The sequence below is a fragment of the Chionomys nivalis genome, chromosome 5, assembly GCF_950005125.1.
Source record: "Chionomys nivalis chromosome 5, mChiNiv1.1, whole genome shotgun sequence".
NCBI lineage: Eukaryota > Metazoa > Chordata > Mammalia > Rodentia > Cricetidae > Chionomys > Chionomys nivalis.
In genome coordinates, this window is record NC_080090.1 from 22,539,625 (window position 1) to 22,597,643 (window position 58,019).

General features: G+C 40.7%; 2 protein-coding genes across 2 annotated transcripts; both read left to right on the forward strand.

Annotated features, from left to right (window-relative positions):
• The first annotated feature begins 6,909 nt into the window (after positions 1–6,909).
• LOC130874872 (intelectin-1a-like) lies at positions 6,910–15,408 on the forward strand. The gene is made up of 7 exons (XM_057770412.1): positions 6,910–6,967; positions 8,315–8,413; positions 9,571–9,818; positions 10,149–10,307; positions 10,669–10,789; positions 11,595–11,698; positions 15,256–15,408. Exons 1-7 carry the CDS (start codon positions 6,910–6,912, stop codon positions 15,406–15,408), a joined length of 942 nt encoding a protein of 313 aa, XP_057626395.1.
• A 24,421-nt stretch (positions 15,409–39,829) lies between these two features.
• LOC130874879 (intelectin-1a-like) lies at positions 39,830–51,996 on the forward strand. The gene is made up of 7 exons (XM_057770419.1): positions 39,830–39,887; positions 41,203–41,301; positions 42,827–43,074; positions 43,371–43,529; positions 44,069–44,189; positions 44,917–45,020; positions 51,844–51,996. The coding sequence occupies exons 1-7, from the start codon at positions 39,830–39,832 to the stop codon at positions 51,994–51,996; spliced, it is 942 nt and encodes a 313-aa protein (XP_057626402.1).
• Positions 51,997–58,019: the final 6,023 nt, after the last annotated feature.

Genomic DNA, 58,019 nt, shown 5'->3' on the forward strand with positions numbered 1-58,019 from the left:
CACTTTCTCTTCTATCAGGTTCAGTGTGGTCAGATTTATATTGAGGTCTTTAATCCATTTGGACTTGAGTTTTGTGCATGGTGATAGATATGGATCTATTTTCAATCTTCAACAGATTGACATCCAGTTATGCCAGCCCCGTTTGTTGAAGATGCTTTCTTTCTTCCATTGTATACTTTTAGCTCCTTTGTCAAAAATCAGGTGCTCATAGGTTTGTGGGTTAATATCCGGGTCTTCTATTCAATTCCATTGGTCGACTTCTCTGTTTTTATGCCAATACCAAGCTGTTTTCATTACTGTAGCTCTGTAATAGAGTTTGAAGTCAGGGATCGTAATGCCTCCAGAAGTTCCTTTATTGTATAAGATTGTTTTGGCTATCCTGGGTTTTTTGTTTTTCCATATAAAGTTGATTATTGTTCTCTCAAGGTCTGTGAAGAATTTTGTTGGGATTTTAATGGGAATTGCATTGAATTTATAGATTGCTTTTGGTAAGGGGAGAGGGGAAGAGAGAAGGGAGAAGAGGAAGATGGGGAGAGCTTGGGGAAATGGGATGGTTGGGATAGAGGAAGAGTGGATATGGGAGCAGGGAAGTAGATCTCTTAATTAAGGGAATCATTTTAGGGTTGGCAAGAGACTTGACTCTAGAGGGGTTCCCAGGTGTCCAAGGAGATGTCCCCAGCTTGTTCCTTGTGCACCTGAGGAGAGAGAGCCTGAACAGGGTTTCTCTGTGGGTTTTGGAGCCTGTCCTGGAACTAGCTCTTGTAGACCAGGCTGGTCTCAAACTCACAGAGATCCACCTGTCTCTGCCTCCCAAGTGCTGGGATTAAAGGCGTGTGCTACCACCGCCCGGCTGTTGGTTGAATTCTTGCATTGGCGCCTGTCCATCTCTTCCTCCGAATGCTCCCCTATGGATCTTCTTTTACAGGATCAGGTCTCTTTGTCTACTGATGTACCTTCCCAGTGATGGCACTCCCCAGTGATGGCTCTCCTGGTGCCAATATCAGATCTCCGTGCCCAATGATGGCTCTCCTGCTACCAAGATCAGATCTCCATGCTCAATGATGGCTCTCCTGGTGCCGAGATCAGATCTCCGTGCTGGTTGGGTAGTTCGTAAACAAAGCCTTGGATTGATTTTTTTTAAGTAATAAAAAAGAAAAAAATCAAAGAAAACACAATAATATACATAATCCACACTCTGTGTATATTCCATCTTTATGTGGCTTATTTTTCTTTATTCCTATTACTTTTTCTACAAGTTTACTCTGTCTCTTTAAAGACTTTGTTTTATTTTTTAAAAAAATACTTACTTCTTTTTATAATTCTCTAAACTCATTTTCTTCTCTCTCCCAAGCCTATGTACATTTATCCAATACACGACCCATTTAGAGGTATTTTTTTATCTGAATCTGTCTTTATTGTGATCTGTAATTATTTTCTGACCAGAAGTGTCTTTTCCTTTTTTTTTTTTTCTAAGTGACTTGATTAGGGCCAATAAGGCCCTGTTTCCTCCACCCAGTCCAACATGGAGTAAGCATGTTTACTGCCTCTGAGACTGCCTGGTGGGAGCCATCCTCACTACCTAAACTCTGGAAAGCACCGTGCATCATATGAACCCTTTTTATCTGAGTAAAAGCTAAATCTGCCATGCAGCGCGCTGCATGGCCTGGAAATATCTTTGTGTGTGGTGCTCAGAATCTGGCATGCTCTCCTGCCTATGCAAGTCTAGCAGACTCGATCCTGCTGCCTGCCCAGGCTGAGAGTGCTGAGCCCTGGTCATGGTCTTAGCTACTTTCCTTCCATCCCCAAGTGGGCACATAAGCATCCGAACCCGAAGTGGGTGGTGACATCAACCCAAAAAAAGGATCCAACGCTGTTCCTGTAACTAACATGAATCAGGAAGCCTTTCCTTAAAGAAACTGTGCAGTTCCTGCCACTAAAGCTGAGTCGGGAAACCTCTTAAAAGAGCCATGTCTCTGCTCGTCGCCAGCAAACAGAGCAAGAAACTGCCTTATACTCTATTTTTTTATATTTAGAATTCCTTCCCAAACTCTCTCAGGTTTTAAGTGGATTTAGTTGGCCAGGTGGGGTGCCAATTTGTAATCCATTTCTTAAGTAAATGGTAAAAAGCAGAATCATCTCAAAACTCACATGAAATAAATCTCAACTCCTTACTTGCAACTATAAAGAAAGTACCAGTTGTTTTGTTATCTAGGGAGATAAAAAGGAAAACATCATCAAATCAGAAAACTGGCTGTTATGTCCTTGTGAGCTGGACTGCTTTTCCTGGGAATAGTTTATCTTAAAAACCATTAGCAAGGTACTTGGTCTATTCTAAAGCTACTTTGAAGCTTTATATCACCTAATAGTATACAACTATCTTGTCAGCTGGGGAAATTAAATAATTTTCCTATGTTAACCTGAGCTGTGATATAAAACAGTTCTCAGGTACTTATAATTACTAACTTGTGTAGCATTTCTTTGGATTTATTTTTATTCCTCAGAACTCTGTAGAAGCTAACATTATTGATATCAAATGGACAAGACAGCTTAAGGAGGAGTGATCCTCTAGACAATCCATAGATAGACATCCCCAGTAGATAGGGATGCATTCATGACAAAAAACAGCCTACAAGACAGGCAATGGAGGGACTCCCCATATATCATAGCATATACCAGAGAAGAACATGTAGCATCAACAGTGTGAAGGCACAGCATAAGTAAAAGATATTCTGAAGTCTATATTCACATAAGCCTTGCTTGAACAAGACATTCCCATGATGGAGTTTCTCTTCTGATAAGTTGACACCTGAACTTCAATTGACACCTGCTATGGCTCTAACAGGGCACTGCCACCGACAGTGAAGAACCTATGGCCCTGAAGACAAAAGAACTAATATGTCAACTAAGCCTGGAGGCTTGTCTCTTTCTAGAGTTCTTACTTCATAGAGTAATATATTTACTTTTTATTTCATTTTTAACTATGTATGGGTAGTTGTGTGTGCACATGAGTATGGGCATCCGTGGAGGTCACTGGTATTGGATACAGGTGACATGGGTGCTGAGAATTTAACTTAGGCCCTTTGGAAAAGTGACTTGCTCTCTTAACTGCTGAGCCATCTCTCTAGTCCTGATAGATGTACAATTTTAATTTTTATTGAAAATCAGTTCTTGTTGGAGGAGGGGAGGCTGCTAGTTAGTTCCTGGCCACTTAGCCCTGAAGTAATCACACAAAAACTGTATTAATTAAATCACTGCTTGGCCCATTAGTGTCTTATTGGCTAACTCTTACATATTTATTTAACCTATTTGTATTAATCTGTATATTGCCACGTGGCTTGGCTTACTGACTAAATTTCCGGTGTCTGTCTCCAGCAGGGCTACATTGCTTCTCCTTGACTCCACCTCCTTTCTCCCAGCATTCAGTTTAGTTTTCCCTGCCTAACTCTGTTCCCCTATAGCTCTACTATAGGCCCAAAGCAGTTCCTTTACTAACCAATGATATTCACAGCATAAGAGGAGAATCCCACATCAAATTCTCTCATAAAAAAAAAAACAACAACTTAACCACAGTTTTCCCTACCTCCACTCCTCCCAGATCCCCCCACCTTTCTTCTCCCCCAAATCCACTTCTTCTCCATTTCCTCTTGAAAAAAGAATTGGTCTCCAAGAGAAGAGAGCTAAACATGGCAAAACAAGACACAATAAGACAAGGCAAAAGCCTTAATATCTAGGCTGGCCAGGGAAACTCAATAGGAGGGAAAAGACCCCTATGACCTATGTACCAGTAAGGAAGAGATATATTATGACGTTAAAGATGTCATAAAATAATAATACAAGAGCAAGTCTCCCAGGGGTAACAAACTGAACACAACATAACAAGAAGGGAATGGAGAAGCAGGATCTGGGAGAGGGTGTGGGAAGTGGGACTGAGAGGAGTGGAGGAGTGCAGGCTGCAGTTGGGCTGTATTGTATGAGAGAAAAATAAATACAAAGAAAAGATACATCTAGTGGTGGGATGTCAGAGGAGCAGAAGGTAGCAATCGAGTTTCAGGAGTTAGCTCACCACAATGCAAGGCCCTGATGGGTGAATTTCAGAGGAAAAAAGGCCTGGAGGGCTTCAGTTCCAGAATGTTTCCTGCTACAGCTGTGCCTTTACATGTTTTCTGCTCCCATTTTTCACTGGTATTTGGCATGGTGTGAATGGGTGTGGGGAGATCCCCACTGCCTTTAATGTAGTGTGGCTATTTCATGGAAGTATCCCATTCTACTGGGCATTTTTACCTGTGGACTATTATGAAGATGTTTCCTCTTAAGCTGTACTGCTTAATTGAAGTAATGATTTTATACAAGAACAGTATTAGTTTAAATAGAGTTTTCATGATTAAGGATTTTTAACAAATATAGAAAGGGATTATAATAGAGGCTAGTTTTGTGGGAAAATTAATATGGGTAAATGTAGGATATGATGTTGCCCCCACCCATCATAATGCAAAGGCTGGAAAGGATAGAAAATATGAACAAGGAAGTGTCACCAGGCTAGGACTTAAGAGTTTTACTTTAGGAGCCAAATAGATGGTGGTTTAAGTTAATGATTAGGAAAACAACTGAGTCCCAAGAATTAGCTCAAGTGTTTTTTGATACTGGGAAGTGTGTTCACAGGTTGTGGGGTCATCATAGCTAAAACAAAGTTTTAACCATTCTATTTTTAAGTAAATAGAACTTAAAAAATTGAATGCTTAGTTAAGATAACTGGACAGGACTCTAAATGTGAAAAGTGAAGCAAGTAACCTGTTTTCCTGGCAATTGTAAGAGTTACTGCCTATTTACACAGTTATGGATGGCGGGCTCCTGATCTGTGAGAAGTCTAAAAGATAAGTGTTTGACTAAGTGTGGGTTTCTCAGGAAATGCATAAAGATGTAGTTAAGAAATGTATTGGGGCTGACTTGTTTCAGAAAAATGTTTTGACGGTGATTATGTAGGAACTGTGTGACTTTTGGTAATGCAGAAAATTCTCTCGGTAACGAACATGGTGTGGGGAATCTAAAAAGGGTATTAAAAAAGAAAGAGCAGAGAGACAAGTGATAGAGAAACCCTGAAGGGGTGATGTGTGTGTGTGTGTGTGTGTGTGTGTGTGTGTGTGTGTGTGTGTGTGTATTTTCCCTTTTGGCTGTCCCCAGAATTAAGTTTTACTCACTCAGATAGAAAGGTCAATTGAGTGATTAGTCGGAGACTCCATGCCTCCCCCCTTCAGTTTCTGAGCTGCTGAAGTCTGGTCCTTACAGCAGCAATCTAGGAATCACTAAGATAAAGTCAGAGAGAGGGTGACTTCCAACTCACTATGTAGGCAAAAATGGTCTTGAATTTGTTCGCTAGAAGATGTATAGATTTTCTTTGTGTGTGAACAGTTTTATTTTTTGTTTTGCTTTTTTTCTGTATGTTTGAGACAGGAATCCTATGTACCATAGACTGTCCTCCATCCTGGCTATGTAGTAAGGGATACTCCCAAATTTCCGGTCCTCCTACTCCCACTTCCCAAGGGCAGCAATTTCAGACATGTCCATCCATACCTTGTTTGTATGATGCTAGGGATTGAACCTAGCTCTCACATACACAAGGTGAATGTTCTACCAGCTGAGGTACATGCCTCTGTTTTACTCTATTCTGTGAGCCTATCTGAGTTACATTGTATAAGCCAGTCCTTTGAACATACAAAGATATAAAATATAAGCTTCACCAAAAGGTGACTCCCAGAGGATTGCAATATTATCAGTATTATAGCAAAGCTTTGTACTGAGGATTTTTTGTTTGTTTGTTTGTTTGTTTGCTTTTGCTGAGGAAAAGGAAGTTCATTCCATTATAGACCAAAGTGGTATCTGAGAACTGGAGAAACAAAAGGCGGGGATAGAGGAAGCACAAAGCATCTTCAGGGGGGGATTTCTAGTGACTTCATCCCAAGTTCAGTCTATTATAAAATTTCACAAGTTTGTAGTAATTATGAGAAAATCAAGGACAAATAGTGAGGGTTATATGGAACTCAATTTATGCAGACTGAAGTTTTGTATTTATTCTTAAATGATTATTTCCTATTTTGTTGTTAAACTTTCCTTTTTTATAGTGAAGATTTGATGGTGTGTCCCTGTCATCGCAACACTTAGGAGGTGGGATGAAGAGAATCAGGAGTTCAAGGACATCTTCACCTAAACAGTGAGTTTGAGGTCAGCCTGGGCTACAGGAAATGTACTCTTTTATATATTGTAAGTGCCTCCCAAAAATGTTTTCTTCTCTTATGAAATGAGTATAACTATAAACCTTTACCATTTTTTTTAGTATTGCAAGAAAGACACAAACAAAAAAGCCCAAATGGATATCAAATGTTGCAAGTTTCCTTATCTATTACCTTTTTGGAAAATGCACGGTTCATTGAAATTCCCAAACCTTGTAATAGCGCTAGAATATGATATTTTAAATGTATCTTTTAGAGACTTGAATCCCATGAGTCATCATGGTACAAAGAACTTTCCTGAAGTAAATAAAAGTTTCCCCTCTAGTGGCATCCTGCCAGAAAAGGGGGAGCCTGGCAAAGTCTGGGCTATTCCCACCAGATTCTTCCCATAAAAGGACAAGGGCTTCACCTGGACCACACTAGAGACTCTGTAGAGAGAGAGAGGCTCATCTCACTCAGTGGGCAACTCTGAGTGTCTGGCCAGGTATGGAGGGGAAGGTAGTTGCTGTCAGTGGAAGAAGGAAAGGGGACTCCAGATTAGGTCTGCTTTAGGACCCAGAGATGCGAGGAGTTTGAAGGAAAGGAAGGAGCCTTTAAGTGGAACTAGATAGAAGCTGAGACAGAGATGGGGAAAAAGATGGTCTGGATAGAGAGTGACCTTCTTCTTGCTTTTCTCTAGATGACCATGATGAAACTGGGTTTCCTGCTGTTTATCATCAAGGCCACCAGACTTTGCAGTGCAGGTGAGTATTGGTGCAGGACCCCAGTTTCCTCAGGTCACCCCCTAGCTTTAAAGACAGTCATCATTAGACTGGGTTACTTCCAGGACTGGGACTCTGCGCCCAGAGATCATAATTTTGTTGTTGTTTGTTTGTTTGTTGTTTTTGAGATTGTGTTTTTCTGTGTAGCCCTGACTGTCCTGGAACTTCATCTGTAGACCAGACTGGCCTCAGACTCAGAGATATGCCTGGCTCTGCTACCTGTGAGCTGAAATTAAAGATGTGGGTCAACATAGCTTGGCTGATTATGCCTTTTTAAAAAATGGAAATTAAATATAATTGTATTGTTGTACCATTCCTTTTCCTCCTTCCAACCTTTCTAACTTATCTCCCACCCCCGCATTCTACAAAATAAAGGCCTCTATTTGTTTAACTGTAGAATATATAAGCATTTCCAATAATATGTATATGTATTTATATGTTTGTATTATATGCGTGTGTATATATAAATATTCCTGGATATGTAAATACAAGCCAGTCTATCCCCATAAAGATGATGCCTTTGAGATTAGTCTGGATGCTGATTGGTTCTTGAAGGAAATGGCCAGTGTCAATGACATCGCTGAGACAGGTCCTGGTCCCAATCCTGTACTTCTGCAAGAGCTGAGTCCCATCCTAGTGACTCCTTAAGATTAGGACCTTTGCTTTAGGGTTTCAATACCAAGTGAATGGTCTAGTTTGTTCCCAGAGAATGTTTTCTTCAATTCCACTCTCTACACGAACACAGTGGTATTTTAAAATGCGTAATTCCCCTTTACTGGGTTTTTAGTATCTTTAAGGAAAGAAACGAGTCCCTAAATGCCATCTTACACGATCTTTACATGATAATCTTTGGCAGAGGGATATGAGGCACTAGGAATCTGAGGCACAGACATACTGAATACAATCCAAAAATACTTGACTGGTAAACATGGAGCTACATCGACCTGGGTAGCTTTGACCCCAAAGTTTCCATTTGTTTGCACCCCTTCTATGTTTTCAGAGGACTTTACAAAATTGAGGCCAATTTGTAAGGCTTTTCCTTCCATGGTCTCTTGGTCAGTCTCTGCACTGTCGACCTCACGACCCATGCTCCAGGCACATTAGACTCCCTGCATTTCTCCTACCTGCAAAGCTGGACTTCACTTTATTCTTCTCTTTCAAGACTTTAGACAAAAAGTTATCCACACCTTCAAATCTCTTGTCTTTATTCCTAGTTAGAAATCTTGTTGATTCTCAGAGGAAGGCTTTGAGAAGTCATGGAATGAGTTTAGGATGAGTGACAGGGGAGGCTGGGTGTCCCATGAGTGTGAAAGTCTGCATCTTCTCTAGTTAAAGGAAACCTGGACACCAACAGCCGGACCAATCCTGTGTCTTCCTTTCTGTTCAGAAGCTGCAAAGAAATCAAGCAGGAGGTCACTGGGGCACGAGGTGAGTGATGAACATTTAAAGAGCACACTGTGATCCTAACACTTGGGAGCCTACGGCAGAGGACTAAAAGCTCCAAATCTACTTGGGGAGACCCTGTCTCAGAAATGCAAACACAAATCAGACTTGTCCTCTGCAATCATTTTTCTTTTTTTATATAGAAAATGTGATCAAATGTACGTGGTGGATAAAATTTTTACTTAACCAATTTTAAGAATCAAGAATGACTTTTACAATGGGAGGGATCACCACTATCTATCTCCAGAAGGTTTTCATTCCTTAAATAAAAATTCTCTAGCCACCAAGTAACAAATTCCTGTATTCCCTGTGAGCTGCTGTTTTGTTTCCTACATCTATGAATATGTCAATTCTTATTATCTCATATAAGGTATCCTCCTCATTACATTAGCAAGTTTCAAGGTACTTAAGTGTTGTAAAAGAGTTACCTTTACTTTAAAAAAATTAATTATTATTATATTAATGATAATATTCTTGCACAGATGTACGTCTGTGTTTGGGAACGTGTACATATATGTGCAGGTAGGCAGGTACCTGCAGAGTCCAGAAGAGGCCATCTAGTCCTCTGGAGCTGGAGTGATAAGGACTTGTACACTGTCAAATGTGAGTGCTGGGAAGCTATCCCAAATCCTCTGCTATAGCAGTACATGCTCTTAACCACTGAGCCATTTCTCCAGTTCACTTCATTCTCTTTGATATATGGGATATATAGGAATATACACAACATATGATTCTGCTTACTAGACAGCATATATTTTGCTTATTCCTTTTTAGTGGAGAAATACTTGACTTGTTTCTGCCTTCCAGGTCTTGTGACCAGAGCTGTAACAAACATGAATGTCCATATCTGAGTCCCTGTTCTCAGTTCTTTGGTTGTCTACCAAGTGGAGTTGCTAAGTCCTTTGATAATAATATGGTTAACTTTAGGAGAAACATCCCTGTCAGTTTGCGTAATTCCGTGTTCTGCCTCAGTCACAGAAGCATGGCTTTCTGAACTCAGGCACAATCCCAGGGACACCTGTGGTGGGACACTCAGGGTATGGGGCATTAGCCATGTTTGTGGTCCTTAGAGCCGTTCTGCTTCTGGAACAGAGATGGACAATGAGCCTGCACACAGGACTGTGGACTGCTTCTCTCTACAGATGGCCTCTACTTCCTCTACACGGAGAACAGTGCCATCTACCAGACCTTCTGTGACATGACCACTGATGGTGGTGGCTGGACCCTGGTGGCCAGTGTGCACGAGAACAACATGGGTGGGAAGTGCACGGTGGGCGATCGCTGGTCCAGTCAGCAAGGCAGCAGAGCAGACTACCCAGAGGGGGATGGCAACTGGGCCAACTACAACACCTTTGGGACTGCAGAGGGGGCCACAAGTGATGACTACAAGGTAGGTGCATCTGTAGTCACTTTTGGAAGCGTGAGGATGCGAGTGTAGCTCAAGGATGCCCTGGAGAGGGTGGGAAGGTTGTCCTTCAACACAGGGCTGAAGAAGTGAAAAGTGCTTACCTTGAATCTCAGCATCCTTCCAAGTAGGGTTTTTGGTAAGTAGGTGGTGGTGGTGGGACCATTGTCCTTGGAAATAATGACATCTGAACATGGCTGTCCCTCTGTCCACCTGGAGCCCAGAGATACCAGCTGTGCTGGACACTGTGCATGCGGGTCTTCTGCTTAGCGAAATCTCCTGATCTGGTCAGGCTCAGTGTTGGTTGCTTTCCAGAACCCTGGCTACTTCGACATCCAGGCTGAGAACCTGGGGATCTGGCATGTGCCCAACAATAGCCCCCTGGAAGATTGGAGGAACAGCTCCCTGCTGAGATACCACACCTACAGTGGCTTCCTGAAGCATATGGGCCATAACCTGTTTGGCCTGTACCAGGTACTCGAAACTGTTGTCTGAAGCTGTTTTTCATTTGTGTGTAGAGAGAGGCAGGTGTTTGAGGTTTGGCAGATTGTGTTCCATGTTTCCCTTATTCTAAAGTGTAATGGGCCAAGGAAGCCAAAGAGTAGGGGTATGTGTAAAAGAGAAGAGAGGAAAAAAGCACGGAGGGGAAAGAAAAGAAAAGGGGGAAGGGTCTAGGGTGTCAGAGAGACACAGACAAAGGGAAGAATTCTTTCTTATCTGACTGGTTGGGAAACATCCGTTACTGAACACATGCTGTGCTTCTCTGTATAGCTTAGTGTGCCTAAGATTGCCAATGCTGCCATCCTTACCCAGTGACTTCTTTTGTTTCTTGTAGATTTACCCTGTGAAATATGGAAGAGGGAGGTGTTGGACTGACAATGGCCCAGCAACACCAGTGCTCTATGACTTTGGTGATGCTCAGAAGACAGCCTCTTATTACTCCCCCTATGGCCAGAGTGAGTCTCTAATGTGACTGAATCCTCTGCAGGACACGTGATAAACTCAGTTATGATAAGTAGCAGCCATTTACCATCCACCACAGCCTGCTTCTCTCTGTAAGAGTTTGTGTTTTGATTCACTCCATTCAGTTGATTGCCCTTGGGCTCTCAACTATCACTAACCCACTCTACAGATTAGGAGACTGGAGCACTGAGTCCAGGAACTTGCCCGAGAGCACAGGGTATAAACTGGAGAGTTGGCATTTGCATTGGGGAAACATGATTCTGAAATCTACTCTTGGCAACCTCATTATCAGTCAAAGGTTTCTTAGGAACAAACCAGGTCCATGTGCACAGGACAAAACAACAGAAAAAAAATGAAGATTTATTTCAGTTGTTAGGATGACAGCCATGTTGCTTAATATGACTAATATGTAGCATGTGCCCTTTGTAAATGCTAATCCTGACCTGTATAATTCAAAGCTCTTCTTATTTATTCTTGGGATGTAAGGCTTTAAAGAAAAGTTAGCAAGATAAATGTGAACAGGACCAGAATGGATGCACTTGCTAACTGCTGTGGCAAGCCCTAAGAGATATTCAGTAGAGACCTTGCCATATCAGAAATTTCTCCACTCAAGCTCTGGCAGATGGGGACTTTTTTTCAAAGACTGGTTCTTGGGGTCTGTGGATGGGAATAGATGAGGCTCCTCTGATGGTGCTGATATTTTAGACTGTATATCCTGAACCTGGTATCACTAACCTCTGGAATGATAAATATTTCTAGCATTTTCCTTGAATGCTGTTTTCTGTCTCTTGTTTTCAGATGAATTCACTGCAGGATACATCCAATTCAGAGTATTTAATAATGAGGGAGCAGCCAATGCTTTGTGTGCTGGGATGAAGGTCACTGGATGTAACACTGAGTTTGTAAGTCTGTAGTGACCAAAGAGACTCTTGAATAAGACGGTGTTTCTGTGTATATTGAGTATGGGAGACTGTCATATTAGTGTGCATGCATATACAGGTGTGTGGCCTTTCTCTATACCTTGTTTTGTCTCAGGGATCAGAACTTCTGTCTAGACACAGATAGTACTTGTTGAAATATAGTCAACATTACAAACTTCTAATGCACTGTTGCGTTTTGTTTAGATTTTAAGACAAAACACTCAGTTACCTGGAATGAGGGTGACACTTTTATTCAGGAAGTATGTGCAAACCTTTGGAGGCTGAAATTGTTAGAGAGTTAATTTCCACCCAGAATTAAGCTTTCAGAGTGAAACATATCCTTTCCATTCTTTTTGGGGGGTTGTACAGATTTGTATTGTGTAAAGGGGTGACTAGGAGAGTCTTGGACATCTGGTAAACCTTACCCAGGCCATTCTCCTCCCTATCACAGGGAATTTCTCTTGTTGGATGTTGGCATAGTAACTAAGTGTCAAGTCAGGTGAACTCAGTTCCACTACAGCAACCTGATGATCCTTGAGCCTGTGATCATTAGACTCATAACGTTTTGTTTTGTTTTTTAAAAATTTGTTCCCAAAAGCACATTGAGGATGGGGCCCTTTTATTGCCACAGTGAAAGCTGTAACAAGTTAGCATGTTCTGGCCAAGCAGGGTGATGCACATCTTTAATCCCAGAACTCAGGTGGTAGAAACCTGCAGGGCTCTGTGAATTTGAGGCCATCCTGTTCTACACAGTGAGTTCCAAGTCAAAAAAAAAAAATTAAAACCTTACCTTTAAAAACTAAATTAGCATGTTCTTTTGGGGTCCAACCATCCCTAAAGTAACAGTCCGAGAATAGTGTTGTCAGATCCTGGCAGGTGATCCTATAGATTTGTGTCTATTCATTCCTCAGTCATTAGCTTGTCCCTCATCTGGTCAAGATGGAGCAGTTTTATTATCAAAGAGGGCATTATCACTGTGATGTGGAATGATGGAATGGGGAGAGCATATGGTATTGGGGGAGCAGCAAGCTGTTTTCATTTTTGGTATGTAAGATGGATGTGGGATACAGGAAGAGGTCCTTTAGAAATGTTAACATAAAGTAGATCACACAGCACTTTTACATCACAGCAGTGGTTTGGGGGCTGTATAAGTCATGGGCAACAATATAAAGTTTTAGTATGCACATAAGGTTGATATGATCATTATTTTTTTTCAAAGATGACACAGGTAGACTAGAGGTCACAGACTGTAATGGAAGAAAGACTAAGCATAAGGAAATAAATATTGAAGTGGTCCAATAGTCCATGGTCCAAATAAGAGCCTGATATAATGTGATGGACATTTCAGGGAACAGTGGGTACTAATGAGCTCCAAAGATTTTTAAATGTATTAATATTAGAACACAGAGAGTGTAAAGAGAAGTAATTTTGAATAATTTCATGGTTTTTGTTTGAGTAGATGAATATTAAATAGTAAGCCAAGAGGTCTGGGTGATTAATATGTTTGGGATCAATGAGGGATATACAGACATATGATGTTGGATTCTTAAAACATTTATTTGACTTTGCTTGTATGTGTGCACATGTATATTCAAATGATCACAGAAGTCAAAAGGACACATTTGATCCCTGGGAGTTGGAGTTAAAGTCTTATGATTTGGTGCTGGCATCTGATATGGATGGTGGGATCTGAACATTGGTTCTATGGTAGGGTAGTAAGATGTCTTAACCTTTGGGCCATCTTCCAGCCCTCAAGCTACTAGCCTGTTTGGGTGGGATTTTGTTTTGTCTTGTTTCAGATGTATTTATTTTATTAGTATTTTATTAGTTTTGCCTGCATATATGTATGTGTATTGCTTGAGATCCCGGTGCACTTGAGCTAGAAGAGGGCATTCTATATCCAGGAACTGGAGTTACAACAGTTACGAGCCCATATGGGTTCTGGGACCCAAACCTGGTCCTCTGCAAGAGCAGCAAGTGCTCTAAAACACAGAACTATCTCTTCAGCCCCAGTGTTACATGCTTTGATCATTGATGGCCTTTGAATATGAAGGGGATCCCGGAGTTTTGTATTGCATACAAACAGCATAGTCATTCTAGCTTGTGTAAGTACAGCCTATGACATTCACGATGGCAAACTTGCCAATTTACTTCCCCCAAATAAATCCCCATTTTTAAGTTATGCGCAGCTGTAAGTAACTGTGCTTTTAATATTTGTTTGTTTTTTGTGATGTGGAGTATGAAGACCCTGAGTAGTGATTATAAATGGCAGTCCAATCTCTAAGCATTAAACTTAAGAAATATCTGGATTGGAGATAGGAATTTTTAAGCAATCAGTGAATTGTTCATAACTAAAGTTAAAGGGATAACACAAATCATAAGTGAGTTGTAAATGTGTGCCCCCTGAGAAGTAACAATTAAGGAATTCATGAAGGAAAAGACTAGCCAAAGAAGCTGAGAACAAAGGCTCAGAGAAGCTGAAGGAAAGGTAGGAAGAGACAGTGATGCTACTAGAGTCTATGGAAGTGGGGTTTATGAATCAAATAGAGCAATACTTCCAAAGCAGAATCTGATGAAGGACAAAGAATCACACTGAACTTAGTTTTTGAGATGTCTCTGAGCTCATTAGCTTTATTAGTGGGTTTTGCCTCTGTGATAAATACCTGAGAGAAACAATACATGGAAAGAAGTGTGCTGGCTAGTTTTATGACAACTTGACACAAACTATAGTCATCTGAGATGAGAAAACCTCCATTGAGAAAATGCCTTCATAAGAGCAGGCTGTAGGCAAGCCTGCAGAACATTTGCTTAATTACTGTCTGATAAATGGTGGCACCACCCTTGGTCTGGTGGCCCTGAGTTCTATAAGCAAACAGACTGAGCAAGCCATGAGAAGCAAGCCATAAAGCTTCACTTCTTCATGACCTCAATATGAGTTCCTGCTTCCAGGTTCCTGTCCGGTTTGAATTCCTGTCCTGAGTTCCTTCAATGATGAACAATGATGTGAAACTATGAGCCAAATAAACTCTTTTCTCCCCCAAGTTGCTGTGTTGATGATGTTTCGTCACAGCAAATGTCACCCTAAGACTAAGGACTTTGTTAGCTTGATGGTTTCCAAGATTTTAACCCATAGTCATTTGACTCTATTGCTTTTAAATCCATAGTGGGGCAGAAATATCATGCAAGAAGACATATCAGAGTAATATGACCCATGTCACAGTTTTCAAGGACCCAAGAAAGGCCAGGGAAAGACACCCTTCAAAACATGCCACTCACACCTTCAGTGATCTATTTTCTCTAACCAGACACCCCCTTCCATACCACCACCACCTCCCAATAGTCAGTTCAAAATGGTGACTCTGTTAGTGATTAACTAACTGATGAAAGCAGAGTCCTCATATTTAGTTCCTTCCCCAAAGTTCTGCCTCTGAATATTACTTATCTTGTGGATCAGGTCTTCAATATAACATCTTTTGATAAGAAACTTCATATCCAAAACATAACACCTCTCATTGCTATTTCCTTCCCCTGTTTTTCAGCACTGCATTGGTGGAGGAGGATACTTCCCAGAAGGTGACCCCATGCAGTGTGGTGACTTCTCTGCATTTGATTGGAATGGATATGGAACTCACAGTGGGTACAGCAGTAGCAGGGAGATAACTGAAGCAGCCGTGTTTCTGTTCTACCGTTGAGAACTTTGGGGTGTGGGACCCAGACTTCTCTAGTCTGTGGACTCACATGCACAGAAAAAAAATATTACCTAGTAACTAAAATGCTAATGACATGGGAAAAAAGAATAAATCATGTTCATTGCATGTTTGGGTGTCTTCATGAATTCTTTATGTTCAGGGGTGGGAGATTTCAAAAGAGTTTCTGCATCCCTATTTGATTCTCCTGGGATATCGTGGATGCAGATTCTGATACAGAAATACTTCTTTTTTATTCATTCGTCTCTCACATATTACATCCTGACAGCAGCCTCCCCTCCCTCCTCTCCCAGTTCTTCCCTTACCCACCTCTCCCTTACAGGACAGTTGACTGGGAGTGTGCAGACCATCTGCAGAACATGTCTGTCTTTGACGTGCTCCCCAGCACTGAGTCCAGTAACTAGTTCAGTAAGGATTGCTGCACTGTGAAAAGCCAAACAGATGAGTCACGTTCTAAAACTGCAGGCTTTGCCAGTGCAAAGGGGACAAGTTCTAGGAAAGCCTATGTCATGGAGCTAGGGAAGCACAGAGGGGACCCTCTAATCCAGAGAAGGCTGCCAGGAGGACCTCACTGAGAAGGTGATTTGACTTGACTCCTGGCCTACCCTGACAGACAACTGACATATGCCATTATTCTCATGGCGTCCCACTGGAGAAATGACTTAGTGTTTAAGGAAAGGAACGGCTCTTCCAGAGGACTCAAGTTTGATCCCTAGCAATCTTGTCAGGTGACTCATGGCTGCCTAGAACTCTAGTTCCAGGGAATCCACTGCCTCTAGCTTCTGTGGCACCAAATTGGGACCAAGCAATCAATGCACAAGCCTGTAGTAGACATTCCATATTAAATGCATAACGTTTTCTTTCTCCACCTCAAGAGTCGGAATTCCAGTCTAAGCATTCAATTGGCTGTATCCAAAGCATCTGCCAGTATTATGGGTTGCCAGAAGGGTAGAAGTAAGGATCACCCCCTTTAGTTTTCCAGCACCTAGGTCTCTGCCTCCTTCCCTCAGAGACTTGGAAGTACAGGAGAGATTCTTTCAAAAGAGGAAAGGCATAATACTTGCTCTGTGTCTGCATCCATTCTTTTTGGGGGCTTTTCCTTTCACTCCTCAGACCACCCCCTTAGGGTAGAATTTGTTATAAATGTTTGGTGGAAATACTGAGGTTCAGAGAGATGAAACGAAGAAGAAATAAGTTGTTTTCTCCAGGTTAGATAGAAACCTAAACTATAGCTGCTAGACAGAATGGTTAAATATGAAATCTAAAATCTACACTATAGTGACAGATCAATTATTATAATGAAAGGAATATTTTTATTGGATATAAAGCTAACATGGAAATCAGTTGTATCTAAGTAGTATCAGATCCTGAATTTCAGCTAAGTCTCGGGCTTCCAGGAAGTTCTTTTTCCCATTGTAGCAACTTGCTGCTGACATCAGAATGAGCATTTCTCATGGAATCAAAGACATGTTGATGAACAACTGTACTGTGTAGGATGAATCCCAAACAAAAATATGGCACTGTATGAACACAAACTGTTACCATCATTAGAGACAGTAAGTGCTAAGTCTAGTGCTACAGAAAGTATACACTTAATTTGAACACTGGTCTTAGACCCAGATGTAGTCCTACTCTCTTTTGTTAGAACTTATGGAGCTGTGTAAATTTACAAAGAAAATATTGGCTTAACAAATACAGTCTGATGAAAGTTTCATAGTAACTGCCAAAGGAGCCATGTAAACAATGCAGCAGCCTTGTTATCACACTGAGATAACACTATGTACAAGGATGAAACCACACCTGGGAGGAAGGACTCCATTCCACTGCGGGAAAGTGCAAACAGCAGTGATACTCAGAGAGCAGAGAAATGACGCTGGGACAGAAGAGATGGAGAACCAGAGGAAGAGTGTACTGATCATGCATCGAATGAGTGATCTGGGAACCATTGTAGCACTCTCAGAACTTAGCACAACTGGTGCCATGTTAGTTGTACCAAGGCACCATTGTAACCTAAGAGCCCATCACATAGACCCCTACACCTGCCAAACTGAGAACAAAGTCGTAATCATTATAATTCCTAGTTCTGGAATAGTCCCTAAGTGTACTAACCTTGCTTTTTTACATTTTTAGCTTTGCTTACTGCTGTTTTTAATAATTGATGTGTGCCAACCAGGATATGGTTTTTTGTATAAAAAGTCAAGAACAGTAAGGCTTGTGGCTACACAATTTGGACCACATGATTTCCTAGTCTGCAGTCAGTGAATAAAGACTTTTTGTTGGCTTTAAGAGTCTGTGTGTCCTCTGAAGGGGTTACTTCACAACATCATTGTCATTTGAGGATAAATTAGTCAAACCACCCTAAACTTTTTATTGACTTGTGCTGGGACTTCTCTTTCCAAACAGTGCCCCTCCCTCTCTCAGGGCTCCACTGAGCTCATTGTCTTTCTCTGTTTGAAGGACAAACAGGCACCAAATTCCTTTTGGGGCATTGCTTGTCTTTTCTGCTTGGTTAAGAAGGTGGGGAAGACCCCAGCAGCACAGTCATTAAGGGCCTCATTGAATAAATGGGACCTCCTGAGACTGAGAAGCTTCTGTAAAGCAAAGGACACTGTCACTAAAACAAAAAGGCAACCCACTGACTGGGAGAAGATCTTCACCAACCCCGCAACTGACAAAGGTCTGATCTCCAAAATATATAAAGAGCTCAAGAAACTAGACTGTAAAAGGCTAATCAACCCAATTATAAAATGGGGCACTGAGCTGAACAGAGAATTCTCAACAGAAGTTCAAATGGCCAAAAGACACTTAAGGTCATGCTCAACTTCCCTAGCGATCAGGGAAATGCAAATCAAGACAACTTTAAGATACCATCTTACACCTGTCAGAATGGCTAAAATCAAAAACACCAATGATAGCCTTTGCTGGAGAGGTTGTGGAGTAAGGGGTACACTCATCCATTGCTGGTGGGACTGCAAACTTGTGCAACCACTTTGGAAAGCAATGTGGCGGTTTCTCGGGAAATTCGGGATCAACCTACCCCAGGACCCAGCAATACCACTCTTGGGAATATATCCAAGAGATGCCCTATCATACAACAAAAGTATATGCTCAACTATGTTCATAGCAGCATTGTTTGTAATAGCCAGAACCTGGAAACAACCGAGATGCCCTTCAATGGAAGAATGGATGAAGAAAGTATGGAATATATACATATTAGAGTACTACTCAGCAGTAAAAAACAATGACTTCTTGAATTTTGCATGCAAATGGATGGAAATAGAAAACACTATCCTGAGTGTGGTAAACCAGACCCAAAAAGAGGAATATGGGATGTACTCACTCATAATTGGTTTCTAGCCATAAATAAAGGACATTGAGCCTATAATTCGTGATCCTAGAGAAGCTAAATAAGAAGGTGATCCCAAAGAAAAACATATAGTCATCCTCCTGGATATTAACCTTCATCAGGCGATGAAAGGAGACAGAGACAGAGTCCAACATTGGAGCACCAGACTGAAACCCCAAGGTCCAAATCAGGAGCAGAAGGAGAGAGAGCATGAGCAAGGAACTCAGGACCGCGAGGGGTGCACCCACACACTGAGATAATGGGGATGATCTATCCGGAACTCACCAAGGTCAGCTGGACTGGGTCTGAAAAAGCATGGGATAAAACCGGACTCGCTGAACATAGCGGACAATGAGGACTGCTGAGAAGTCAAGAACAGTAGCACTGGGTTTTGATTCTACTGCATGTACTGGCTTGTGGGAGCCTAGGTTGTTTGGATGTTCACCTTACTAGACCTGGAAGGAAGGGGGAGGTCCTTGGACTTCCCACAGGGCAGGGAACCCTGACTGCCCTTCGGGCTGACGAGAGAGAGGGAGTTGATTGGGGGAGGGGGGGAGACAGAAATCATAAATAAATAAGAAGAAGAAGAAGAAGAAGAAGAAGAAGAAGAAGAAGAAGAAGAAGAAGAAGAAGAAGAAGAAGAAGAAGAAGAAGAAGAAGAAGAAGAAGAAGAAGAAGAAGGTGGGGAAGGACACTGCACTGCCCAGAAGCACTCTGGATTCTATGATGTCTCCTGCAGTGGTACTATAGTAGAGGCTGAGAGGATGACCCAGCCTGTGCAGTAAGAGGCCTAGGAATCAGGTGTCCCATGAAGCACCAGAGAAGTAACTCTGAGCAAGAGCTCATGAGTGGAGACAGGGCTGGGAGGTGCGGGAATCCGTGGGACTGAGGCTGCAGTAGGCATGACCGTTGTAGGCTGAGTGGACGGATAGGATCTGCTTGGACAGAAATTGCTTGTGCAAGGGCTCTTTGGCATCCAAGCCCAAAGTTGGTGGTCTGTGAGCCACCTGGGGCTCCTCAGTGGTGTTTCCTCCAGGGGCTCCTATAAGATCACTGGGGTTTGAGGTCTGTGCATGAAAAGGTGGCATTTAAGATAAGCTTATGGCAAAATGAAGATAAACATAATATGATCACTTTGATAGATGTAGAAAGGGTGGTGTGTACAACATGACATTTATTCACAACAAAACATCCATTCACAGGGGCTAGGGAATTAACTCATTTGGTAAAGGGCTTATTGGATGTATTCAGGGTTCTCTAAAGGAACAGTACAGAGCAGGAGAGTGGGATTCATTAGAGTAGCTTACAAATTGTGGTCCTAGTAGTCCAACAGCGGATGTCTCCCAAGTCTACAAAGGAAAAGCCAAGAACCCAGTGGTTACTGAGTGCATGAGACTGGATGTCTCAACAGTCCCAGTCTGGTGGTCCCAGCAAAAACCTAGAGAGCTGCAAGTTTTCAGTCTATGTAGGAATCTCAAAGAAGTACATTATAACACCAGCAAAGGAATGCCTCAAGTACAAGATATACAAACTCACCAGCATGAGTGAAGACAAGCAGGCAAAGACCAAAAGCTTCCTTCTTCCATGTCCTTTTATGTGGGCTGACACTAGAGGTGTCATCTAGATTTAGGGTGCATCTTTTCACCTCATATGATCCAACCGAGAAAATCCAACACAAGCACGTCCAGTTGCTTCAGTTTTAGCTGATTCCAGATGTAATGAACTTGACGACCAAGATTAGTTGTTACACTGCTCTAGCATAAGTTTGGATCCCCTGCACACATAAAAGTTGGGTACAGCAGCATGTACCTTTAATCACATCCCTGATGAAGCAGAGATAGATGGATCCCTGGGACTTGCTGGACAGCTGGTCTAACTATTTCAGCAAAATCCAGGCTCAGGAAGAGTCCCTGTCTCAAAAAATAAGATGGACAGAGCCAATGAGATGGCTCATTGAGTAAAGACACTCACCACCAACCTGAGTTTAATGCCCAGAAACGATGTGGAGGAAGACAATACTGACTTTCTCAATTTGTCTGTGGTGATAACTTTGTTTATGATCTAACTAATAAAGCTTGCTTGAAGATCAGAGTGTAGAACTATCCACACTAGTTAGCCATAGAGGCCAGGCAGTGGTGGTGCACACTTTTAATCCCAGCATTCAGGAAACAGAGGCAGAGGGATCTCTGTTAGTTCATAGCCACCCTGAGCTACACAAAATTGGTCCAGTCTAAAAGAGAAACAGAGCCAAGTGGTGGTGGTTCACACCTTCAATCACAGTATTTGGGAGTCACATGACTTTCATTAAGGAGGTGGAGACATAATGGGACATGGCTGTGCAGAGAGGAACAGAAGGCAGGGGGAGACAGGAGCAGAGGAGTCAGTCTGAAGATGCAGTCTGAGCAGTCAGTCTGACGAGACTGTCTGAGGATAGGATCACCTGTTTGGTCTAAGAATTGGTAGAGGTAAGAACTCTAGTGGCCAGCTGCTCTACTTCTCTGATCCTTCAACTTTCGCCCCCTGATGGCTGACTCAGAGAATTATTATTAAGACCAAATAGAAATCATGTTCCATCTGGTGCCCAACTTTTGGGGTACAAATTCACAAAAACAGCCATTTGCCTATGACTTTACAGCCACCAATGCAAGCCAGAACTACATGCGGCTGGATTCACTGCCCTACCAGATAGGTTTTCCTTTCCTCTCTCCTGGTGGGCTTTCGATGGACCCACTTCTTAGGCTGCTGCCAAATTTGGTAGCTACCTTGGCATTTGGTCAGGCTTATACTATTGTATGCAGCAGCAGTCAGCTTCACATCTTCATCATCGTCGTCAGCAGATTTGGTGAGAAAATTGGAAATTCTTGAAGGGAGTAATTAGTTTAAGGAGAGAGTTTTTTCCCACATTAAAAAAATGGGAAACACAGTCTCTCTACACCATCAGTCATCCCCTACCATGTCTCTGACCACAAGAGCCTTGGCCCTGGCTGCCCCCTGAAGAGGTGCTTGTCTGGGTTCTCGATTGGAGGACCGGACCCATCTCTCTGGACTCTAGCCCCCACAGGCTCATTCCATGCCCCCCCACACATACAGTTAGGCCCCATGGACCTGGGAACAGTCTCCCACACCCACAGCCATCCCCCACCACATCTCTGACTACCAGAGCCTTGACCCTGGCTTTTCCTGGAGAAGTGAGTGTCTGGGTTCCCAACTGGACAGCCCTGCTCTCCAGGCCCTAACTCATGGAGGAACATCCTGTGCCCCATCCCCAACCACCAAACCCCAGAAACCCCAGAGCAGCCTCCCCACACCTGTAACTATTCACCACAGCACCTACGACCACTGGAGCTTTGGCATTGACTACAGATGGAGAGGAGCCCCCAGAACCGCATCAGCATCTACCAGAGGAATGGCCCACCTGCACCAGGAGAAAGAGTGACCACCTAAGGCAGAGGTCCCACCAGCACCAATTAGAGGAAGAGAGACATCCTGAAGCACAGGCCCTACCTGCTTTCCTTGGAGGAAGAGATGGGTAGGTGCCAATGTAAGAATGCATTCAACAACCTAAAGAGCAATGTGGCAACACCTGAACCTAGTGGTCCTATAAAAGGAAGACCTGAACATCCTAATCCAGAAAAGGCAGAAAAATGTCTAAAGATGATAGAGAACCTTAAAGAAGAAATGAAAAATCCCTTAAAGAAATGGAAAAAAAGACAAAGAAAATATTGGAAGAAATGAATAAACCTCTTGAAGAAAGCCAAGAAACCCAAGAAAAAAAACAATCGAGCAGGTGAGACAAACAGTTCAAACAGTTCAGGATTTGAAAATTGGAATTGAGGAAATAAAGAATAAAGAAAACACAAACCAAAGGAATTCTGGAAATGTAAAATTTGGGTAAATGAACAGGAACTACAGATGCAAGCATAACCAACAGATTACAAAAGATAAAAGAGAGAGTCTCAAGAGTTGAAGATATGGTAGAGGAAATAGATTTACCAGTGAAACAAAAAGCTAAATCCAACAAATTCTTAACACAAAATATCCAGGAAATCTGGGACACCATTAAAAGACCAATCTTAAAAAGAATAGGAATAGAAGAAGAAGAAGTCCAGCTCAAAGGCACAGAAAATTCATTCAACAAAATCATAGAAGAAAATTTTCCCAACCTAAAGAAGGACATACCTGTGAACATATAAGAAGCTTACAGAACACCAAATAGACTGGACAAAAAAAAATCATCACCATATAGTAATCAAAGCACTAAACATACAGAATAAAGAGAGAATATTAAGAGCTGCAGAGGAAAAATTCCAAGTGTCATATAAAGGCAGACCTATTAGAAATACACCTGACTTCTCAATGAAAACCAGAAGGTCCTAGAAAGATTGCTGCAGACACTAAGAAACCACAGATACAAGCCCAGACTATTATAAACAGCAAAGCTTTGAATCACCATTGATGGAGAAAATGAGATATTCCATGACAAAATCAGATTTAAACAATACCTATCAAGAAAACCAGCCTTACATAAAGTAACAGAAGGAAAATCCCAACCCAAGGAAGCTAGCTGCATCCACTAAAAACACAGGCAACAGACAACCTCATATCAGCAAAACTCCAAAGAAGAGAAACACATAAACACTAGCACCAAAAAATAGCAGGAATTAACAATCACTGGTCATTAATATCTCTTAATATCAATGGATTCAATTCACCTAAAAAGACACAGGCTAAGAGAATAGATGTGAAAACAGGATTCATCCTTCTGCTGCATAAAAGAAACACACCTGGAGATTTCTACAGGTAGGCTGCTCCAATACCCCCATACCATTCATTGGACCTTGCAAGCTACAAGTCCCACTCCTGCCCTGAAATCCTCCTATCCCCTCACAACCCCAGTGGAACTCTGAAACACAGTCTGCTACTACATAGAGAGGACCAAGAAAGAGAACCAAGAGGGAGAACCAAAAGAGGGAACCAAGAGAGGAACTCTGAAGCACAAGCTGTGACTGCACAGAGTGAACCAAGAGAGTGATCCAAGAGAGCAGGCTAAGACAGAGGACCAATAGAGATCTCAGTGACATAGACAGTGGCGTTACAGAGAATATCAAAAACAGTTCCCAAAGACACAGACAGCTACTGCAAGGATTGAACCAAGAGGCAAAGACACTCTCGGCAACAAATGAAGGAAGAGATGGATAGGATGCGAGAATTCATCAAACAACCTAAAGAGCGGCACAGTAACACCAAAACTCAGTGGTCATACAACAGGAAGACTTGATCATCCTAACTCAGAAGAAGAAGAAAAAAATGATTTTAAACATAGCTTATGAGGATGATGGAAATCTTTAAAGAGGAAATGAGAAACTTCCTTTAAAAAACAGAGAAAAAGAAAAAGAAAAATTGGAAGAAATTAATAAATCTCTGAAAGAATCCCAAGAAAAAATCAAGCAGGTGAAGCAAAGAGTTCAAGACTTGATGACTGAAACAGAGGCAATAAAGAAAACACAAACCAAGGGAATTCTGGATATGGAAAGTCTGGTTAAAGGAATGGGAACTACAGAGGCAAACATCACCAACAGAATGCAAGAGATGGAAGAGAGAATCTTGGGTGTTGAAGATACTATAGAAGAAGTAGTATTGGTTAAAGAAAACATTAAACCCAAAAAATTCTTATCACAAAGCATCCAAGAAATCTGGGACACCATGAAAAGACCAAACCTAAGAAGAATAGGGATAGAAGAAAGAGAAGTACTCCAGCTTAAAGGCACAGAAAATATATTCAATAAAATCATAGAAGAAAACATTCCCAATCTAAAGAAGGATATCCCTATGAAGGTGCAAGAAGCTTACAGAACACCAAATAGACTAGACCAAAAAAAAAATCCCCTCACCACATAATAATCAAAACACTAAACATACAGAATAAAGAGAGAATATTAAGAGCTGAAAAGGAAAAAGACCAAGTAACATATAAGACAGAACTATCAGAATTACACCCAACTTCTCCATGGAAACCATGAAAGTCAGAAGGTCCTGGACAGATGTGCTTCAGATACTAAGAGACCACAGATGCAAGCCCAGACTACTATACCTAGAAAAGCATTCAATGGAGATGGAGAAAATAAGATATTCCACGACAAAAACAGATTTTTAAAATACCTATCCATAAATACAACCATAAAGAAAGTACTAGAAGGAAAATTCCAACCCAAGGAAGCTAACTGCACCCACAAAAACACAGGCAAATGATAACCTTACACCAACAAACCCCAAAGAAAAGAAACACACCAACACTACCACCAAAAAATAACAGGAACTAACAATCACTGGTAATTAGTATCTCTTAATATCAGTGCTCTTGATTCACCTATAAAAGGACACAGGCTAAGAGAATGAATACAAAACCAGCATCCATTCTTCCATTGTATACAAGAAACACACCTCAACCACAAAGACAGACATTACCTCAGAGTAAACTGTTGGGAAAAGATTTTCCAATCAAATGGACCTAAGAAAAAGTGGGTGTAGCTATCCTAACATCTAACAAAATAGACTTCAAACTAAAAATCAATCAGAAGAGATGAAGAAGGACACTTTATACTCATAATAGGAACAATTCATCAAGATGAAGACTCAATCCTGAACATCTATGCCTCAAATACAAGAGCACCCACATATGTAAAAGAAACATTACTAAAGCTTAAATCACACACCAAACCCCATACACTAATTGTAGGAGATTTCAATACCCCACTGTCCACAATGGACAGGCCAACCAGATAGAAACTTAACAGAGAAATAAGACAACTAACATATGTCATGACTCAAATGGACTTAACAGACATCTACAAGACATTCTGCCCAAACATAAAGAACATAACTTCTTCTCATGGAACCTTCTCTAAAACAGACCACATACTCAGTAACAAGCAAAACTGAACAGATACAAAAAAAATGGAGTAACCCCCTCTATTTTATTGGATTACCATAATTTAAAGTTAAAATTTAACAACAATGCTACTTGCAGAAAGCCTACAAACTCATGGAAATTGAACAGTGCTCTATTGAACCACCACTGGGTCAAGGAAGAAAGAAAGAAGGAAAATAAAGACTTCTTGGAATTTAAAGAAAATGAGGGCACAACATACCCAAACCTATGGGATACTATGAAAGCAGTGTTGAGAGAAAAGTTCACAATGTTAAGTGCCTACATAAAGAAACTAGAGAAAGCTCACACTAGGACTTAACAGCACACCTGAAAGCTCTAAAACAATAAAAGCAGACTGACCCAGGAGGAGTAGATGACAGTAAATAATCAAATGGAGGGCTGAAATGAATAAAATAGAAACAAAGAATCAATTAAAGAGCTGGTTCTTTAAAAAAAAAAAAGCAAGACAGACAAACTCATCAAAACTGATCAAAAGGCAGAGAGAGAGAGAACATCCAAATTAACAAAATCAGAAATGAAAAGGTGAATATAACAACAGGCACAGAGGAAATCCAGAGAATCATTAGGTCATTTAACCAAAACTCTGTTGGAGGGAGGGAGGCTGCTTCTTTGTCCCAGTTGCCCAGAACCAAAATAATCACACAGAAACTGTATTAATTAAATCACTTCTTGACCCATTAGCTCTAGCTTCTTATTGGCTAACTTTTACATATTAATTTAACTCATTTCTATTAATCTGTATATGTCTAGATAGCTGTGGCTTACTAGCTAAGGTTCTGGAGTCTGTCTCCAGTGGGGCTACATGATGTCTCTCTGACTCTGCCCTTCTTTCTTCCAGTATTCAGTTTAGTTTTCTCTGCCCAGCTAAATTCTGCTCTGCTATAGGTCCAAAGCAGTTTCCCTATTCATTAATGGTAATCACAGCAGACAGAGGGAAATCCCACATCATCTCCCCTTTTCTATTTAAATTAAAAAGGAAGGTTTTAATTTTAACATAGTAAAATTTCATATAACAAAACAGGTATCATGCAAGAATTACAGTTATAATATTTACATTTATTTTATCTTTTATCATAACTAAGGAAAACTATAACTATAAATTCTTCAATTCCATCAAAGACTCCAGAAGGATATAATATTACCTAAGTAAACAGTAGTTCATTGTAATTAACTTTCAAAACTCTAGAATTGACAGAGATATCTCACTACCTGAACAGTCATCAAAAGTTCTTTGTACAATTGGGGCATCCATATTCAGCCTACAGGCCCATAGTATCTGGCAGACTTTTCCATGAAGCAGGAAATTTCACAGACAGGTCTACCTATATTAGCAGTTTGTCAATCATTTTCTTCTGTATCCTGCAGAATGTCTGGTAGACTTTTTCATGAAGCAGGAACCCTGAAGGGCAGTCTTACCTTTAGGCAAGTTCAGCAGTCATTTCACTGTGGGTCCTGCATTTCCGGTTCACCAAGCAGTCCAGGCAAGAGCGGCTTCTTGCCCAAATGGCTAGCCAACTACATAAGGAGCCTCTTCGAAGCCCATCTTCCTCTTGAAGTAGTTTGGTGTTGCTGGGAGCAGATATGTCTCACTGTCATAAAAAGTCCTAATTTCTTAAAACATTTAAATGCCATATTCTGAAGGTCTCTGAAATATTTGAAGAAGACCTAGCTAACTGAAATATATCTCTATACATCTAGAAAGTCTAACTAATATAACTATAAGCTTGACTATTAATAGATGATTATTTATTAATAAATGATTATCTATTAACCTATATTTTTAATTATACATTGCATTTTTAAAAGAGTTGCACAAACCCAATGCCTTAATCAAGAACAGAAATACACATATAACAAAATTTACCTTAAATTTGTTTCAATAAACCAAGATCCATACCAATGCAAATTATCCATCTCTATCACTTATCCCCCTTTAAATATAAACAAACATTTATAAACAATATTTGGGAATATGGGTGTTGTTCTGTCCAAACTTCTTTCTGCTGTTTACTGGGAGAAGTAATTTTTGGAGGGGTGTTCAAGGCAACCTTTCAGGGGCTCTTGGTCCATCAAATCACATTAGTCTGGAATGAATCCACAGATTCTCATCATCTGTGGAAACAAAAGAAGAACCTCTTTTCCAAAGCAACATATCCTTAGACCCAAATTCTGAAGTCAAAATACCTTTATAATGTACATGCTGGTTTAGGTTAGCAGCCCATACAATGAAATGTCTTCTGTACTTAGCTCCTTCACAGTCAAAAAAAATACAAAGAAATCACAATAATATATATAATGTGATTTTCTGTAAATTTTTCATCTTTATGTGGATTGTTTTTCTTAACTTCTTTTAATCTATTTCTGTTCTACTCTGACTTTAAAGACATTGTTTTATTTTTTAAACCATTTACATTTTTATGACTCTCTGTACTCTTTTTCTTCACTCTCCTAAGCCTATGTTCATTTATCCAACACTGTGACCCATTTAGAGTTCTTTTATGTCTTAAACTGTCCTTATTGAATTATCTGTAATTCTTTACTGTCTTGAAGAGCTTTTAAAATGGTAAGCAACTTGGCTGCAGCTGCTCTGGATGCTGGTTCTGCCTCTCTCCACTTTTAAAATGGTGGAGGTACCATTATTGCCAGCTCTGGGACCACCAGGTAGGAGCTATGCTCAGCACTTTAACTCTGAGAATGAGCATGCAGCACACAAACTCTTTTTATCTCAGTAATGGCTAAATAATTCTTGTTTACCTTTTAAAAAGTTTTTCATATGGATGCCAAGATACAGGCCTTAGAAAAACTTAATAAAACTGATCATAGAGATATTCAAATGAAGACAGTGGAATTTAAAGGAGAACCAATTTCAGTATTGCATTATAAGGTTAGAAAGGAACAACGTAAGGTTTTCAAACAAACAACCTTAATATATCCAAGAACCTTACAGGAATTGCCAAATGATTGAGGCTCTGTAAAAATGATTGGACTTCTGTGGCAAATTCAATGAAGTTTTAGTCTCATATGGCATGCATTCACTATTTGTTTTTTTTTTTTTTCTGATTAATGACACATGCGCACACGTCACAAGCACACACACAGCCGGGACTTGAACCGGCGACCTCCGGCCCCGCGGGCGGCGCTCCCATCCTCTCGGCCAGCTCTCAGACCGTTTGCATTCACTATTTGTGAAGCAGATGCTAAACTCATGGTCAATTGGTAATAGAATTATCCCTCAAGACTAGAGAGACTTGATTACAGCAGTCTTAGAGCCTGAAATGCTGCTACACTATACAAATGCATATAATTCAGGAAAAGTAGTCTACAAATCAGAAAATTTAAGTAAAGTAGATGTCAGTCCTTATGATTTTGTCCAGAAGTCAGAATTATATGCTGTTCTCACACCATTAATGAATTTTATGGAACTTCTGAGCAGAGTTACTGATTCACAATATGCAGAAAGAATTGTTTTGTATATTGAAACCACTGAGTTTATACCAAATGATACAGAATTGGTTTCATTATTTATTCCAACACAAGAAATAACCAGGAATAGGAATCATTATATATATCAGACATCTAATCCCTTTTGGGTCTGCTAGGGCCACTAGCAAAAGGCAATGGAGAAACTGATCAACTATTTATTGGAAATGTGCTGGGGGCCTCCTAATTGCATTAAAAAATCATGTCGATAGCAAGGGTTTAAAAGCAAGTTTTTGGGCTGGAGAATGGCTCAGAGGTTAAGAGCACTTTCTGGTCTTCTGGGGTCCTGAGTTCAATTCCCAGTAACCACATGATGGCTCACACCCATCTATAATAAGATCTGGTACCTAGAACACTGTATATATAATAAATAAATCTTTAAAAAAAACAAGATTTTTTAATCACTTGTCAACAAGCCAAGGAAATTATAAGGAAATGTACTACTTGTTCTTTATGCAAACTCCACTACCTGCAGAAAGTAACCCAAAGGAAACTCAAAAGAATCTAATCTGGCAGACAAATTTTGTTCCATTATGTAGAATTTGGAAAACTAAAATATGTACTCTATACCATTGATAACTATTCAGGATTTCAATGGGCAACTGCTTTGAGTTCAGAAAAGGCTGATTCGGCAATTACATATTTGCTAGAAGTTATGGCCATGATGGATATATCTGCACAAATTAAGATAGACAATGCTCCAGCTTATGTACCTAAGACATTTTTTGCTTGTTATAATATAAAACACATTACAGGTAAACCAAACAATTATACATGGCAGGCAACTACAGAAAAATTAAATAATATTCTAAAGGATATGCTAAATAAACAGAAAGGGGTAATAAAGGCCCCCAGAAATAGATTGCATAATACTTTATTAACTTTGAATTAAAAGTGCTAATGAAAAAGTGCTGAGATACATTGGATAGAAAAAAAAACTATGGAATTAAATCAGCTGGTATACTTTAAAGATGTTTTGACCTCAGAATGGAAACCAGAACATACATTGGGGAAAAAGTTTTGCTTTGTTTTCACAAAATAGAAAAGAAAAAAGGAAAAAATCAAAATTGATAAAGATACAATTTGAACAAGAGACACCTCTTAATTAGAAGACATGATAATTCAGCAAGTAGCATGGCCATTTAATCTTAACTGATTTATAAAATTAACAGATGCTTTTCATTTAATCAAGTATCACTTGCCAAAAGAGAACCTCCCCAAAATTAAGGTTGGTGGAGGGTTTTGTTTTTATCTTTTCAGAAGTATAAAGGCATTCAGCTAAGGAATCCAAATATCACTGGACAAATGAGACATCTGAAGAAAAAGGACAAATCTTCCAGATAAAATGTCCCAAGAAAAAGAGTAATTAACCTATTAGTATATCACATTTCCAATGGCATAAACTTTCATAAATCTTCCCAAATGTTTGTTTCTGCTATTCTCTATAGACATATAATACAAATGATCTTTTTGTAGTACCAGTCAAATTAAAGATTAAAGCTGACTTTGGAGTTGGAAAGTGACTCTTTCCTTCTCTAAACCTAAGCATGGTTGTTAAAGAAAAATCTAAAATCTCTGTCTTATGAGAGAAGAATTACTTGATACGGAACAGAAAAAAATTAAGGGACTATTATGTTACCACTAATTTCATAATCTTTTGGTTTTATTTTGAATCTTTGACAGCTTTTCTTAAGATGGAAATACTCTCTCAAAATTTATAATATTAACATATATTCTTTTAAACAGTGCCTGGCCCATTAGTTCTAGCCTCTTATTGGCTAATTCTCACATCTTTGATTAACCCATTTCTAATATTCTGTGTAGCACCACGAGCTGGCTTACCAGGAAAGATCTTAACCTGCATCTGTCTGGAGTGGGAGAATCATGGCTACTCCTGACTCGGCTTCTTTCTCCCAGCATTCTGTTCTGTTTACTCCGCCTATCTTAATTCTACCCTATCAGAGGCCAAGCAGTTTCTTTATTAATTAACCAATGAAAGCAACAGATAGAAAGATGACCCTCCTCCATCAATCTACCTTGCTGTATATGGTTTCAGGTTTGAATCTCTATCAGTTTTATTAAGTAAATCATGACCATGCCTAATAGTAATCTTTGAAGTCTCCAAAAGGAAAATGCGGCCCCACAATGACAATTTCATCAGGACTGTGATAAAACCACTAAGCTAAAAACCCCACCTAAAGATCAGCTTTGGACTACAAACTCTCAGAACAATTTCAAGGTGGCTAGCTGAGATGATTCAGCCTCACAGACTACTCTCACCCGGGACCCAAGAAAAGCCCTGCATTTTCCCATTATGCAGAGACTGGACAACAAATAATACAGCTCCCTCTCCCAGGACTTGACAATTAACATATTGCTTTTCTTTTTAGGGTCCCTTAAAGATGTCTTTGACCCCCATATGATTAGAAGTAAATTTATGAACAATGACACCTACATTCCCAAGAGGTGGGGTGAGTGGTTTTTTGTCTTTCATTTGGGTTATAAATACTTGTTATTGTTTGAGGGATTGGTTGCAAGCTGTTATTGGTACCAGGCAGGAAACAAAAGAGATTAGATTCAAGGTTCTTGTTTTGAAAAGAAAAAAGAGGAACACCGATATGATAAGATAAAGGAGTAGATTATTGAATCTACTCTGAAAAGAAAAAGGGATATAGATATGATGAGATAAAGTGGTAGATTATTTAATCTACTTTTAAAAACAATCTACTAGTTTTAAATATTTTACTTTGGATTGGACTTTAGTATACTGTATACAAATTATGTATATTATACAAAGTTGAGAATAATTTTGTTAGGATATAACATACACACATTTCTAATCTTGCTCAAGATATTTTACCTATACTGTTCATTTAACAATGCAAAGAAAATTTCTAGTTCTTGAAGGTTATTATTACCAACTGGTTAAGATAATAAGAAAATACAGGTTAGTAATTAATCACCTATTACAATTAAACTTGTAGTCATACTAGGAATGTTTTCAAAGTCAAGCAAACATATGTTTTAGAGACAGGTCATCTTAAAACACTTAAGAGATCTAGAGAATAAGGTTTTTAAGGTATTTTAATAACATAGGTTCTTTTTTATGTCAATGAGACAAGTTTGCTCCTAGCAGCACCAATCTACTCCGGATAAGATGAGCATTTGTTCAACTATGTTTATAGAAGCATTATTTGTAATAGCCAGAACCTGGAAACAACCTAGGTGCCCCTCAATAGAAGAATGGATAAAGAAGGTGTGGCACATATACACTTTAGAGTTTTACTCAGTGGTAAAAAACAATGACATCTTGAATTTTGCATGCAAATGCATGGAAATAGAAAACACTTTACTGAGTGAGATAACCCAGACACAAAAAGATGAATATGGTATCTACTTACTCATAAGTGGATTCTAGCCATAAACAAAGGACATTGAGCCTACAATTCATGATCCTAGAGAAGCTAAATAAGAAGGTGAACCCAAAGAAAAACATATAGTTATCCTCCTGGATATTGGAAGTAGACAACATTGCCAGACAAAAGTGGGGAGCATGGAGGTGGGGTGAGGGTAAGGGGAGATGGGGAAAGAGAAGGGAGAAGGGGAGGATGGGGAGAATTTGGGGGAATGGGATGGTTGGGATGGAGGAAGGGTGGATATGGGAGCAGGGAAGTAGATATCTTAATTAAGGAAGCCATTTTAGGGTTGGCAAGAGACTTGACTCTAGAGGGGTTCCCAGGTGTCCAAGGAGATGTCCCCAGCTTGTTCCTTGGGCAGCTGAGGAGAGGGCGCCTGAACTGGCCTTCTCCTATAGCCACACTGATGTATATCTTTTTTTTTTCTTGCTGATTTTTTTTATTAATTAATTAATTTAATTATTAAAGATTTCTGCCTCTTCCCCGCCACCACCTCCCATTCCCTCCCCCTCCCCCAATCAAGTCTTCCTTCCTCCTCAGCCCAAAGAGCAAGCAGGTTTCTCTGCCACACTGATGTATATCTTGCATATCACCATAGAACCTTCATCTGGTGATGGATGGAGATAGAGAAAGAGATCAACACTGGAGCACTGGACTGAGCTCCCAAGGTCCAAATGAGGAGCATAAAGAGGGAGAACATGAGCAAGGAAGTCAGGACCGTGAAGGATGCAACCACCCATTGAGACGGTGAAGCTGATCAAATGGGAGCTCACCAAGGCCAGCTGGACTGGGACTGATGGAACATATGATCAAAGCAGACTCTCTGAATGTGGCTGACAATGAGGGCTGACTGAGAAGCCAAGGACAATGGCTCTGGGTTTTGATTCTACTGCATGGATGGGCTTTGTCGGAGCCTAGCCTGTTTGGATGCTCACCTTCCTGGACCTGGGGGGAGCAGGGAGGACCTTAGACTTCCCACAGGGCAGGGAACTCTGACTGCTCTTAGGACTGGAGTGGGGGGAGGGGAAGGGAAATGGGAGGAGGGGAGGAGGTGGAAAATTTTAGAATAAATAAATAAATAAATAAGACATCATAAAAAAAGATGATGGATATTGAAGAAACTCTACATAGAGTTTAATATGTCTGTGGCAAAAGTAAGCCAGTAGCAAGAAAGGGCACTTGCCTTGATTGCTAACAGTGTCCTGTCCTAATTATCCAAGCAGGACATAATAAACAGAGCGACTACAAAACCTTTTCAAGACAAGTAGGGTGTTGGGGGAAGCTGCTTATTTCCCGGCTACCCAGACTCCTGAAATAATCACTCAAAAACTATATTATTTGCAATACTGTTTGGCCAATACCTTAAGTGTATTGCTAGCTAGCTCTTATATTTTAAATTAACCCATCTCCATTAATCTGTGCACCACCCACGAGGTCGTGGCCTATTGGCAAAGTTACAGTGGTCTCCAGCAGAGTAAGTGGCAGCTACATGGCTTCTCTCTGATTCTCTATATATGTCTCTTTCAGACTGGCTTTACTCTGTTAAGTCATTGGCTGAAAGCTGCTTATTATCAACCAATAAAAGCAACACATATACAGAAGAACTTCCACACCAGGAGAGCAATCCTTCAAATATCTGCTTCTTAGAAGAGTCTCTCAAGTATTCTAGGCCTTTAGGCTGAAGATGGATGCCCCAAGATTTCAGAAGAACCTTCAGTGATTGTCCAGGCATCCAGCTCTCTGTCATTTCTCACATTTTTTGGACATCGCTTGCTTGCACTTCCTGCTTATTCAGTTAATACTTTTCCTTCTTGGGTCTCTGAGGGAATTGAAGACAAGATAGTTATAGTTATGCTTTTCTTTGTTTACCAGACACATAAAAAATTCACTAAAGAAGTGAATTTCGAGAGACATAAAAATATAATTTTGAGGTAGTAGCAAATTAGAATAGAAAGTGAATTAGGTACAACACTTTGAACTCACCAAGATAGGCTAGATAATAGAGTATTTTCTTTGAGTTTGTCAAATGCAAATGGACTAGCATTGCTGATGTACATATTGCTTATATATATTGTATATAGTTATTGTACTTATTGTATATAGTTTTTCTTATATTAGTTATAACCTTCTCTCTTATTTTAGACAAAAAGGGCGAAATGTGGTGGTATTTTGTTTATGATCTAAAAGATAAAATTTGCTAAAGATCAGAGTGAAGAACAAATCACACTAATTAGCTACAGTAGCCAGGTAATAGTGGTATACAACTTTAATCCCAGCACCTGGCATACAGAGACAGATGGATCTCTGTTAGTTCAAGGTCACCCTGAGCTACAAGAAATTGATCCAGTGTAAAAGAGAAAAAGAACCAAGCAGTGGTGGCTTACAACTTTAATCATAGTATTTTAGAGTCACATACCTTTAATCCCTGCACTAAGGAGGTTGAGACACTAAAGGATATGACTGGATAGAGAGAGGAATATAAAGCCTGAAGAGAAAGGAGCAGAGAAGGCAGTCTGAGGTCAAGATCACCTGTTTGGTCTAAGAATTGGAAGAGCTAAGAACTCTAGTGGCTGGTTGCTCTACTCTGATTCTTCAGCTTTCAACCCCTGATAGCTGACTCCAAGTTTTGCTATCAAGACCAATTAGAATTCATGCTACAGTTGTCTTCTGTCTTCCATACTTGTACACCCTTACACACATACACACACACACATTAAATAAATAAAAGTGTTGTTATTTAAATAATGCTAGGCATAGTACCCTACACCTTTAATCTCAGTACTGAGGAGACAAAAGCAGATAAATTTCTGAGTTCAAGGCTAGCCTGGACTACAGAGAAAGTTCCAGAACACACAGGTCTACTCAGAAAACTCTGTCTCAAAAAAAAAAGTTTTTTAACTTGAGTAAGGTGTGAAGAAGCACATATTAAAGCAATCATATTACCCCCAACACACATACCTTTTTTTTTCAAGGTCGAAGATCAAACCCAAGGCTCTTATTTTTTGATACTCTTGTCATCATGTTTTCTCTTCATCAAAACTTCCACCTTGTCACTACATGCAACAGAGACTCAAACGCTTCCAGTTTAGTCTATAGCACAAGAAGAAAGGTCAACAGAGGTAATTCCTGTCCCCTGACCTTGCTCTCACCACCACCTAGCTCATCATTACCAACAGCAGAAATAACATACTCACTGGCTCTACACATACACTCCTAACATCTCTGATTCTATTCTGTTGTGAAAAGATGTTCATCTAAGTGACACCTGAGTATCAAAGGGAGCAAGAGGAAGACTGGAGAGAGCAGATGCCATGCAGTCATACAACCCACTGACCACCAGCGATTGGCTTGCTTTGCTTTCAAATGTGTCAGTGATTCAGGCCTAAAATCCCCACCCTGACAGTAAAGATGAAGAAAGCATGGGAATGACCCAGCAGATGTTAAACACAGTAGAAACTGTCAAGCCCTCTAAGTACTACTCAAATTGTAGCTTCATAGACATAAGAAATAGTTCTTGTTTTAAATTACTAATTCAGAGAGAGGTAAGTGACACAATTGCCATGAAATGGGCTTTGAACCCTGTTGGAGACTGTGTCGCTCCAACACAGATAATTATTTTCCCTAACTGGACTCGTACGGAGCCACAAGGAATAATCAGACACAACTTACACAGTCATCATGGAAGGGCATCTCAGGGTTCTTTCTCCTGACAATCTCTCTGTGTTTATTATCCAAACAGCTTATATACCATTACATCAATTGAGCGGGGAAAATACATTAGGCTGTCTGCTAGGTAACTACATGAATGCCTTCTGTCACATCTGCATCTACCTGTATGCTAGCTGTCACGTAGGCCTGAATTAGCATCTCTATAAGATATCCTCCAAATTACAAAGGAAGGAGCACCAAACATCCTGACCATTAAGTCATCAGTTTCAGCCAACAACTCTCCCCAGGTGATCTACATTTACAACAAAAGAGAAGGAGCAGCACATCCTGGCTATTGTTGAGGCTGTCTGCAGGTCTACATGACCGTCTCAGGTGGGCCTATGGCTTCAGAGCCTGGCTGCTACACCATACAGAAATATGGGCCTACATAACCCCAGCTGATACATGGTGACAATAATATTTTAATGGACTCACAAGACTCATCATGGTGGTGAAAGCAGTGGTGTGTGGATGTGTGGGTGTGTCTGTATGTATGTTGATTTGTTTCTCTCTCCTGTAGTTCAGACTGCCTTTCAATGCACCATGTAGACAACGATGACCTTGAATACTTTTATCCTTGTGTCTCCACCTCTCAAATGCTAGGATTATGATTATGGGCCATCATTCTTAGCTAAGGCTTAGGTTTTATAACAATCCTTGTTAGCAGTATTGTGGTGTTGGGGGATATTCAATCCCACTGTGAACCCCAAGTTTGCATTCACATTAATTAAATAATATTAACCATGGGTCAGGAGGCTGAGTTAGCAACTAGTTGACAGAAAGTGATCATAGAGCATCAGAGGACATCTGGAAGAGAGGAAAAGATGCACTGGAAGTAGTAGGGAGGGGTTTTGAGTGGTGCATCTTTTTCCTGTTTTGGTGGAGCAGAGGGATGAAATTTTCAAGGGAGATGTCACCAAGGAAAGAAGATTATCTAAGTGCCACTCAACCTCTCTGAGCTAGCAGGTTTCACCCCAGCCTTTGATTATCAGATTTTATATACAAATAGGAGATAGAGATTTAGTTAAAGCTACCTTTAGTGGAATCAACAAAGTGGCTGCAGGAAAAAGTTCCCACCAGGCCACTGCCAGAAAAGCAGGCCAGTAACTGCAGAGTTACAATTGCTGGCTGAAATGGCAGTGGATTAACTAACATTTCTGGGGAAAATATTCAAATTTATTACAAAGGACAGTCACCAACCATTCACATTGTATATAACAGGATGCTACTGATCTTTCAAAGGTACCAACAGCCCTACCTTTAAAATGGTTACTGACAAACCTCTCTGAGTGAAAAAATGGCCTTTGGCATCAGAAAAATTACATGTCTTAGAACAGTTGGTACAGGCACAGCTCAATGATCAACATATTGAAGAATCAATCAGTCCTTGGAATTCTCCTGTATTAGTTATTAAAAAGAAATCTGGGAGAGAGAGGGGGAGTGTGACTCCTATCCCAACCTAGAAGTGTGTGGGGGGGGGAGCTCAGCAGTGACCCCAGGCTGTAAACATCAGAAGGACAGGAAAAGCAGTGGCACCCTGAACTGTTGGTGGAGGCACCTCATTTGTTTCTTGGCTTCCAAAACCCAAAATAATCACACAGAAACTATATTATTTAAATCACTGCTTGGTCAATCACTTAAGCATATTTCTAGCTAGCTCTTACATCTTAAATTAAGCTATTTCTGTTATTTTATACCACATTCAGTATTTTAAAAATTTTACTAGTTTGTAGTAATTTTGAGACAATCAAGGACAAAATAGTGAGTGAGAGTTATAAGGAATTCAATTTATGCAGAATAAAGGTTTATATTTATTTTTAAATGTTTATATTACTATTTTGATGTTAAACTTGTCTTTTTATAGTCAGGTTTGATGGTGTGTGCCTGTAATTACAGCACTTAGAAGGTAGGATGAAGAGAATCAGGAGTCCAAGGACATCTTCACATAAACTGTAGCCACCTCGATGGGTTACTCAGTCTAGGGTTTGTAACCCGCCTGGCTGGCCAGTTATTCCAGGGTCACGGAGAGGCACCACCTGAAAGGCATAGGCTGATGAGAAGGAAGGAGGCTAAGCGTATTTGTCAAAGCCTCAGTTTATTAGGGTCATGGTTACAGCTTATATAGCCCCTGAATAGCTTGGGGGGCTGGGGCACGGGATCTTGCCACGTGGTCCACGGAGTCTGAGAGGTTACGATGGGTCGGGTCACGATTCCTTGGTCGGGAAGTCACAAGGTGACACACCTAGTTGCCTAGATAGTTTGGAATGTGAGGCAGGTTCTGCTAACAGATAACTCTCAATTAACAGTTAATTTGGGTGTGGGATAGGCTTGGTCAATAAGACTATTCTCAATACAATTGAGAAGTGAAGCCCTCTGCAAAAACTCCTCACGGCGGTGCTTCCTGTAAATTCTGGGGGACACGGCTCCTGACAATAAACAGTGAGTTTGAGGCCAGCCTGGGCTACATGAAATGTACTCTCATGTTCTCCCCTAGCCCAAAAAAAAGTCTTCTCCTCAAAAATGATAATAATTATAAGTATTTGGAGATTTTAAGAATTACCTTGCAAGAAAGACACAAACAAAAAAATCCAAATGGATGTGTGTAATCAGAGGTTTTTTGTCCTGTCTGCCAGTTCCCAAATAACCACTCAGAGGATTAATATTACTTATAAATGCTTGGCCAATGACTCAGGCTTATTGTTAACTAGCTCTTACATTTAAATTAACCCGTTTTTCTTATCTATGCTTTGCCATGTAGTTCTTGACTTGTTAAGTCATGTTCTAAATCTCTTTCTTCCTCAGCAGCTTGTTGGCATCTCCCAGACTCCTTCTTTTCCTGCATCTCTGCTTGGATTTACTGCCTCCCTCTATCCTGCCTTTCCATGCACCAAAGCAGCTATATTTATCAACCAATGAGAGCAACACATATTTACAGTATATAGAAAGACATCCCATAGCAGACATCAAATGTTGCAAGTCTCCTCATATATTTCCTTTTTGAAATTGCACAGATCGATAAAATTTCCAAACGTGAGGATAGTACCAGGATATGGCATCTAATATTTATCTTCTAGAGACTTTGAATCCCATGAGTCATCTATCTACAAAGAACTTTCCGCAATAAATAAAAGTTGCCCCTCCAGTGGTCTCCTGCCAGAAAAGGAGGAGCCTGGCAAAGTCTGGGCTATTCCCACCAGGCTCTTCCCATAAAAGAACAAGAGCCTCACCTGGACCACACTAGACACTCTGCAGAGAGAGAGAGAGGCTCATCTCCACTCAGCGGGCAACTCTGAGTGTCTGGCCAGGTATGGAGGGGAAGGTAATTGCTGTCAGAGGAAGAAGGAAAGTGGACTCCGGCTCAGGTCTGCTTTAGGACCCAGTGATACGAGGAGTTTAAAGAGAAGGAAGGAGCCTTTGACGAGGACTAGAAAGGAGCTGAGACAGGGATGGGGGGAAAAGATGGTCTGGATAGAGAGTGACCTTCATCTTGCTTTTCTCTAGATGACCATGACCCAGTTCAGAATCCTGCTGTTTATCATTTTGGTCACCAGAGGGTGCACTGCAGGTGAGTCTTGATATAGGACTCCAGACTCCTCAAGTCACTTCTAGCATTAAAGGCAGTCAGCACTAGCCTTAAATACTTTCCAGACCTGGGTCTCTCGAGGCCAGAGATCACGCTTTTGTTGTTATCATTCCTGTTGTTTGTTGTTTTTGGAGACAGGGTTTCTCTGTATAGCCCTGGGCTATCCTGGACTTGATCTGTAGACCAGGCTGTCCTCAAACTCAGAGATCTTCCTACCTCTGCCTCCCAAATGCTGGGAATAAATAAGTGGGTCACCACAGTTCATGCCTCTAAAAATAATAATAATAAATATTTTAAATTAAATATGATTGCATTCTTTTCCCACTCCTTTTCCTCCCTCCAGCCTTTCCCAATTATTGCCCACCCTCAGTCTGTACAATAATAAATTTTGTTTAGTTGTGGGTTTATGTTCTTTTCCTGGAATGTAAATACAACCTATGCCGTCCATCATAGAGATGATGCCTTTGAGATGTAGGCTGGGTGATGATGCCTCTTGAAGGAATTGGACAGCAGCAGTGAGATTGTTGAGAAATGCACTGGTCCTAACTCTATACTTGTGTGTAATTCTAGAGGAACTCCTAAAGGAACTGTGTCCCATCCAGGTCATTTCTTATGCTTAGGACCTTGGCCTTTGAGTTTCAGTGCCAAGGGAAGGGAATGGTCTGGTTTGTGAGCAGAGAATGTTTACTTCAATTCTGCTCTCTACAAGAACTCAAAATTATTTAAATGTGTAATTCCTCTTCATTGATATTTTGGTATCTTTAAGAAAGAAGGCAAGTCCCTAAACACGTCTTATGTGATCTCCACATGATAATCTTTGTCAGCTTGATATTAGACACCAGGGAACTGACTCTCAGACACAGTGAATACAATCTAAAAATGTTTGACTTGTAAACATGGAGCTACTTACAACTGAGTAGCTCTGACACCAACGTTCTCATTTGTTTCCAGTCTTCTAGGTTCTCAGAGGACTTTGCAGAGTTGAGGCCAATTTGCAAGGCTTTTGATTCCAGGCTCTCTTGTTCTAGCTTCTGCCCTGTCTACCTCATTATCCATGCTTCAGGCACGTTAGGCTCCCTGCATTTTTTTCTATTTGCAAACCTGGACTTCACTTTATTCTTCTTTTTCAGGACTTTGGACAGAAACTTCTCCATACCTTCAAATCTCTTGTCTTTATTCCTACTTAGAATTCTTGTTGATTATCAGAGGGAGGCTTTGAGAAGTCATGGAATGAGTTTATGATGAATACAGGGGAGGCAGGGTGTCCCATGAGTGTGAAACTCTGCATCTTCTCTAGTTAAAGACAACCTGGACACCAACAGCCAGGCCAATCCTGTGTCTTCCTCTCTGTTCAGAAGCTGCAAGGAAATCAAGCAGGAGGTCACCAGGGCACGAGGTGAGTGATGAACATTTAAAGAGCACACTGTGATCCTAACACTTGGGAGCCTACGGCAGAGGATTGAAAGCTCCAAGCTAACCTGGGGAGACCCTGTCTCAGAAATGCAGACACATAACCCAGCTAGGAAATAAGGCTTTTGTCCCATGGAACAGCTTTATTTATATATAGAAAATGTTACAAAATGTACATAGTGGATAAAAATTGCACTTAATCAACTTTAAGGGTATTCAGAGTCAAGAATGACTTTCACAAGGGTATGGATCACCACTATCCATCTCCAGACAGTTTTTGTTCCTTTAATAGAAATTCTGTATCAATGAACTCCCATATTCCCTGTGAGTTGCTGTTCTGTTTCCTACTTCTATGAATCTGTCAATATCTGTTACCTCATATGACTAACCTGCCTCATTTTGTTAGCAATCTTCAAGGCTCATATGTGTTGTAAAATAGTTCATTTATTTTAAAAAGATTTATTATTATTACTGTGTGTAGATAAACATGTCTGTGTGGGATATTGTGTACATGTATGTGTAGGTACATGCAGAGTTCAGAATAGGCCATCTAGTCCGCCGGAACTGGAGTGACGTGGACTTGTACAAATGCCAAGTTTGAGGGATGAGAACCTAACTCAATTCCTCTGCAGGAACAGTACTTGCTCTTAACCACTGAGCCATTTTTCCAGTTCACTTTACTCTTTTTGATCTATTGGATATATAGGAATGTACACAATATATATATTGCATAGGAGACAGCATAGAATATACTGGGTAATCCTTTTTCTATAGAAAAGTACTTGACTTGTTTCTGCCTTTCAGGTCTTGTGTCCAGAGCTGTAACAAACATGAATGTACATATATGAGTCCCTGCTCCCACTTCTTTGTGTATATACTGAGTAGAATTACTAAAACCTTTGTAAATATTCTGTTTAGCATTAGAAAAACATCACTGTCAGTTTGGGTAATTCTATGTTCTCCTTCAGTCACAGAAGCATGACTTTCTGAAGTCAGGCAGAACCCAGGGACACATGTGGTAGGACTCTCAGGGTATGAAGCATTAGCTGTTGGAGGAGGCCACTTGTTTGTTTCCTGGCTGCTTAGCCCTGAAATAATCACACAGAAACTGTATTAATTAAAACACTGCTTGGCCCATTAGCTCTAGCTTCTTATTGGCTAGCTGTTAAATATTAATTTAACCCGTCTCCATTAATCTGTGCATCACCACGAGATCATTACCTACCAGTGAAGTTTTGGTGTGTCTGTCTCCAGTGGAGGCTCCATGGCTTCTCCCTGACTCCGCCTCCTTTCTCCCAGCATTCCTTCTAGTTTTTCCCACTTAGCACTGTTCCCCTATAGCACTGCTATAGGCCCAAAGAAGTTCCTTTATTAACCAAAGATATTCACAGCAAACAGAGGGAAATCCCACATCAATTAATTATGTTTGTAGTTCCTAGAGCCATTCTGTTTCTAGAGCAGAAATGGACAATGAGCCTGCACACAGGGCAGTGGACTGCTTCTCTCTACAGATGGCCTCTATTTCCTTCGCACGGAGAATGGTGTCATCTACCAGACCTTCTGTGACATGACCACTGCTGGTGGTGGCTGGACCCTGGTGGCCAGTGTGCACGAGAACAACATGTATGGGAAGTGCACGGTGGGCGATCGTTGGTCCAGTCAGCAAGGCAACAGAAGAGAAAACCCAAAGGGAGATGGCAACTGGGCCAACTACAACACCTTTGGGACTGCAGAGGGGGCCACAAGTGATGACTACAAGGTAGGTGCACTCTGTAGTCACTTGGGGAAGCGTGAGGATGCGAGTGTAGCTCAAGGATGCCCTGGAGAGGGTGGGAAGGTTGTCCTTCAACATGGGAGAAAAAGTGAAAAGTGCTTACCTTAAAGCCATCCAAGTAGGGTTTTTTGGTAAGTAGGAAGTGGATGGACCTTGGAAATAGGTCATCTGAGCATGGCTGGCCCTCTGTCCACCTCAGCCTAGGGATATCAGTTCTGCTGGGGACTTTTGCTCAGTGAAACCTCCTGCTCTTGTCAGACTCAGTATTTGTTGCTTTCCAGAACCCTGGCTACTTCGACATCCAGGCTGAGAACCTGGGGATCTGGCATGTACCCAACGATATCCCCTTGAAAAATTGGAGGAACAGATCCCTGTTGCGATACCGCACTTTTAGTGGTTTCTTTCAGCGCATGGGCCATAATCTGTTTGGCCTGTACCAGGTATTTATGATTGCTAACTTAGGCTGCTTTTCATGGGTGTGGAGATAGGCAATTGTTTGAGGTTGGGTGTGTGGTATTCTGTTTTCCTCTCATTCTAAAGTGTAATGAGCCAAGGAAGGAAAAAGATAGGGGTAAGTGGAAAACAGAGGAGAAAGAAAAGGAGAGGAGAGGGGAGGGGAGGGAAGGAAGAGGGGAGGGAGAGGAGAGGGGAGGGGAGGGGAGGAGAGGGGAGGAAAGCGAAGGGGAGGAGAAGAGAGGAGAAGAGAGCAGAGGACAGGAGAGGAGAGGAGAGGAGAGGAGAGGAGAGGAGAGGAGAGGAGAGGAGAGGAGAGGAGAGGAGAGGAGAGGAGAGGAGAGGAGAGGAGAGAAAAGGGGGAAGCCAAGGATGTCAGAGAGACAATGGAAAGGAATCTTTCTTATCTAACTGTTTTGGAAACAATCTCACTTATTGCACACAAGCAGTGTTTCTCTGTGCAGAACAGTGCTACTGGGAGTGCCAGTGCTGTAGTCCTTACCCAGACTTCTTTTGTTTCTTGTAGAAGTACCCAGTGAAATATGGAGGAGGGAAGTGTTGGACTGACAATGGTCCAGCATTACCTGTGACCTACGACTTTGGTGATGCACAGAAGACAGCCTCGTATTACTCCCCCGATGGCCAGAGTGAGTCTCTAATGCTCGTCTGGACCCTCTGAATGTTTGTGTTTTGTTACACTTGATTCAATTGATTGTCCTTGGGCTCTCAACTATCACCAACCCATTTAACAAATTAAAAGAAGCACTGAAGGTCCTGGAACTTGCCTGAAAGCACAGGGCATGACCAGGAGAGTTAGCATTTGCACTGGGGATACATGGTTCTGGAATCTATTCTTAGCAATCTCATTATCAGTCAGAAGTTTAATTAGGAACTGGAAAGGTTCATGTACACAGGGACTGAACAAGAGAAAAAAATGTATTTATTTCAGTTGTGAAGGATGACTGCTCTGCTGTTTAATATAAATCCAAATGGGTCATGTACCCTTATAAATGTTAAACTTTTGCTGTATAGTTCAAAGAACTTCTTATTTATTCTTGGGATATAGGCTTTAAAGAAAAGTTAGTGAGATAAAATAAAAACAGGGCCAGAATGAATGCACTTAACTGCTGTGACAAGTCCTTAGAGATATTCAGTAGAGACCTTGCTATATCAGAAATTTCTCCATTCAAGCTCTGACAGATGGGGACCTTTCTCAAGGACTGGCTCCTGGGGTCTGTGGATAAGAATAGGTGAAGCTTCCCCAATGGGTCTGATATTTTAGACTGTATATCCTGAACCTGACACCATAGGATCTGGGCTGACAGTGATTTCTAGCACTTTCCTTAAATGCTGTTTCCTGTCTTTTGTTTTCAGGGGAATTCACTGCAGGATACGTCCAATTCAGAGTATTTAATAATGAAGGAGCAGCCAACGCCTTGTGTGCCGGGATAAAGGTCACTGGATGTAACACTGAGCATGTGAGTCTGTGTAGTGACCAAAGAAGCTCATGAATAAGACTGGGGTTGTCTGTGTGTTTCTGTGTATATTGAGCATGGGAGACTATTGAATTAGTATGTGTACATGTATGAGAGTGTGACCTTTCCCTATACCTTGCTACATCTCAGGGATCAGAATTTCTGTCTAGATACAGAAATCCTGTCTCGTTGAAAACCATGGTCAACGTGTGGGTGCACCCCTCGCAGTCCTGAGTTCCTTGCTCGTGCTCACTCTCCTTCTGCTCCTCCTTTGGATCGTGAGACTTCAGTCCAGTGCTCCAATGTTGGTCTCTGTCTCTGTCTTCTTTCATCGCCTGATGAAGGTTAATATTCAGGGGGATGCTTATATGTTTTTCTTTGGGTTCACCTTCTTATTTAGCTTCTCTAGAATCACGAATTATAGTCTCAATGTCCTTTATTTATGGCTAGAAACCAAATATGAGTGAGTACATCCCATGTTCCTCTTTTTGGGTCTGGCTTACCTCACTCAGGATAGAGTTTTCAATTTCCGTCCATTTGTATGCAAAATTCAAGAAGTCATTGTTTTTTACTGCTGAGTAGTACTCTGGGGATGTTCTATGGGGAACTCACCAAGGCCAGCTGGCCAGGGACTGAAAAAGCATGGGACAAAACCGGTCTCGCTGAACATAATGGACAATGAGGACTACTGAGAACTGAAGAACAATGGCAATGGGTTCTTTTTTTTTTTTTTTTTTTTTTTTTTTTTGGTTTTTCGAGACAGGGTTTCTCTGTGGCTTTGGAGCCTGTCCTGGAACTAGCTCTGTAGACCAGGCTGGTCTCGAACTCACAGAGATCCGCCTGCCTCTGCCTCCCGAGTGCTGGGATTAAAGGCGTGCGCCACCACCGCCCGGCCGGCAATGGGTTCTTGATCCTATTGCACGTAATGGCTTTGTGGGAGCCCAGGTAGTTTGGATGCTCACCTTAATAGACCTGGATGGAGGTGGGTGGTCCTTGGACCTCCCACAGGGCAGAGAAACCTGCTTGCTCTTTGGGCTGAGGAGGAAGGAAGACTTGATTGGGGGAGGGGGAGGGAATGGGAGGTGGTGGCGGGGAAGAGGCAGAAATCTTTAATAATTAAATAAATTAATTAATAAAAAAAATAAATTAAAAAAAAAAAGAAAACCATGGTCAACATTACAAACTTCTAATGCACTGTTGCTGTTTGCTTAGCTTTTAGGATGAAGCACTCAGTCACCAGGAATGAGGGTGACACTTGTGTTCAGGAGGTTGTGTGCAAGTCATTGGGGGCTGAGATTGTTAGGGAGTTGCTCTCCACCCAGGATTTAGCTTTAAGAGTGAAACAGATACATAGTGAATTCCAGGTCAACCAGAGCTACATCGTAAGACTCTGTCTTAAAAAATAGCATGCTCTTTTGTGATCCATCCCTCGCTAATGTAACACTATGAGAAGAGGAGCATGAGCTCCTGGCAGGTGATCCTGAAGATCTCAGTGTCCATTTATTTATTCCTCAGTCACTAACTTGTACTTCACCTGGTCAAGATGAGGCAGCTTCTTGTCTAGGTGGACCTTGGGACTGTAATGTGGAATGATGAAATGGAGGAGAGCCTGTGGTGTTGAGGGAGTAGCGAGGTGTTTTAAATTTTGGGATGTAAGATGTGGTAGGATACAGGAAATGTTAATACGGACTAGATCAGGAAACAACTTTTGCATCACACCAGTGGTTTTTGGTCTGTATGTCATGAGGACCACTGCAATGTTTTAACAGGCACATGAGATTAATGTGAGCATTCTTTTTTTTTTTCAAAGATAACACAGGTATGACACCTAGAGGTTACAGATTTTAATGAAGAAAAGAGTAAGCATAAGGAAATAAGTATTTAAATGGTTTCCATGGTCCAAATGAATCCTGATGAACTGTGATAGGAGTCTGGGGAAAGAGGAGGCATTAATGGGCTCCAAAGATTTTTAATTTATTAATAGTTGAATACAGAGAATGGGAATAGAAGACATTTTGAATAGTTTCACTGTTTTCATTTGAGTAGGTGAATATCAAATAGTGCGCCAAGATGTCTGGATGCTGAATATGTTTGGGATCAAGGAGGGATTTATAGGCATGATTCTGAATTTTTAAAACATTTACTTGACTTTATTTGTATGTGAGTACATGTGTATTCAAGTTATTGCAGAGATCAAAAGGAGATATTGGTTCCCTGGGAATTGGAACTAAAGTCTTTTGATTGGGTACTGGGATCTGATGTCGAAGATGGAATCTGAACTTTGCTTCTTTGATAGAAGCACAAGATGTCTTAACCTTGGGGTCATCACTCCAGCTCTCATGTTACTAGCTTCTTTGGGTGGTATTTTATTTTGTGTTATTTCAGGTGTGTTTATTTAATTTGATATGTATGAGTGGTTTGCCTATACATACATGAAGTGTAAACTCAAAAAGGTATAAAAACTGACTTATTAAGGAGTACAATGAGAAGGACAAACTCACAGATACAGAGTAAGGCTGAAGCCACCTCTGATCCAATGTACCTCTCTGCTGCTTGGGTCTCTGACCACACCAAACACCAGCCAGAGCAAGAGAGTGAGCATGCTTTCCTCTCAAGCTTATTAGTCATCACCTAGCACACTAGGCCATGCCCTAAGGCAGGCACCCCAAAGTGATTGACAGAATGAATTCTCACAAGAGTTCCCCCATTTTGTCTAAATAAAAAGTTTATAAGCATAATACAAAACCATTTTAAGGGTAGGACTATTGGTACCTCTGAGAGTTTGACAGCTGTTTGCCTTGTTTTTTTACAACCTGGATGGTCAGAAACTGTTGTGTTTTTTTTTTAAATAGTGCCTTGTAATATTCTTCCCAGAAACATGAGTTGGTTTATGGTCTGTTTCAGAGATGTGAAGAATATTAATCTGGGTATTCCATTGCTGCAGTATAACATGACCCCATAGAGCCACTACTACATTAGCCACAGATGGCCTCAGCCTTCCTCTCTGTCCTTCTGGCCCTGTGCATTCAACCCATTTTATGTTTTTGTTTTACCTGAGATAGGGTTCCAATCCCAAGAAATTGAACATCTACCTTCTGAGGAGGCCAATTCAAATGCCAAGATTATGGAGTATTAATAGTCACATCCTCACCTGTGTCTAATAATCCCTCAATTACGATGTTATTTATTTGTACTTTTAGCTTCGGTCTTTGGTCATTTATAGAAGTCTGCCAAAGTATACATGTTCTAGTTCCTCCTGGAATTTTTTATTCATCCTCCAAAACTATTCTATCGTCAAGCAAGCATTATGTTTTTTTACAATAGACCTTAGATTTTCTAATTATTCTGGGAAAGATTGTTCTCCACATTGACTGGGAATGACTAGACCACATTTGACTTGGGGGCCTGTAAAAGGTCCCCCAAGAAGCTTCCCAATGGTGAAGAGTTACCTTGTTTGTCTCTTGTTGATCTACATTTGTTGGCCCAATGTTGACCTTTACCACATTTTCTGCATAATCAAGAAGGTTGGGGCCTTCTACTTGGGTCATTCCCAGAAGAAACATTATTTCTAGGAATTCCCTGTCTTCGGTTTCTTCTCAAATGGCCTATTCTACCACAATTTTAAAAATTGGCATTTAGATGTGTCTTCAGGCCTTTGGAAAATGCTTCTCTTGCCCAGGTCTCATTAGTCAAGAGACTCACCATTGGCTGTGTGTTAAATCCACTCATCTATTGGTGCTGATCTGATCTTTAAAGGCCAAAGTATCTTTTTGCATTCTCAGCATTTTCAAAAGCCAGAGATTCTATTAGTGCTTATCTAGCTTCTTGATCTGATACCCCTATATGAACAGTTTTAGTCCATCTCTGTAAAATGTCACCAAAGAGTTCTTGTGACCCTTGTATAACTTTAGTATACAACTCAATTCTTTTCCTAGTTCTTGAATCCTGTCCCAAGCATTTGAGGCTGTTGTATGGCATAGAGACACAATATGTTCACTGTTAATAGCTTGACTATTTATATCAGCATAATGGCCCTCACCAAAAATTTGATCTTGGGAAACCTCATAGACTCTGATTTTACCTTGATATTCAGGGACCTTAGCTTCCTCTCTTTAATAGTTCCTCCATTGTAACTGAGGACCATATTATAAAACTGCTAAGGCTAGTTGAAACCAATCACATGGTGTAATCCTATTTCTTGAAGACTGTGCATTTAACAACTGCCTCACAGATGCTGAATGCATATCATAAGAAACTATTGCCTCCTTAAAATCTTTTAAATCTTTCATATGTATATGCTCCCATTTACTCTCTGTATATCCTTCTGGATAGTTAATGTTTGCTGCCTTTTCAGAATTGTAATGGGATAGATTATATCAGCTGAAGTTACAAGTCTTGGCAAGTCTTCTCTGACTCTGTGAGAAACTGGTGATGTTAAGTCCCCTCTAATCTCTTTTGTCTGAGCATCAATGCTCTTTTGATCAGTTTTAACACATTCTTCTAAACATCGAAATCTATTTTTCACTGCTTTCTGTAAGGTTTGAACTTCCCGAACAGAGAATGATTCCAATGATTTCATTAGATCACTCAGCTTCTTGTTTTCATCATTCACATACGATTTTAAGGATTTAATTTTAGCCATCAATCATAACTTTTATACTTAGAGATTATCTGAAAGGCTTGAAAATTGCCTTCCAAAACCAATGTTCTATCTGCTAACATTCCATAGCCATTTGACTTAAATGAATCTTTTCTGCCAACTGAACAATTCCATGTTCTATGGAATAAATTTTGCATGCTAATTTATCATCTATGGAATGAATCCTTTTGGTAATTTCTCAGTGTCAGTTTGTAAAGTCTATAACATTTCAGTAAGTTTCTCACCCTGGAACTTTTATCACACCATATCTTAAGGATGTAATATGAATTTCCAGACTATAGCAACTATGGTTAAGAATGTATACATTCCAGATAGGTCCAAAGTCTCTTCTAAAATTCCATCCATAGTAGAAATGAAAAGGTTTTTAAATTCCTGAATGGTGATATTATCCACAATTGGTATAGAAAAATTATTATTTATCAATCTAATATTTAGTTATCAAATAATTTACCTCCATTAAAATCCTCAGAAAGCTGTGGTAAGTGTAATAATCTTGTTGATCAGCAGGTGGAGCCAGTGTTCAGGTAGCAGGTTCAGGTGGCTACTGAGATTTTTATGGTGTAATAAGGATGTTGGCCAGCAGGTGTTGCCATTGTAACACTAAGGTTCTGGAGCACAACCTGAATAACCTGTGAGACCTAGGAAAGCTGAAATGAACTATATCTAACAAAATTGGTTAGACTTGCTTAGAACCTGATTAGGGGGTGGGGTACATGCCAAGGGAAGATGGCAGGCATGTGGAGCAACCAGAGAGCACTCCTAACAACCAGCTCAATAATCACTGGCGGGAAGTGCCTATCTTGTAGTCTTAGAGGGATTGATTGATTGCACACAGGAAACCCAGAGCACATAATTTAAAACCCAGTGTTCACCAAGCATGGTGGGTCACGCCTTTAATTCCAGCACTAGGGAGGTAAAGGCAGGTGAATCTCTGTGAGTGCAAGGCCAACATGATCTACAAGGCAAATTCCAGGACAGCCAAAGATAAACACAGAAACCCAGCTTGGCTGAGGGACTGGCTAGACGCAGGCCCTGCTCCTACAGGGCAGGATGGTCTGAGGCTGTGGAAAAAACACTTGTGCTTTGGCATAGGACAGGCCAGACTGTGACTGCTGTGACTGTTCCCTGACCAGACCTTAATGTCTTTGGGATTGGGTTGGAAACAGCCTCAGTCCACAAAACAGCATGCTCATAAGCAAAGCAGTTCAGGTCAGACAGAAGAACAAGGCAGATTAGAATCATTGAGCAGTTACAGTAGCCACAGGGTTCAGCGTGGGGGAGAGAGGAGACTGGGGCGGCTAATGTGACTAATACACGTACCTATAGCACTGTGCATGGTGAGATCAGCTCCAGATGTGAAAGGGCATGCAGCCTAACCCATGGCTTCTGTGGAGCTCCACCATGTCCAGGTGGCAGCTCGCGGATGTCTGCAGGCTCTGGGTCCCACGGAACAAGGATGACACAGCTAGCTACAGGCCATGGGTTTCAATTCACCTTTGTGAAGCATGAATTCACAAAGGCATAAAAACCGATTTATTAGGGGATGCAATGAGAAGGACAAACTCACAGATACAGTGTAAGGCTGAAGTCACCTCTGATCCCGTGCCATCTCTCTGCCATTTGGGTCTCCAAACACGCTAAGTACCATGTCACACACCAACCAGAGCAAGAGAGCGAGCTTGCTTTGGTCATGATGTTGCTTCACAGCAATAGTAACGCTTGATGGTTTCTGAGATTTTAACCTATGGTCATTTGGCACTGTTGCTTTTAAATTTATAGTGGAGCAGAAATATCATGCAGGAAAGACATATCAGAACAATATGACTCACTTCTTAGTTACAAGAAGTCAAGAATGACCGGGAATGGTCAGAGAAAGATACCCTTTAAAACATGCCACTCACACCTTCAGTGATCTATTTTCTCTAACCAGAGGCCCCCTTCCATACCACCACCACCTCCCAATAGTCAGTTCAACATGGTAGCTCCATTAGTGATTAACTAACTGATGAAGGCAGGGTCCTCATATTTAATCCCCTCCCCAATGTTCTGCCTCTGAATATTACTTATCCTGGGGATCATGTCTTCAGTATCTAACACCTTTTGATAGGGAACTTTATATCCGAACCATAACACCTCTCATTGCTACTTCCTCCCCCTGTTTTTCAGCATTGCATTGGTGGAGGAGGATTCTTTCCAGAAAGTGACCCTGTGCAGTGTGGAGACTTCTCTTCATTTGATTGGAATGGATACGGAACTCACATTGGGAGCAGCAATAGCCGGGAGATAACTGAAGCAGCCGTGCTTCTGTTCTACCGTTGAGAACTTTGTGGTGTGGGACCCAGAATTCTTCTCCAATCCATGGACTCACATGCATGGATAAAAACCTATGTAGTTACTAGAATGCTAATGACACAGGAAAGGAGAATAAATCATGTTCATTGCAGGCATGGGTGTCTTTGTGGATTCTTTTTGTGTAGGGATGGGAGATATCAAAAGGGTTTCTGCTGTCCTGTTTGATTCTCTTGGGATTTTATTCAGGGTGGGAATTCTGATACAGCAATACTCTTTTTGTCCATTCTCTCATATATTACATCCTGACAGCAGCCTCCCCTTCCTCCTCTCCTCCCAACCCCTCCCTTACTCTGCATTCCCCCAGATCCACTCCTCCTCCATTTCCCTTCTGAAAAGCACAGGCTTCCCAAGGCTATCAACCAAACATGGCATAACAAGTTACAATAAGACCAGGAACATCCCCTCATCTTAAGATTGGATGAGGCAACCCAGTAGCAGGAAAATGCTGTACAATATCCCTTTGCACAGTGTAAAGAAATGTTACTGTGTTGGTTTAATAAAAATCTAAATGGCCGAGTGAAAAAGCATATATAGTGCAATAAAAACAATAAAATAAAATTTTTAAAGTAATATATATATATATATACATGTATATACATACCCACACACAATAGCTAAGCAGGTGGTATAGCAAGAACTTCTGTACAGAAAGAGCTCTGGGAAGAAGAAAGGTTGAGTAACAACTGGACATAAAGGAAGTCAGTCATGAAGGAGGAGAAAAAAAAGTCATGAGACATGCAATAGTGTGAAGATTAATAGAAATGGGTGATGGGGAAACTCTATCAACCAATCACATCTAGTTAGGGTGTGGCTACCTGGGGCCCAGGTAGAAAAACTGGGAGGACCCAGATGTGCTCCCTCTCTGCACAGTACCCGCTGGACCTCCCACTCTTGTAGCGTGAGTTTCCCCTTTTTAACCATTAAAATATAACTGTTATTCTTGAGCAGGCCTGGTTATTTATCATACCGACCTAATTTTCAATACCTGGTGCCCTGATTTGTGGGGCAAGAGCTAGACAAGGCAACCTGATACCATTGGGAAACACCATGGGGGACCTCTCCCAGGCCCCCATGACAAATGTGGTCCAGTCATTCCCAGTTATTGTGAAGAACGTGTCTCATCAGGAAAATTAGAAGGTCCCGTGCCTGCTGTAGAAAGCAATAATGGTCTGAATGATGAGATAAATGTGGAGAATGAGTCAAGAACTCTGGTGGGACAGAGGAAATGTATATTCTGGCAGACTTCTATAAATGAACAAAGACCTAAGCTAAGAGTGCATATAAATGGCATTTTCATTGAAGGCTTATTAGACATGGGTGCAGATTAAGTATCATTACTCCAGAATCTTGGCATCCAAATTGGCCTCTTCAGGAGGTAGATGTTCAGTTCATGGGGATTGGAACCCTGTCTCGGGTAAGACAAAGCATGAGATGGGTTAAATGCATATGGTCAGAAGGGCAAATAGGAAAACAAAGGCCATATATAGCCAATATTGCAGTGAATTTGTGGGATTGTGACATATTGCAGCAATGGAATACCCAGATTAACATTCCTGCAGCCCCTAAAGCTTCTGTTTCTGAGGAAAATGTTAGAAGATATTACAATGAACACCGGCCATTTGGGCTGTACAAGGACACAAAGCAATTGATGACCCTTCAAATGTCCCTGCCTTTAAAATGGTTGACTGAGAAGCCAATATGGGTCAAGCAATGGCCTTTAGCTGAGGAAAAGTTGTAGGCTTTAGAACAGCTGGTACAAGAGCAATTAGATGATTGACATATAGAAGAATCTACTAGTCCTTAGAATTCTGCCAGGTCCTCTAGCACAAAGTAATGCAGAAATTGATCAATTTGATGGAGGAAGGTCATTGGTTAAATAATAAAGAAACTGCCTAGGCCCATTTATAGGCCAGCCCTTAGGTGGGTGGAGTAAACAGACAGGATGCTGGGAGAAAGAAGCCGAGTAAGGAGTCGCCATGATTCTCCCACTCCAGACAGACGCAGGTTAAGATCTTTCCTGGTAAGCCAGCTCGTGGTGCTACACAGAATATTAGAAATGGGTTAGATCAATATGTAAGAGCTAGCCAATAAGAGGCTGGAACTAATGGGCCAGGCAGCGATCAAAAGAATACAGTTTCCATGTAATTATTTTGGGGCATAAGCCATGTGGGCGGCCGGGTGCCTGGGGACGCAGCCCTGCCGCTCCTATTACAACAGAGTGGCGCCCAGCGTGATAATGAACTCCACATAAAACCTGAGAGGGCTTAAAAAGGACAGAAAGAGAATTTAAGACAGCTTTTTGCTGTTTGTTGGTTGCGTGCTGCAAAGAAATTGTCCTGACTCAGCAGCAGGAAAAAACTGGCTGTTTTAAAATGCCGGCTTTCTGGGCTGTGCCGCCATTACGATCTCTGTCTGGCTCCTGCGGGAGACAGAGTTTTTGAATGGAGCATTTGGAGTAAAGTGCTACGGCTTGCTTGATGGCAATGTGGACTGCTGTGTGCCTGGAACTGTGTGTGGCTCAGGGGCACCAAATGGCTCTGAGGCAGGAGGGCTCAGCTCCGCCATTCTGAACTGTGCTGGTCTCAGGCAGGAACTACCGTAATTACTGTAATAACAGCTCAGTTACGGTTTAGACTGGGCAGGACACAGGCAGTACCGTATTATCTGTACGTGGTGCAACTTAAGTTTTTAAGAAGTACTTAACATTTTAAGAAATGCTCCTGGATAAAAAAAAAAAATTACAGATTCACAATAGAACTGATTCAGACACTGTTGGATAAATGTACATAGGCTTGAGAGAGAGAAAAATATATATAAAGAATAAAGTTAATGTCTTAAAAAAAGGGTAAAGTCTTTAAAGAGACAGAGTACAGATAATTATAGATTAAAAGAAATAAAGAAAAATAAGCCACGTAAAAATGGAAAATTCACAGAGAGTCTGGATTCTTTGTATTATTGTGTTTTCTTTAAAATTTTTTACTGTAAAGGAGCTAAGTACAGAGAGACATTTCATTATATGGGCTGCCAAGCTAAACCAGAATGGATATAAGGGTATTATGATTTCAGAATATGGGTCTAAGGATATGATGCTTTGGAGAGTGTCTTCTTTTGTTTTTACAGAGGATGAGACTCTGTGGATTGCGTCTATCCCAATATGGTATGATAGACCACGCCCTCCTGAAAGGTTGCTGTGAACACTTTCAGAAAACTACTTTACTCAACTGCCAACTGAGTTGACCCTGGCACACAGGTTATACCATGAAAGACCTAATTAACGACGCCCCCATTCAGCAGGAAGCAGTTTGGAGAGAAAAAACTGCGCCCATGTTCCCAAATATTGTTTATGAATATTCTTTTACATTTAAAGGGGGATATGATATAGATATGAATAATTTGCATTTGTATAGATTTTAAGGTCAATTTTGTTATATGTATATGTATTTCTGATCTTGATTAAGGTATTGTGATTGTGTAGTTCATTTAAAAATGTAATGTATAATTAGGAAATATAGGTTGCTAATGGATAATCATAAATAATAGTAAAGCTTGTAGTCATGTTAGTTAGATTTTCTAGATGTGCATAGATATATTTCAGATAGGCATTCTTCATATCTTTCAAAGGCTACAGAATATGGCATTTAAGTGTTTTAATAATTTAGGGCTTTTTATGACAATGAGACACATCTGCTCCTGGCAGCACCAATCTACTTCAAGAGGAAGATGGGCATCGAAGAGGCTCCTTATGGAGTTTGATAGACATTTGGGCAAGAAACTGCTCTTGCCTGGACTGATGCATAAACGACACAGAGAACCAGCAGAGAGAGGACTACTGAACTTGCCTAAAGGTGAGATGGTCTTTCGGGGTTCCTGATTCATGAAAGAGTCTGCGAGACATTCTGCAGGACACAGCAGAAAGTGACTGAACTGTCTTTGGAATTTCCTGCTTCATGAAAATGTCTGCTGGATACTATGGGCCTGTAGGCCGAAGATGGATGCCCCAACGGTACAAAAGAACTTTGGGTGACTGTCCAGGCAGCAAGATGTCTCTGTCATTTCTAGAGTTTGAAGTTTCTTATTTCTTGTTTACTTAGGTAATATTGTATCCTTCTGGAGTCTTTGATGGAGTTGAAGAATGGTTAGTTATAGTTATAGTTTTCCTTAGTTATGATAAAAGATAAAATAGATATAAATATTGTAACTGTAATTCTTGCTTGATAACTGTTTTGCTATATGTAATCTTACTATGTTAAAATGAAAGCCTTTTTTTGTTTAAACAGAAAAAGGGGAAATGATGGAGGAAGGTCATTGGTTAAATAATAAAGAAACTGCCTAGGCCCATTTATAGGCCAGCCCTTAGGTGGGTGGAGTAAACAGACAGGATGCTGGGAGAAAGAAGCCGAGTAAGGAGTCGTCATGATTCTCCCACTCCAGACAGACGCAGGTTAAGATCTTTCCTGGTAAGCCAGCTCGTGGTACTACACAAAATATTAGAAATGGGTTAGATCAATATGTAAGAGCTAGCCAATAAGAGGCTGGAACTAATGGGCCAGGCAGCGATCAAAAGAATACAGTTTCCGTGTAATTATTTCGGGGCATAAGCTAAGCCATGCGGGCGGCCGGGTGCTGGGGACTCAGCCCCGCCGCTCCTATTTACTACATCAATTATTGATTGGAAGTGTTCTGCAGGCCTCTGAATTTCATAAAAATACATCACGTCAATAGCAGAAGTTTAAAGAAAGAGTTTTCTATAATGTGGCAACAAGCTAAGGAGATTATAAAGAGATGCCTTACTTGCTCTTTTTATAACCAAACACCACTACCTGCAGGGACTAACCCAAAGAGTACTCAAAAGAATGAAATATGGCAGATGTGTTCCACTTTGCAGAATTTGGCAAATTAAAGTATGTACACCACACCATTGACACTTATTCAGGTTTTAGGGGGCAACTGCTTTAAGCTCAGAAAAGACTGATTCAGTAATCACACATCTATCAGAAGTTATGGACATCATGGGTATACCTGCACAAATAAAAAGAGATAATGGTCCAGCTTATGTCTCTAAGAAAATTAACATTTTTTGCCTATTATAATATTAAACATGTTACAGGTATACCACACAATCCTACAGGTCAAGCAGCTATAGAAAGATCGAATCGAACTATAAAGGATATGTTGAACAAACAGAAAAGGGTGGAAAATGCCCCCAGAAATAGATTACATAATGCTTTATTAACCTTGAATTTTCTTAACGCTAATGAGAAAGGGACAACGGCAGTGGAAAGCATTGGATAATGGACAAGTCTGCTGAATTAAATCAACTGGTTTATTTCAAGGATGTGCTGACCTCGCAATGGAAGCCAGAAGATGTGCTGCATTGGGGAAGGGATTTTGCTCTTGTTTCCACAGGAGAAGAAAAATTGTGGATATCACCAAAATTAATAAAGGTTCAGTTTGAAGAGGAGAAACCTCTTGGAAAGGAGAAATGACAGTTCATCCACAATGATGATAATCATACAGGTGGTAAGAAAAACATATAGAATGGCGGCAGGGTTCTGTTCTTATCTCTGCAGGAAAACACTCACCTTCAAAAAACTCAAGGGACCCTAGATGTTTGAATACTGACAGATGGAAACACTTTACAACCCAATAAGGATCATCAAGAAAATTGAATAGGTTCCATAAGTGAAAATATTCAAAACATACTTTTAGATATACATGAATGTACTTATATTTATAAATATATAGAGCTGGTTTTGGAGTTGGACTCTGGCTCACTCCCTCTCTAATTCCAAGACTGTTGTTAAGAGAAAACCCAGAGTTTCTGTCTCATGTCAAGAGCCATGATATGGGACAGAAGGAAAAAATAATTTATAAAACTTCTTTGTTTTTCCTCATATCTATTTTTGTCTTTATCATGCCTTTCATTGAATATATATGTCTGTATATGTCTATATAGATAATGCTTAAGTTTCCCATAATGAACAATAAAT

Excerpts from the sequence above, each read along its gene's own strand:
- LOC130874872 (XM_057770412.1), top strand. The coding sequence starts at position 6,910 with ATGATGAAACTGGGTTTCCTGCTGTTTATCATCAAGGCCACCAGACTT. Across the intron at positions 8,414-9,570 it reads GGAGGTCACTGGGGCACGAG|ATGGCCTCTACTTCCTCTAC; the intron begins GTGAGTGATGAA and ends TTCTCTCTACAG. Across the intron at positions 10,308-10,668 it reads ACCTGTTTGGCCTGTACCAG|ATTTACCCTGTGAAATATGG; the intron begins GTACTCGAAACT and ends TGTTTCTTGTAG.
- LOC130874879 (XM_057770419.1), top strand. The coding sequence starts at position 39,830 with ATGACCCAGTTCAGAATCCTGCTGTTTATCATTTTGGTCACCAGAGGG. Across the intron at positions 44,190-44,916 it reads TTACTCCCCCGATGGCCAGA|GGGAATTCACTGCAGGATAC; the intron begins GTGAGTCTCTAA and ends TTTTGTTTTCAG. Across the intron at positions 45,021-51,843 it reads CTGGATGTAACACTGAGCAT|CATTGCATTGGTGGAGGAGG; the intron begins GTGAGTCTGTGT and ends CCTGTTTTTCAG.